The 60,948-nt window shown below is 50.7% G+C and overlaps 1 protein-coding gene across 1 annotated transcript; it reads left to right on the top strand.

The window, feature by feature from the left end:
• Positions 1-544: 544 nt before the first annotated feature.
• On the top strand, positions 545-20,954 carry TNKS1BP1 (tankyrase 1 binding protein 1). The gene is made up of 10 exons (XM_065882979.1): positions 545-638; positions 1,700-2,333; positions 3,835-3,904; positions 7,927-9,294; positions 11,291-13,413; positions 18,851-19,217; positions 19,432-19,582; positions 19,694-19,821; positions 20,500-20,657; positions 20,894-20,954. The coding sequence occupies exons 1-10, from the start codon at positions 545-547 to the stop codon at positions 20,952-20,954; spliced, it is 5,154 nt and encodes a 1,717-aa protein (XP_065739051.1).
• The last annotated feature ends 39,994 nt before the right edge of the window (positions 20,955-60,948 follow it).

Raw genomic sequence — 60,948 nt, 5'->3', positions numbered from 1 at the left:
GGGGAAGCAGGCAGGCAGGCAGTGGGCGGAGCCCCAGGTTGGGGAGGAGCGGGTTTTTCCCGTCTCCCATGAGGTGATTCACAGAGAGACTTCAGACTTTGCGGACCTCTTACTCTGCCCCGAGTAGATACCTCGAGTGGGGCCACCGGACCCCGGGGGTTACCTTGGGAGAGGTAAGTGGGGTGCCACGGAGAGCTGGCAACAGGAGGCAGCAGTGCGCGGCTCCCTGAAGCTCCAGGACTTTAGGGTTAGGAGACGAGACAAGAGTTGGAGAGTGATCTGGGAAGTGTGGAGGGCGTGGCGGCTGGGGACCTCCCTTGACCTCCCCCAGCCCCCCTCCTGAAGTTCCCTCTTCCTGTCCCGCACTCTGCCTCTGCCAGAAGTCGGAGACGTCCCTCTCCACCGAGCCTACTGCCAGCGCCCAACCCTTTTACTTTCTTTTCCTGGGTCTTCAGCCACCCCAGCTTATACCCCTCTGCTTCCCACTTCTCACGCAGCTCACACCCCTCTGCTTCCCACTTCTCACGCAGGTCCGCCGCATGTGATGGAAGTATCTACTCTCAGGGAAGGCACAGCCATGGCTTCCCTACCGCCCCGGGAGCCAGAGGAGGAGCTGGTATCTGCTGGCTCTGAGCCAGGTACCTATGGGTGCAGGGTGGAGCAGCGGGGTGGCTGGGAGGAGGGTGGGAGGGGCGGAGGCTTGAACCCCCATTCTGTCTTGGAGCGGTCGGGCGAACGATGACTCTGTGCAGTGAGAGGGAGGGAGGGAGGAGTTCTCAGGACGGGCAGGATGTCTGAAAGGTTCTTAGCTTCCATTGAGACCCTTCAGAACTGTTTGAGATCATAGCTCTCCAGCAGAGGAGAGCAGACTAACCTTTGAGATGGTGTGGATCAAACCACATGTTTGACAGAGGAGGAAACTGAGGCCTAGGGGGGAAATGGCATGCACCTCTGGATTTGAACCCAGGCCTCCTGGCTCCCTGTCTAGACGCCTTTCTTGCCCTGAGCCAAATGAGTGGGCGATGAAGGATTCTATTAAAAGGGCTGTGACCATGAGTAATTCAAGGTCTTTTATTTGGTATTGAAATGCCTTATGTAGAAGGTAGGTTTCTGGTCTTTTTTTTTTTTTCCGCCTGTACCAGGTTTACTTCTGTTTGGCTTAGGTCAGTAGTAAGTTTGCATTCCTGATCACACACCAGATGACAGTGTGGCCTGAGTGTGTACTGGGGGAGGGGGCAGCAGGGTGGCAGAGTAGGGACGCTGAGCTGGGATAACAGGTTTACTGTGGATGGTGGTATAGCAGAGTATCATGTAAGAGGAAAGGACTACCTTGGGGAGATGGTGGGCTGACTAATTGATGTGGGTAGGCAGGTACTCATTTATTAGCTCACTTGCTCATTTATTCATTCATTTGTTAAGAACGTGTACTAGGTGCAAAGTGGGTACAGGGAGAGATAGCTGCCAGCTGGACCCTTAAATAGCTTTAGCTTATAAGGGGGACTGACTAGACATTTTGGGAATTTGGAGATGGGAGTTGTTTCTGGCACGTGTATGGAAAATCAAGGAAGACTTCATGGAAGAGGTGACATTTGACTTGTACCTAGAAGGATGTGAACATTTTGAGTTTGCACGGTGGGAGATGAAGTTCTGATTGCTGTTCTTCTGACATCCCCCCCAACCAACCCTTTCCTCTTGGTAGGTGACGCTCGGGCCAAACCCCCTGTCAAGCCCAAACCCCGAGCCCTGCCCGCCAAGCCAGCCCTGCCTGCCAAGCCCAGCCTGCTGGTGCCTATTGGACCTCGGCCTCCCCGGGGTCCTCTGGCCGAGCTGCCTTCTGCCCGGAAGATGAACATGCTGGCAGGACCCCAGCCCTATGGTGGCAGCAAGCGTCCCCTTCCGTTTGCACCAAGGCCTATGGCTGAGGCCCCTACTGGAGGAGAAGCCACCCGAGAGACTGTGAAAGAGGAGCGTGGGAAAGAAGAGGTATCCCCCTTGACACCTCCAGCTCGATGTGCCGCCCCGATGGGTGTGCGGAAGGCGCCCGCCCCCTTCCGTCCAGCCTCGGAGCGCTTTGCAGCCACCACAGTGGAAGAGATCCTGGCCAAGATGGAACATCCAAGGAAGGAGGTCCTGGCCAGCCCTGACCGCCTCTGGGGCTCCCGCCTCACCTTTAACCATGATGGCAGCTCAAGATATGGCCCCAGGACCTATGGTGTGGCCACAGGTCCCAGGGATGAGGATGGTGGGACCCTCTCCAGGGAATGGGCCCAGGAGGGGCCGGCAAAGTCTCCCACAGAGTGCCCTGAAGAGCCCAGCAAGACCCCCGAGGAGAGGTGAGGGGGTGGGAGGCGGTATGTTTGGTTGCAGCCTGGAGGACAAAGTGGTAGTTGCATCTGGGATTGTGATCTTCGCTTTTAGGTTAGGTCTGAGTCACAGAACATTCCCCCAGCAGACAGTGCTACTATGTTCTTTTTACGATGATAGTTCTCTATACAGAGTTGATGTATGTTTTTAGTAGAGTTCAAATGTACTATAGGGAAGTTTATTTTCAGGTTTTTTTTTTTATACTGAGAGCCAATCTTTGCCTCACTTAATCCACAGCCATGCTGTTTAGTGAAGGGAATATTAGACCCATTTTAGAGATGAGGAAACTGAGGCTCAAGAGTGACTTCCCCTGCTCCCTTAGCAAGTGAGAGAGACAGAGCTGGGGTTTTAATTCGGGTCTGTTTTCTTCCAGTGTGTGCTTTTAACTTTAACTGCTAGCTCGTGCTGTGGGTGCAGCCGTGTGCCAGGTGCTGTGTGTGTGTGTGTGTGTGTGTGTGTGTGTGAGTGTGTCAGTTTGAGGAGGGCACAGTCTGGCTGTGAGGAGGAGTTTGATGGGAGAGGAAAGACATGAATACACCTTGATGCCAGGCCAGCTAGTGTCAACGCACAGGAAGTACAGCTAGGTTGGAGACTGTTACGTATGGTATACTTGCCTAGAGTTGGTGCCAGTATATAAAAGAAGGCTGACCAGGAGGTGCCCCTGGGCACTGGAAGAGGCTGAGGGCTGTCAGCTGCATGGAGGCCATCCTCAGGGCAGGGAGAGCTGCTTGAGGCGCTTGGCAGCTGGGCCCCTGGCAGCTCTGCTGGGCCCACAGGCCCCTTCCCACTCCTGCTGCTGTGGAGGGCAGGGCCGCTGTTGTCTGAGCGGAGCTGGAAGGTAAGACTCTTGCCTTACCCTGTGCTGCTCTGCCCTCCAGCCTTTCCCCTCTCTCACCTTAAAGTGCCTGGAAGGCAGGGCCTCCTATCAACTCTTGTCCCAGGCCTGGGCTCCCAGGAGGTCACACCCTGTCCTGGCTGGGTTCCACCCTTCATCTTCCCCTCCTTTGCTCCAAGCCAGGCTTAAAATGAACAACTTCAACCTTGGAAAATCACTCTTCCCTCTTCCCCCTTTCCCTCCCCCTGCAGTTCCTCAAGAAGTATTGGCAAGGCAGCAGGACCAGCTGCATTCTCCCTGGTGGCAGCAGGACATTAACCCCTTAAGGGAAGGGGGGCGGGTAACTTTTTGGGAGCCACGGAGGGGTCTGGGCAAGCTGCATCCTCTTCCCAAAGGAGTTGGCGGAACTTAACCCTTGGTGTGCAGGTGGGGAACAGGCACTGTGTCTGGGGCACTTTGTGGAAACTGCATAGCGTCTCTGTCCCCCAGTAGGAAATGCCTGTGGGAGGTGGGAGGCAGTTAACATTGGATGCTGTTGCAGTCACTTAAGCAGACCCGTGATCAGCTCTCCCTTATCTACCCTGTGACAGGCTTTTCCATTCTAGGCCTCCATTTCCCCTCTTTCTCCCTCACAGGAACCCCCTTTTGGACCTGGCCTTCAATGGGGACCTGGCTCAGCTGGCCAGCTCTGAGCCACCTACCGACGTGAGTTATCCTCCAGTTACAAATCAGAACCGTGGTATTTTAGAGCTGGAAGAGTCTAAGATCTTCTCTTGAAGATCTCTTGAAGATCTAAGATCAGCTCTTTGACCTCCTTGTAGTTTAGATGGGGAAGCAGAGGCCATGGAGGAGGTGACTGGCCCAAGGGCTGGCCCTGGGACTCAGATTTCTCAACTTCCAGGCCACCCTGGCTAAGTGTGGCTCAGGCCCTGAGGCTCTTACAGTGTCCAGAACAACTGTCCTTGATTATCTACTGTGTGCTGGGCACATCCCAGGAATGTTGACTAACTTAATCCTTGTGGTAACTCTAGCTAGCAGGCCCCTTTGGTCCCATATGAGAGGTGAGGACACCCGGGCTTGAAAGGTTAAGTAACTTACCCAGGAGCTGAGGCAGGATCTGAAGGGTCTGAGTCCACGGCTCTCCCTGGCCGGATTGCTTTCTCAGGGTTCAGAAGAGAGGAAGAGTCCTTTCTTGGGGGTTTCCTGTTACATCCCCTCTCCCGACAGTGTGCTCAGAGGGCAGAACGGCCTGAATTTCTGAGTAAGTGATGTAAAGGGTGGTCCTTCTTACTCATAGAGCCCTTGCTAGCCAGAGGCTGTCCTATCTGCCCCATGAGGGAGACCTGACTCCATTCATTTGTCTGTCCAAAAGTATTTATTGAGCAACTACTGTGACCTGGGTACTGGGGAAACAGCAGAGAACAAAACAAAGACCGCCCCTGCTCTCAGGGAGCTCACCTTCCAATGCGGGGAGGCAGATGCCAGCACAGACATCCCTGTGAACCAGCAGATGTGTAGTGTGTCACACAGGTGCTGGGGACACCTGGAAGGGTTCTGGGGTGAGGGTAACAGGGGAAGGCCTTGCTACGAAGAGGGGGATGGAGTGAGCTATGTGGATGTTGGGGAATAGCATTTTTGGCAGAGGGAACTGCAAGTATGAAGGACTTGGTACCTTCCTGGCAAAGAAGCCTGGATGTCTGGATCGCAGTGAGAGAGGAGGAGTTGGGCCATAGGGAGGACCCAGAGGTGATAGTCTTGCAGGACCCTAGGAGGACCTTTGCTTGCGTGAGGGTATTATGCCATTGAGGGGCTAGAGGAGAGGAGTGACCTCTGCTGTTTTAGTTGTAAAGAGTCACCCTGCCCTCTTGGTTGCAGGGAGCCCAGGGCAGCAGCAGGGACTAGTTAGGGGGCTGTTGGGGTAGCCCAGGTGAGAAATGATGGTGTCATGGACTCTGGAGGTACAGCCCGTGGTGGAGATGGCGAGCAGTGGTGGCCTCTGTCTAGGATCTGAAGGTGGCATGGACGGGACTTGCAGATAGACTGATGTGAGGAGAGAGCAGAATCGAGGATGACTCCAGGGCTTCTGATGTGAGCGATCAGAAGGTTACTCTTTACGGAAAAGGGGACTTCTTAGGGTGAAGCAGGATAGGGGGAGATCAGAGGAGCTTGCCTCTGGATTTGTTGAGTGGGAGATGCCTTGTAGGCATGCAGGTGGAAACGTCGAGAGGGCAGTGGGATATTTGAGTCTGGAGCTGCAGGGCCTCGTCAGTGTAGAGATGGTAGTAAAGACAGCTGAGATCACCAAGGGAGTGGGTGAGGCCTAGCGGAGGAGCGCGGGAGAAGCCGGAAGGAGCAGCGGTGAGGTAGAAAATCCAGGCAGTGTGGAGTGCTCTGGAAGCCACGTGAAGCTAGTAGCTTGCAGGACTCGGGGGGCTGGTGGGGGACCGGAGGAGGGCGGATTAGTGGTCAGACGCTACCCACGGGGCAAGGAAGATGAGCACTGAGAAATGGGAGTTAGCTGCAGGGCGTCATGGGTGACCTTGGCCAGAGCGGTGGGACGGCGGGTGAGGAGAGAAGCCCATTTGGAGGGGGTTCAGCAGAGGATGGGCGAGAGCAGCTGTGGGGATGGATACTGAATGGAGAGCCCTGTGTTTAAGAAAAAGGGGTGGTAGCCAGAGGGAGAGAAGGAGTGAACAACACTGTGTTATGGTTTTTTTTTTAAGGCAGAAGAAACGAGAGCAGTTTGTGTGCTGCTGGAAATGATCCAGTAGAGTGGGAAAAATCAGTGGTGCAGGAGAGAGAGAGGAGGAGTTGGCCTTAGCTCTGAGCAAGGACAGTTCATGGCCACGGCAGGGAGCAGAGTGCTTGGGCTCCTGTGCGGGCGGCGGGGCTGTGGGTGCTGGTGTGGGTGTCCTCCGCCCGTGGCCTCTGCGTTCTCAGGGAAGGGGGGCAAGGCTGTCGGCTGAGAGAGCCCAGGAGGAGCTATGGACTTTTGAGGAGACCAGATGGGAAAGCGTTGCCTGGGGGGTGGGGTGTGTGTGTAGTGGAATTGCTGGGCCCGCAGGGGGGCCCTCTGAGGGCAGGGGGGTGAGCCGCAGGGGGCCCAGCCATCCTGGTTGCGTGCTTTTCTCCAGCCACGTCCAGAATGGCTGCCCGGGTGCAGCCTTGAGGTGGGGAGAGCTGTGTATTTAAACAGGTTAAGCAGTAGGGTGAGGGAGGGAGCTGTGTAAAGAAGTGACATCAGTGGCGATAGAGAGAGAAGGGAGGGAGTCTGACGGGCAGAAGGAAGGAGGGTTAGTGGCTGTGCTTCTCAGAGGGGCTGAGGGATTAAGCCGGGTGGGGGATGGAAAGAGGGCGGTGGACAGATGGGGGTGGGAGTGGGTGAGCGGGACACCTGAAAACGAGGTTATGGAGGAGCAGTCCTTACAGGTAAGGACAAGGTCGAGGGTAGGATCCTGGGGACAGGTGGGTCACAAAGGAATAGGGGAGAGGCGGGCAAGGACCGGAGCCAGGATGCTGGATGGGTTGACTGCGTTACAACAGGGGTAGCGCTGGGGAGGGTGGCAGTGGTCCAGGAGCTCTGCTTCTGAGGGAAGGAGGGGTGTGTAGGGGCCTCTAACAGGAGGGGTTCTGGATGGTGTAGTTTAAGGGCATGAGCTTTAAATTAACCAGAGATTTGTAGAGGGGACAGCGGGTGGAGGGAATGGAGGTTGGCCTTGAGCAGGAAGCAGGATGCCTCCCCCTGCCCAGACCCGGCAGGTGGTGATGTGCAGCAATAGCCCCATTGGCGAGAGGGCGGCAGGGGAATCGTGATCTCTGGGGGTGGGCAGAGCTCAGGTCGGCGAGACTCGCCTTGCCGTCTGGGGACAGGCTGAGTGGAGGGGTAAAGGAGTGCCAGGTGTTTGGTGGCCCCAGTGTCCCACAGTATGCATTCTTTCTCTGAGTCCTATCCTGAAAGGCCATGTGCACAAATCTTACTTAATCCTCACCTAACTGTGAGATGGACGTTGTTGCCACCAGCCCCAGGGTACAGGTGGAGAAGCTGAGGCTCAGAGTGACTTCCGTGCAGGAGGGCGTACAGCTTACAAGGGCCGGGGCAGGGGTAGCTCTGGGCCGGGTGCGTTCCCGTCCCCTGGGCCTTCCACCTGAACGCTGAGGCCGGCCTGCCTGCCTCCTTGAGTCGGTACTGTGATGCATAGAGCCGGGTGGAGAGCTCCACGCCACCCCTGGGAGGTAGGAGCTGCTCCTGGGAGCCGGTCTGGAGCTGCATGGGGCCTGGAGTCCTGCTCTGAGGCCGGACCTCCACTACCCCCAGACAGCTGGAGTCCCAGTTCTCCTTTTCCCTTTGTAAAGCCAGTGTTCTTGACCCATGAACCGTGGACCCTTTAGAAGATCCTTAGGTGAGCTTTGGGGTGGGTGGGTGGGTGTGCGGGGGAGGGTTTGAACCACCTGAAGTGGTGTGAGTGGTACTGTGTGAATAAGGCGACGTGCATTTTGTGGGGAGAGGGCCAAAAGGAGGGGTCTGTGGACCCTGAGAAGTTTAAGACACTCGAAGTCATCTCGGAGCCTCTTGCGGCCATCTTGGGTGGCTGCCCCTCTGCGCCCGGGTTTCCTCTGTGGAGTGTGAGCGTGTGAGGCAACCTCTGACCTGAGGTCTCTGCAGGGTTGGCAGGGGGCCCCCCACCCAGCGGAGTGGTGAGTGATGGCTCTTGACCTTTCTCTTGCAGGTTTCCAAGGCCTGGGTCCCCTCCAGTCCAGGCTTCACCTTGGAGAATGGAGGCTCAGCCAGCCCAGGCCTCCCCGTTGAAGCCTCGGGCTCAGCCCCCGAGTCTCCCCGTCTTTCCTCACCCGCTGAGAGCTCTCCCCGCCACTCACAGCTTCCAGAAGCCCAGAGCCCTGCAGCTTCCGGAGCCTCTCCCTGCCTCCCCAAGACCCTGGCATCCCCATCGGCGGCCCCTCCTGATGAGGGCTCCTGCCACCCCCCTAGTCCGGGGCTCCCCTCTCTGGGAGCCCTGGAGGCCTCCAGACCCGGCAGCCCTCCCCTCCAGGAGCTCTCGGGGCGCCGCAGCCCGGAGCAGCCCCCAGCCGCCTTGCCCCAGCCCCTAACAGACGGGGGCGAGTTGCTAGACCTCCCTTGGACGTTGCCATCTGGGGACATGGCGGCCACAGGGGGTGAGGACCTCCGTCCCGTCAGCCTGGCTCAGCGCCGATTTTCTGAAGGTGTGCTCCAGCTGCCCGGCCAAGACGAGGAGAAGCTGGGGGGCTCGCTGGCTGCCCTGCCCCAAACCCAGGGGAGCCAGTCGGCCCTGGATCATCCCTTTGGGAGTGGGACACAGTCCAGCTGGAGCTTGTCACAGTCCTTTGAATGGACCTTCCCCACGCGCCCTTCGGGTCTAGGGGTGTGGCGGCTGGACTCCCCGCCCCCCTCCCCCATCACTGAAGCCACTGAGGCCGCGGAGGCTGCAGAGGCTGGAGACTGGGCTGCATCCAGCAGGGAGGAAGGAGTGTCCCAGCAGGCGCGAGGGGCCCCGCCAGCTCCAGAGGGCCCAGGAAGGCCTGGTTCCTGGATGCAGGCGGATGATCTGGGCACCTCCCCAACGCAAAAGGGCGATGGGGAGAGCCATCCTCAGCCCCCAGCTGTCCCCCTCGAGCCCCTGCCAACAGCAGGGGACCAGCCTGGACCAGTCTTGCTGCAGGCAGAGGAGAGGTACGAGGAACGGGAGCCCCTGCCTGGACAGGGATCCCTGCTTCCTCTGCCCACCAGGGAGGCCGCCCTGCCCATCCTGGAGCCGGTCCTGGGGCAGCAGCAGCCAGCACCCCCTGACCAGCCCTGTGTCCTCTTTGCCGCCATCCCCGACCCCGGGCAGGCACTGCCTGCCAAGGAGGAGGCCGTGACCCTTGCCCAGGCTGAGACCACCGAACCCAGAACAGAGGTTCAAGACCCACGTAGGGCGTCCCCCGAGCCTGCAGGCCCTGAGAGCAGCTCCCACTGGCTGGATGACCTCCTGGCTTCACCATCACCCGGTGCTGGAGGTGCAAGGCGGGGAGCTGGATCTGAGCTGAAGGACACACAGACCCCAAGTGCTTGCTCTGAGGTGAGGACAGGGCACGGGGCAGGGCTTGGGATGGAAGCCAGGCCTTCGGAGGGTTTTGTTCTTTCAACGTGGATTTTATGTGATCAGAGCTTGGGATCCAGCCATGATCAAGGGCACCTAGGACGTGCCCCTCAGAGCTGTGCCATCAGGCAGAGCTGGCAGAGCAGAGGGTGTGGGACGGTGCTTAGGCTTTAGTGTGAGTTCTTATCGGACTCCAGCATCCACCGGCTGACTGGTCTTGGGAATATACCCCAACCTCTAAGCTTCAGAGTCCTTTCACAATGATAACGTTTGCCTCTTAGGCTTGTATTGTGGGTAAGATAGACGTGGAAAGCGCTGGGTGCAATGCTTGGCAAACACTGAGTGTTCAGTACGTTATTACGGGTGGCATTATGAAGGGCACCAGCATAGCCAGTTAGAGCTATGGGCTCTGGACGCAGACTGCCTGGGTTCGTGTCCTGGCCCTGCTCTTTGCCCACGTGTGACCTTGAGCAAGTGACTTTTCTGCCTGTGTCTTGGTTTCTGCATCTGTAAAATGGGGAGAACAGTGATGAGCTCTACCTTGTAGTGTGATGGTTACAGTACCTGTAAAGTACTAAGAATAGTGCCTGGCTCATCACGAGTGCTTGGTGAGTGTTGCCTTTTATGAACGTTATTACTATTAAGCTCAGACTTGCCTCTGTAGACAGGCAGCTGAGGCCCAGAGGAGGCAGAGCCTTGTGCAAAGGTTACCCAGCAAGTTGGTGGCTGGGCCAGGGCCAGAGCGCCAGTTCCAGGGCCAGTGCCCTTTCTCCTACCAGGCTGCCCCAGAATCTCAGGGCTGGGGTCCAAGTGGCTTTTGAAATGTATTTTTCAAGCCCAGCCTGGGCTAGTAGGGGTGGGGCTGGAAGGAGGGAGGAGCCTGGGGGCCTCTGGGGGCAGAGGTGGGGGCAGGAGGACCAGCAGGAAGGAGTTAAGACCAGGCTGGCTCCTGAAGTAGGTGTGTCTGTCCCAGGATGTGGGTGACTCAACTGGCTTCTGGGCGGGGCTGCCGGAGCTGCAGCTGCTCTGGAGGGAGCGGGGCCAGGGCCAGCGAGAGCCAGAGCCGGAGCCATCGGACAGGTCCGGGCGAGGGGAGCGGCCCAGCCCTGTCCTGGCACCCGCCGCGCCCAGTAGCCCGGGACGGGCAGGGGGCAGGAGGCAGGGGCCATGGCCCGACCTGGGGACGGGGAGCCCAGCCTGTCTGTCTTGGAGAGGCTGCTGGCCAACGCAGCGCTGCGGGATGAGGCTGGCTGGCTTCGCAGCCCTGAGCCCAGGGCTCCCCCACCCGCAGGAGTGAGTCAGGGAGTGTGGGGTGGGGTGGGGTGCCGGAGCCGGCTGGGTCTTTTCCCCGGTGCAGGAGGAGGCTGTCCCTTCTGCCTCCCAGGCGGGCAGGCGGGCAGGCGGGCGAGGACTGAGAGGTCTTCCCGGGGAGGCCTAGACAGGAGGGTGCTTTCCTTAGGGAGGAAGTGGCTGGGAACTCACGAGGGCTAGAAGGGTGTTGGGTGGCGTTGGGATTTTGCCTTGGCAAGGAGATCGTGGAGGGGCTTAACGAGTTCTTGATCTCTCCCTGCTGAAAGTATAGCCCCGTACCCATGTGAAGACCATTCTGCCAGGCAGCCTCTCTCCTGGCGGTTTGCCAAGTGTTGCCCAAGGGCTGTAAACACGACCATGGGATCATCGATTGAGTGTCCATGGTGCGCCAGGCACTGTGCTGAGTACTTGGCTTAAATGATTTTGTCTAATCCTCTTGTACCACCCCAGAGTAGGAATTACCTCATTTAGGGATGAGGACCCTGAGGCCCAGAGTGGTTAAGTGATTTGTCCAAGGTCACACAGCTGGGATCCAAACCCAGGCTTTCTGTAGCCAAAGTGGGGCTCTTGGGCACTAGGCGGTGCTGACTCTCTCATTCTGGACTGATTCTCACCCTGATTCTAAGCATAGTTTCTTTGTTTCTCTCTTTTTCCTGATGCTCAGGGACTCCTTGGCTGGGCCCAGAAAGATCTGCAGAGTGAATTCGGGATTGTAGCAGACACACATCCCAGCAGTTTTAGTCCTTGCAGCTGGTCCCAAGACACTTCTCAGGACTATGGCCTTAGGAGTGCGAGCCCTAGAGGGGGCCCAGGCCTTGGAGAGAGGGACTGGACCAACAAGTGCGGGCACGGAGTGGGGGAGGGGAGCTCCAGGGAGTGGGCCAGCAGGTGTGGCATCGGCCAGGAGGGGATGGAGGTCGGCAGCCAAGATGGGAGTGGAGTGTCGGCCCCGGGGGGGCTCACGGCCCAGGACCAAGTGATTGGAAAGGCAGCCCAGCCTGGCACTCCGCAGGGCCAAGAGGTAGATGTTCGCGACTGGGAGTTCAGAGAGAGGGATTCCCAGGGCTCTTACTCCAGCCAGGGTGTCGAAATCCAGGGCCAGGAATTTGGGAAGAGAGATTCTCTGGGTACTTCCAGCAGTCAGGATGCAAGCTTTCATGACTGGGAATTTGGGAAGAGGGATTCTCTGGGTGCTTCTGCCAGCCAGCATGAAGATGAGCAGAGCCAGGAACTGGGGAAGAAGGACCAGCTTGGCAGGTACGGCAGCCAGGGCGCAGGTGAGCCGGACCAGGAGTTTGGGAAGAGCAATTCTTCACTGAGCACCTACAGCAGCCGGGGCGCAGAGCAGCCGGACCAGGATTTCGGGAAGAGCGCCTGGATGAGAGACTACAGCCGCGGTGGCAGCTCCACGGCCCTCGGCTCCCAGGACAGAGGCTTCGGAATGAGAGCCCTGAGTGCCGGGTTCAGCCCCGAGGAAGCCCAACAACAGGACGAGGAGTTTGAGAAGAAGATTCTGAGTGGCAGAGAGAGCCTGGGCGAGGCCAGCAGGGATGTAAGCTGGCCTGAAGAGACTGAGTCTGGGGGCTTGTTCAGCCCCAGCAGCCCCCAGTCACAGGATGGGGCACTGGGACAGAGAGACCAGAGCAGCTGGCAAGGCGGTAGTGCCAGCCAGGAGGTTGGAGGGCTGCAGGGAAGACGGCAGGCAGGGGGCCAGAGCCCCAGTGATGCCGACCGGGAAGACAGGGAGGTGGGGCAGCGAGGCTGGGCCGGTGACTTCAGCCTCAGCGTTGTCCCCCAGCCAGAGGCGGCCTTCAGCCCAGGGCAGCGGGACTGGAGCGGCGACTTCTGCGTGGAGGCTGCCGAGAGGAGCCATCAGTTTGGCATCATTGGCAACGACAGAGCGAGCGGCGCTGGCCTGAGCCCTTCTGGCAAGATAGGAGGCGGCCACTCTGTGGCTCCCGGGGAGACCTTGGCCGGGACCATGGACTGGAGAGACCAGCTGGGCCTTAGGAACTTGGAAGTGTCCAGCTGTGTGCGTTCTGGGGGCTTGAGTGAAGCCAGGGAGGGTGCCATGGGACAGGTGGGCTGGGCAGACAACCTGGGCTTGAGAGACGTGGAGCTGGCCAGCCGTCTGGAGACTGGAGGGTCTGTGGAGCCCAGGGGGATCGGAGTCGGGGAGAAGGACTGGACGGCTGAGGTCGGGTTGAGGGGCAGAGATTTGGCGGCAGTGGGGGAGGTAGGAGACCACAGCCAGGCCAGAGAGAGTGGCGTGGGGCAGACCGACTGGTCAGTTGTGGAGGCAGGAGAGTTCCTGAAATCAAGGGAGCGTGGAGTGGGTCAGGCAGACTGGACACCTGACCCAGGGCTGAGAAACAGGGAGCTCGGGGCGGGCCAGGTGGACTGGGGCGACAATCTGGGCCTGCGGAATTTGGAGATGCCCTGCGACCTGGAGTCTGAGAGTTCCCGGGGGCCGCGGGGGTGTGGAGTGGGGCAGACGGACTGGACCCAGGACTTGGGGCTCCGGAATGTGGAGCTCTTGGGGGCCCTGAGTGAAGCCAGGGAGCATGGGGTAGGGGAGGTCAGCCAGTCTCCTGAACCAGGCCTGAGGAACGACGGCGTCTTGTCCCCTGGCCTGGAGGCCAGAGACCCCTCGGAGGCCAGGGAGCTGGGAGTTGGCAAGACAAGTGGGCCAGAGACCCAGGGCGGAGACGATCCCCTGCCTTCTGTGGCCATCTGCCCCGAGGAACCTGGATCAGAGGCAGGGGAATACCCCGGCTTTGGAGCCAGGTAAGGGAGCGCCATCCCAGGGTGGGGAGGGAAGGTGTGATGGCTGTCTGAAAAGTGCACCCTTTCTAAGGGGGATAGAAACCGCCTTACCCCAAGAACTTCTAGTGTTTGGAAAATTGAGATGGTTTGGACTGTGAATTTTTACTTTATTTTTTAAGCTGAACTCTGACACACACACAGGTGAGTTCCTTTTTTGAACGATGAATGTGATGGTTGAGGTGTGACTTTTGCAACTCGTGCTTTAGGCTCCCTTGGTGATTGTGAGTATGCTGGAAGGTACGTTCTGTCTTTGGTTAGTTTCTGGTGGTTGTTCCCCAGGCCTCTCGGTCCTGAAGCTGCAGGTTCTCCAGGACCAGGGAACACGGATGCTTTCATAGGCTTGGGGGAGGAGAACTCCGCGTCGTCTTGGCCTGAGCACTCCAGGTCAGGGTGGAGCGGGCAGTGGCACTCCTTGCTTCTTGCAATGGGTAGGATCCCTGTGCTTCTTGCCTGCCTTGTCTTAAGGCCCAGAAGAGCATCAGTTTTAAGAACCTGAAAGGCAGGAATCCCTGGCGGTCCAGTGGTTAGGGCTCTGCACTTTCACTGCTGCGGGCCCGGGTTCAATCCCTGGTCAGGGAACTAAGATCCTACAAGCCTCGTGGCACGGCCAATGAATAAATAAGTAAATAAAATAAAAACAACAACAGAGAATAAACCCTGGTTTAAAAAAAAACAAGCAAAACCTGAAGGGCATTGGGACCTGGCTCCTGGCCCCAAGACCTTGGCCTCCATGCACAGAGTTTCTGAAAAAGAACTTTGCAAAAAAAAACCAAACCGATAAGTTTTCCGAGCCAACCACAGTCTGTCCCTGAGATTTTTCTGTTCTAAAACCAACTGAGGTGATGTTGCACCTGGTAAAGGTGCTAAAAAGGAATTGTTTCTATTTCCTTAACATTTCCATCCACTGAGGTTGGGTTTAATTCTCTTGACTGGGTAGCAGGTTCGACCTTTTCCAACCCTGGAGCTTCTCACCTGGCGTGAAGGGAAGAAGGGAGGGGGTGTTGGATGGGATCTGTGTTAGAAGTGGAAGGGGCTGATGGTAGTGGGAGGGGGCAGGAGGGAGCAGCAAGTGTCTATAGAGGGAATCGGTGGGGTGTCGGGGGGGGGGTCAGGAGAGGCGTTTGGGGTTGAGGAGAAGGGAGAGGGGAAGGTGGACAGAGCCTGGGGCCAGGACCATGCCCCGGGGAGTATTCTGGGGGCTCAGGCTGCTGAGGGGGAGACAGAGTGTGGGCAGAGGTGAGGCCTGCAGGAAGGGCTTGAGTGTCCCGGACTAGGAGTCCACAGGCTCCTGGGATCCTGCACAAGTTGCTGGACCTCTCTGAGCTGTAACATTCCGAGGGGGGGAGGAGAGCGTAGGCTCCCCGCGGTTGCCCCGGATTCCTCTTCCCAAAGCGGGGAAAGGGATTTTATCATCTCCGGTTAGCAGGTCCGGGAGTGGTGTGACCCGCTTTAGGTCACCGAGTCAGCAATGTCTCTTTCTGACTTCTGCGTCTTTACTGTGTTCAAGGCTCTTAGACTACCACGCAGTGGGACCCACAGCCCTCCACCTTTCCCCGAAGATTGGGGTGGGCCTTGGGAGGGGGAAAGCCAGAATATCTCCCCTTGTTTAGGATGGAGGGAGAGGCTGGCTGGGGGACTGGGTTGGGGAAGGGGAAGGGGATCGGCAGAGAAGCTGGGAGTCCTCAGTGTTCAGCTCTCTGAGCTCCGGTCTCCATCACACCTAGAAAACGCTTGGGTTTTTCCGACCATGTTGTGTGTTTGGAAAACGCCACTGTGTACTCAGTGGGCGTACAGGAGACTTAGGGAGTATGGATATTAGCACTGAAAGCACAGGAGTAAGGAAACCTGTATATCTTTCTCTAATGTGATGTTTCTCAAGCTTATTTGACTAGTATCCAAGGGGCTGGTGTTCTGAGCATCTGACTTAGGGAAATTCTACCCTCTGGAAAGTTGCTCTTTAGAGGAAATTTTGGAGGTTCTCCTGGTAACGAGAAGTCCTCGAGGACAGTTCAGAGCCGGCTGCCAGGTTTGGGTCCTGATTCTGAAATCACCCCTGTGACCTTGGGCAAGTCCCGTCTCTGCTCAGGCCTCCTGTGTCTTGTCTGTCATTGGGAGTAATCGACCCCCGACACCCGCAGCATTGATCTTCACACTTACCCTGTGGAGCGGGAAAGGGATTTTATCATCTCCGCTTAGCAGGTCGGGGAGTGGTGTGACCCGCCTAAGGTCACTGAGTCAGCAATGTCTCCTTCTGGAGTTGGGCTAGGAGTTCATACACAGGAAGTGATAGAAACCTGCCTGGCACGTGGTCGTCACTGACCGAATGCTTACCACCAGTATTTGTATCTGTTTTGCGAGTGTGGATGGACGTGAGGAGCTGTCCCGAAAGTGAGGCCTTGGAAGACATTTTGGTCATCATTCTGTGTGGGACAAAGGTTCCCCTGCTGGTGGTCATTGGCTGTACCACTGTCCATATAACTGGGACAAGAGCGGCGCTGGGGAGAGCTCAGGCCCCTCCCCTCTGTGTCTAGGTCACCTTGTCCTGGTGGGAGTGGCGCTCCTGGGTCTCCTGAGAGCTGTTGCACGGCCCTCTCCTCTCTCTGGCCTCCTGGTCATCTCCTGCCCCTGCCCCCAGGCCGCAGCGAGGCAGAAGCCTCCTAGCCATTGGCGGGGGTGGGGGGTCTTCACAGAATGTGAGAGGACCCTCAGAGATACTGAGGCCAGCTCCTTCATTCCGTGGGTGGGGAAGCAGGCCCAGAGAGGCAGTGTGACTTTCTCAAGGCCCCACAGCTTGTGAATGTGGGCTCCTTCACGTTCCCTTGGGCCCCAGCCCTGTAACCATCTCTCTGGGTGCTCTTCCTGTCTCCCTGGGGTCAAGGTCAGCTGCTGCCCCTTTAGACACATCATTCCAGCTTCAGTCCTCACCTCTCTCATTTTCGGTCTTGGAGCCTTGAACACGAGGAAACTGATTTTTTGTGCATCTACTACATGCCGATCCCCGTGTTTACACCTGGAGTGGCTGTAGGGTGGGCTTGGATAGAGTCCCGGGCCTCAGCAGCCTCTAGGACCAGGCGGGCGAGGGGTAGAGGTGGTGTGAGACGAGTCTACACCTGGAGTGGCTGTGGGGTGGGCTTGGATAGAGTCCCGGGCCTCAGCAGCCTCTAGGACCAGGCGGGCGAGGGGTAGAGGTGGTGTGAGACGAGTCTACACCTGGAGTGGCTGTGGGGTGGGCTTGGATAGAGTCCCGGGCCTCAGCAGCCTCTAGGACCAGGCGGGCGAGGGGTGGAGGTGGTGTGAGACGAGTCCTCAGGCCGGGAACCTGTGTTGAGCACGAGGATATCCTAAAATTCATCAAGGGCTGACTGTGTGCTTGGTGTACATTTCTGCCAACAGACCCGGCAAAGTATAGGTACTTATGTTATCCCCATTTTACAGGTGAAGACACTGAGGCTCAGAGTGGATAAGTAACTTGGCCAAGGCCAAGGCAAGGGGCGCAGTCCATATGTGTGCTGGAGTGGGCAGTGCTCGGGACAGGTTCCTGACCTGCTTCCCTGCCGGGGAGTGACTCAGGTTATAGGTGTTCTGGGTGCTCCCACAACAAGGAGAAGGAAAGCTTCTCCCAGGGTGGGGTGACGGGTGAGTGGGGTTTAGACAAGTCAGCAGGGATGAATGCTTCCCTCCCCCACCCCATGGTCACCCCCAGAGCCCACCGAGCCCCTCAGCTGCCCTCTGCCCACGTGGCTCTGGGCCAGGGCTCGCTCTGGAGGTGGATCTTCCCATCCACCCATCCTCGTCCCACTAGCTCTCGGGGCCTGCCCTCAGCCTCCTCCCTGCCTCACCCCGGGAGAGGCTTTGGGCAGGGTCTCCTCAGGGTGGGTGGGGTGCTGCCACTGCCCCCTCCCTCCCTGGCCTCCCTGATTTCATGCAGGGGGGTAAGCTGGCTTTGGCCCCCCTCCAGGGCTGCTCCTGACTCCGCTGCCTTGCTGCACTTCTGCTGCTGCTACCTCCGCCTCCCTCCCTCCCTCCCTCCCTCCTTCCCTCTCTCCTTCCCTCCCTCCCTCCCTCCCTCCCTCCCTCCCTCCCTCCCGAGACGGCTTTAATTTCCATCTGTCAGCAGCTTGTGGAAGGACAGACTGACACACGCTCTCTCCTGCCCTATCCCTTCTGGCCTGGTACTGCCTCACCTACCTCACACTCTTCCCCTCCAATCTGGGACTCGTGGCCTGGCTTCGGGGTACTGTCCTGCCCGCCTTTCCCATGGCTGTGTGCACGGTGTGTGTGTGTCGGGTGTGGCTCTGCTGTGCTTGTGGTGTGGTGGGTACGAGGTGTGCGTGGAAGGAGTGACCGGTGAATAGTGCACGCTTCCCTGCAGATGTGCCATGAGAGTGCAGGTGTGTCTGTGTGTTTCAGGGGGGCAGCTGGGCAACACAGGCTCCTCGTGTGAGGAACGTGAGCTAGTGAGAGTGTGGTATGCTGTGCCTGGTGTGTTCTTGTCATGCTTTGAGGGAGCAGATGCTGTGTCGAGGTGCAAGGTGACCCAGCCTCTCATTCCCTCGGCAAATATTTGCTCAGTCCTGCTCCTGGCCAGGCCCTGGGCCAAGGGCTGGGAGCACAAAGGTGGCAGGGGGCCCGTCTTTGCCCTTGAGTTGCTCACAGTTGGGCAGTGCGGACAAAGACCCACGGACTCTGAGGCAGGGGCTGGGCCAGGTAGAACCCAGGGCTTGCAGGGCTGGGGAGAGCGCTGGCTGGGGGAGGGGAGCTGCTGGCTGGGGGAGGGGAGCCAGCCGGCTTCAGAAGACGAGTTGAACTGCATGGGGAAGTGAGCAGAGAGGCAGTGGGAGAGGCTTCCAGGCGGGAACAGCTTGTCCAGATACACAGTTGGATACATAGCCATCTGTGAGGGCCGGGTGTTCAGTGAGACTGGGGTGCGGGGACGGATGACCTGGAGGGTGGGGGCCGAAGAGGCAGGATGGGCAGATGGACCGGTGCCTGGCTTATCCCAAGGAGAGTGACCACCTAAGCTGGTGCCCTTGGGAGGGACACAACTGACAGCATCAACAACAGCGACGGTCGTGGTAACGGTAACTTATTTATAGGGCTCACACCGCGTGCTCTGCACCGTGCTGGGGGCTTGAGAGTCTCACTGCGGTCCGCCAGTGATTCTGTAGTTAGGAGACCCCGAGGCTGTATAGGTGAAGGCACTCATCCAAAGTCTCAGTAAGTGGTGGACCTGGGATTTGAACCCGTCAGGCTGGCCCAGGTCCTGCCCTCTGTGCTGTGTTGTATGAGGCCCCTGTCGGGAGAAGCGTGGACAAGAGGGAGAGCGAGAGGTTGGGGAAAGCGCCCTTCGGGGAGGGAGATGTGGTCCCACGTGACCCTGGCCTCTGGTCCTCTGCAGCCCTGGCAGATGCCTGGCCCGCTCCCCGCCCTCCGGCTCCCAGGGCCCGCTGGAGGAGACGCCGGCTGCCATCTGCTCCAAGGCAGCGGCCCGGAGGGAGTCGGCAGCCTCGGGCCTCAGGGAGCTGTCAGAGGAGGAAGGGGCCGCAGCAGGCGCTGACCAAGGGGAGCCCCTGGAGCCTGGCTGGGACCGTCTGCCCTCCTGGAGGCCTCAGCCTGATGGTGAAGCCAGACAGACAGAAGAGGTGGACGGCACCTGGGGCCCTGCAGGGACCGGGCAGAGCAAGCAGGACCGGATGCCGACCCCCCAGTGGCCCCCCCAGGGCCCTCCCACCAGCTCCACCAGTCAGGATTTCTCCTTCATCGAGGTCAGTGGAGGGGAGCCCAGGGCAGTGGATGGGATGTTGTTGGGGGTATGGGGGGTGCTCGTCCCTTGGGCCTCCCTCATCTGTGTGGGCCCTGAGCAGTCTCAGTCCAGGAGGCAGAAAGCAGGAAGCTCCAGCCCGAGGCTGTTAGGGGCTCCCCTGGGCTGGGGCAGGACCACGAAGAGGATGGCAGTGGTGTTGCCCTTGTCCCAAGCAGGACACCGAGATCCTTGACAGTGCCATGTATCGGAGCCGTGCCAACCTGGGGCGCAAGCGTGGGCACCGGGCCCCGGCCATCCGGCCTGGGGGGACGCTGGGCCTATCGAAGGTGGCAGAGTCGGACGCAAGGCTGTTCCAGGACTCTACAGGTGGGGCCGGGGTGTCGTGTGATGACATCTGTGTCCATGTCTGAGGGTGGTGCAGGGGCGGGGAGGTCTGGGGTTGCCGCCTGTGCTGAGCCCTTCTCTGGGCCCTTGCAGAGCCGCGGGCTTCGCAGGTACCGTCTTCAGACGAGGAGGTGGCGGAGGAGCCTCAGAACCGCCGGACACGGGTGACCAAGGGGCTGAAAGTCAACCTCTTTCCCGGCCTGAGCCCATCAGCCCTGAAGGTACCATCTGATAATGGGGCCATCTGACCACCTTGCATCCAGCCTGCCTTCCCTCCATCCATCTACTCATTCCCTATCCCCTTCCTCGTGTTCCTCCTCTCACTCTGCTCTCCCTGTGCTGGGCGCTAAGTGGGATGGAAGGAAGAACAAGGCGTGTTTGTGTCCCACAACTTCCCAGGGTAGTGGGGGACATGAGCCATGCCGTCATTAGCCCTGGTGAAGGGGGAAGTTTAGGGGTCACTGGGGGGGTAGAGGTAAGAGGCGGGCCTGCTCAGAGAGAGGGAGACACAGTGGGTGCAGGGTGGGAGGGTAGATTGGGGAAGGCCTCATGTGATGACTGGAGCTTTGAGGTGCACAGGTGTGAGCGGGGGAGATGTTGGAGACAGAGGGAATGGGAGGAGCGGAGGCACAGGGACGGGAAGTCACGGCTGGCTTCGTCCAGCCCAGTCAGTCTGGATTCATTTCGGCAGTGTCTCTCTGAGGGCCTGCTGTGTACCAGGCATGGCTCAGCTCTCGGGGGAAGCTCATCTCTAAGCGACTTCGCATCCACTGGGGTGAAAGGTAAAGGGGGTCTGAGCCTGACTCTGGGGACGGCATACTCTGGGGAGAAGGCCTAGCCTCCTGTGGCTGCTCCTTCCTGCGCCTCTGACATCTCTCTGCACCTGGCTCGTCTCTCAGGCCAAGCTGCGCTCCCGGAACCGCTCGGCTGATGAGGGGGAACCGACAGAGGGCAAGTCGAGTCAGAAGGAGCCCGTGATCCATCGCTCCAAGTCCTGCAAGGTCCCGGGGCTGGGGAAGCCCCTCACGTTACCTCCCAAGCCAGAGAAATCCTCAGGGTAGGTGACCTAAGCGCCGGGCATTCACTGGCCTCACTGCGTTGGCCTTCCCAGGAAGACCCTGCTTTACAAGAGAGGAGAACTGAGGCCTTGAGACGGTTGGCGTGAGCCCAGTCTGCTCTGTTCGGTCGGTGCCCGAGTGCTGGTCTCTAACCAGGCCCGAGGTCACCTCTCCCGGTGGGAGCGGCCTTTCTGTCCCTACCACTCCCTTCTGACCTTCGCCCTCTGCCTTCAAGGTCAGAAGGGTCATCGCCCAACTGGCTGCAAGCCCTGAAGTTGAAGAAGAAGAAGGTCTGAGAAGTCACTGAGGTGAGGGCAGGAGCTGGGCTTGGGCCTGTCTGGGGTTGGGAGTGAGTTCAGGGCTGAGGAGGGCCTGCCCTGGAGGACTCAGGAGGCCCCAGAGCCTCTTCTAGACCCGAGGTCTCCATCCCTCTTTCTCTGCGAGGCTGGAAGCAGGCAGCTGAGGCCAAGTTCCAGAGACCTGGCGGGTCCCTTGGCTTGGGGACGTCCATCCCCACCTTCCTTCTTGGGCTCAAGGAGGGTCCCCTGTGCCCTGTAGGTGGCCTGAGCGTGGTCCGCCCGCCCTTCCAATCTGGGACCCTGGGGTGCCTTCACTAGGCTTCACTAGACCCTGGTGGTGCCCAGCAGGGTCTCCATCGCGCCGGGCTCCGCTGGGGGAGCCAGGCTGCGGTGTGGGGAGGCGGGTGTGCAGTGGACGGGGTGGGGGAAAGCGGAGGGAGAGACGCCGAAGCGCCTCCTCTACTCCCACGTCTCTGCCTGACCTCTTCTCTTTCCTCCTGTTGCAGGTCCTTCCCATCTGGCAGTCTCAGGCAGTGCCTGTCCCTGTGGGGTCCCCGGCAAGGAGACTGCTGAGCCCCCTACGCCCCAGGCTGCAGCCTCTGCCCCCTCCACCTCCGGGGGCCGTCTGGGGAGGCACAGTTATGCACTTTGTATCACCGTCCCAACTCCCCTCACACCTCCCTCCCAACCAGTTGTTAGCGGTCGAAGGTTTAGGTCCCTCCCTCCTTCGCTGTCTTCCCGCCTCCCTCTCTGCTTCCTCCTCCAGCCTCCCGTGGGTTTTCTTTTGATACCAGTTTATAGCATTTTTTATAAAAGCCTTTGATTTTTGTAACGGGCGGATCCCAGCCCCACCCCCGGTCTCCCTCCGCCATGCCAGGTGCCCCACAGAAACTGATACCATTTTGCCACTTGAAACAATAAAGTTTTTTGGGAATTGGTGCTGCCCAGGTTGTGGTGTGTGGTCGTGGCACCTCATCCCCTGTCCGAGGCTGTACCTGGGGAGATGCTGGTTCTAGCCCTGGCCGACCAGGAGCTTGCTCTGACCTTGAACCCGTCACTTCCCTGGCACTCGCTGGGCACCCACTGAGGAGGGTGTATTGGTTACGGTAGGCTGATTGCCGATTCACACAACCCCCAAATCTCCGTAGCTTAACACACAAAGGTTTATTTTCCATTCATGGCCCCTTCTGGGGTGGATTAGTGGTAGGGACCCTCTGCACCTCACAGTCATTCAGAACCCAGGCTCCTTCCCTGTTGTGGCTCAGCCATCTGCAGGGGCCCTGGAGTCTCTGCAGCATCCAGTGGAGAGAGGGCAGAATCCTATGGGAGACCCATAGTCCACTGTCCAAAATTCAACTCATGCCCCCTGCTAACTGCAAGGGAAACTGAGAAATGTAGTTTAGATGTGTGGCCGGAGGGAGAGAGAGAGAGAGGACCAGATATTGGTAAAAATTCACCCTTCTTATAGAGGGGGCGGGGGGGCGTTGTGTTGGTCTCTGTGATCCCTAAGGGTCCTTTGAACCCATGCGGTCTAGAATGTCCCACGAGCTCTGGCCTTTCTCACCTAAACCCCTGACCACTGGCATCCTTCTGGCCCTCAGCCTAGTCCTCTGTCATCCTGGGTTCCCCAGACTGGCCAACCTCTTTCAGGGCTGGCATCATCTTTCCCTGAGGTTTGGGGAAAGGAGAGTCTCCTGTGGACTCACCTTAGTGGGGGCCAAACAGGGTCACTTAAATTGTAGCTATAGCTGAATTTAGAAATCATCCCGTTCACCAGAGCTTCTTAGCCTTTTGGGTTTTTTTTATTTTATTTTATTTTTTTTTTAGGGAGTATAGGGGCTATTGACCTAATTTGAAAATTTGACCAAAGCTGTGGACTCTTTAGAAAAATGTGCAAATGAGGCTGGAATTCCCATCATTGACTAGAGCAGCGGTTGTTAGCCTTCACCCAGCATCACGATCTCCTGGGGGTGCTTACTAAAAATGCACGTTCCTAGGCCCACCCCGGACTCCAATCTAGACGGTGTGCCTAGGAACCTGCATTTTGGGAGGCCCCCTGAAGTGGAGGGGAAAGACAGGGGCCCTCAAGTGGGTGCCTGGCTGTGCCCCTGGGTGGGTCTGTGCCACACAGCCCCTGCGCCGGCCCTCCTGGGAGCCAGCAGAGCCGAGCTGGCATAAGCTTCGTCCGGTTCCTTTCTCACTGCACCGTCCTCCTACCCATAGGGGTAGGACAGGCAGGAGGCCAAGCCAAACACTTAAGACTCATTAGTGGGGAAAATGGAGCCTGGGCTGGTCCCAGTGCCCGGGCTCTGCTGGGAGGGGGAAGAGATGGGGCCCTGCTTCCAGAGGAGGCCAGAGCCAGGTCTGGTGGGTGGGGACAGCACACTCTCCCTCTGTGTGAGGACCGGTTCGGGGGCCTTGCTGGGAGTCAGGGAGAGAAGAGGGCAACATACATGAGCTTTGAACCGCCTGTAAAGTGTTTGACAACTGGGAAAGTGTTATCTTCTTAGCATGTAGTCATTTCTCAGACTGGGGTTCTTGGGAGTGGCCTCAGAGGGGGCAGGTCTTGGGTCTTTGGAACATGGCTTTGGATTCTGGAAATGGCTGAAAGTCACTTGGATATCTGTATTTGGGGAATTCTTTGGGCAGTCAAGCGGGCTGATCAATTTTGGTCCAAGGTGGCTCTGAAGGCGGCTTCTGAAGAGTTGAATGAGCTCTAGAATAAGTGTACAGCCCTTGAGGGCACCACTTTAAAGACAAGTCCATGTGTTTATAAACGAATCAACCCCTTTCCTACATGTCAGAAAGCTGAACTGTCCCTTCCCGGGATTTTTGTTGATAACTCTCAGAGGATCTGGTCCCAATCCTGTCATGATTAGAAACGTCTCAACACGGTCTCTCCCTGATTCCTTGCTTCCGAGGCCCTCACCCAGAGCCTGTCCACGTGTGAATTTGATACCAGATATCAGATAACAGAGGAAGCTTTGGGGAACTGAACAGGAGTGGAGTCCACGGGGCTGTCCCACATTCCCTGCAATCCGAGGCTGGAATTGGGTTTGGGTTTGGGGTCGAGCCTGTGAACGAGCTGGCTGTTGCCCACGGAAGCCTTTTGCTCTTTGGGTGGTAGTGGTGGGTGTTGTGGGAAGTCTTCTACCCACTGTTCCTGCCCATTGTCCTTCCTCCAGCATCCTGTACCCCAAATGTGGTCCAGCCATCTGCCATGGGCACAGCCCATCCCCGAGAGGGCTAGAGACAGGCGGTTCTGGTGGAGGGGTGAGCAGGTCAGAGTTTCTCTGTGGCTTCTGACCCTCAGGGACGCTCTCTGAGCCTCAGCTTTAAAAGAGGTATAAAATAGAGGATCGCCTCTACAGAACTGTTTTGAGGTCTAAATGGTGGCAAATGAACATACCTGGGACAGGGCAAGTGGTCCTGGCTAGTTCCTTCCTTTGTTTGTTTATATGGTGGGAACAGAGGACCTTTTTTGGATCTCTTGACTCCTAGACTCAGAGGAGGCTGACACTTGGCCTGGAAGCTGGTGGACGGGATTTTCTCGGGGATGATTTGCCTCTGGGGTCTCTCTGAGCCTGAAGTGTAGGTTCACCTGGGATAAGCCTTTGGCCACTGAGCCACTGCCCTGACTCCCCGCCCCTCCCCTGCCAGAGACAGCCCGTCACAGACACATGCTGGCAGGTTCCAGAGGCACACGGCTCTACCCTGGGGAGAGTGCCAGGCCCTCGTGGCTGGAGCCTCCTGGGTGCAGAATGATCAAGTAGGTTTTAATTGCTGCCCAAGGAGCAACTCTAATTATACTTTCATTTATATAGCACTCTGTCTCCAAAGGGCCGAACACCTATTCATTCATACTTTTAGAGACAAAGCTTGTTGAATTTTTTTTCTGATGACAAAAGCAAAGCATATTCATTGTAGACCACTTAGAAAATACAGAGAAGTACAATTAAGAAAAGAAATTCCCTGTAACTTCACCACCCAGATATACCAGTTTTTAAAAAGTCTACTTTCTATTTTAGAATAGATTTAGATTAATAGAAAAATTGCAAAAATAGTACAGAGAGTTCCCCTCAACCCACACCCAGTTTTCCTTAATGTTAATATCTTACATCGGTATGGTACTTCGGTTACAACAAACGAAATGGTATTGATACATTTTTATTAAAGTCTAGACTTTATTCACATTCCTTAGTTTTTACCTAATAGCCCTTTTCTGTTCCGGGATCCCACCCAGGATCCCACATTACATGTAGTTGTCACGTTTCTTTAGGCTCTGTTTGGCTGTGACAGTTTCTGAGACTTGCCTTATTTTCTTTTTTTTTTTGCGGGTCCCTCACCGTTGTGTCCTCTCCCGTTGCGGAGCACAGGCTCCGGATGCGCAGGCTCAGCGGCCATGGCTCACGGGCCCAGCCGCTACGCGGCATGTGGGATCTTCCCGGACGGGGGCACGAACCCGTGTCCCCCGCATCAGCAGGCGGACTCTCAACCACTGCGCCACCAGGGAAGCCTGACTTGCCTTAGTTTTGATGACCCTGACAGTTTTCAGGAGTACTTGTAGAATGTCCTTTAATTTGAGTTTCTCCGATGTTTTTCTCCTGATTAGACGGTGATTATAGGTTTTGGGGAGGTGGAAGTAAAGCATTATTCTCATGAGACCATATCAAAGGTACCTGATACCCAAACGACTTATTACTCTTAATTTTAACCTTGATCAGCTGGCCAAGGCAGTGTTTGTCAGATTTCTCCACTGTGAAGTTACTCTTTCCCCACTTTCCATACCGTACTCTTTGGAGGGAAGTACTAACTCTGGTGTTTTGATATATTTGTTTCCAATCTCAAAGGTTTCCCCCTCACTTCCTAAAATGAAAGCAAAATTCCCGTGGGCGCTTGTTAATTCCTGACCCGTTGGTCTTAACCAGGAGCTGGGGTCTGGGTTCTAGCCTAGACAGTTTTTATTTTCTTATTTTCTGGAGATCTTAGCATGTAAGCACATATGACCAATTTAAATGAGTCTGTGCTTTGGTTTCATCGATTAAAACGTAGTTTTCGAGCATTTATGATGTGCCAGGCGCTGTGCTAAGTGTCTTTCATGCCTTGTTAGTCCGCGTACCACCTGGTGGTAGAGATCCTTTTGTTCTCTTCATGTTGTGGGTGAGAAAACTGCGATACGTGGGAGTGAAGTAAGTCGCCCAGAGTCACACAGCGGGCAAGTGACAGAGTTGGAATTCAAACCTTGGTCTGTGACGCCAGAGCTCAGCCCTAAACCATGCTTAACTGGACTGGTGAAGAGCAATCGTAGGGAAGGGCGGTCAGAGTACAGGCTCAGGGGTTTGGATCATAGTTCTTCCATTTACTAGCTGTGTGGCCTTGGGTAAGTCACTTCACGTCTCTAAGCCTCAGTTTTCTTAACTGTTCATTGGGAGAGTAACATTATCTTCCTCAGAGGGTTAAATTACTTAAACAGTGCTTGGCTCAGGGTAGGAAATCAACAAGGGTTACTATTGTTATTACTATGCTGTTTTCTCATTTTCACATCCATCCATCCATCCAACTATCCATCCTTCATTCATCCATCCATCCATCCATGAAAAGCATTGCTTGCTCTGGGCCTTGGTTTCCGCATCTACAGTGGGCGTTAAACAAGAGTGGATGTTTTGAACCTTTTTTGTGCCACTGGACACTTTAGGTGGTCTGGTAAAGTTAAAGACATAGGATGACAAAGGAAGCTAATTATATGAACAAACAGTTATCAAAATATTGAAAAATGAATTTGTGCCATAATACATACATTTATTTATTAATGCATTAAACAAGATCTAGTGGTAGGTCCGGTCCCTACTACAATTTTGAGGTGGTCATATGAATAATGTTTTGAGAATTCTGCCATGACTGTAATGAGCTATGAAGATAACCTGTCATTATTCTTAGTGACAAAGTCTCAGGTCCTCCTAATTCTGCGGGGGCTTGGTGCCTGTGTTCATAACAGAGAGAAACACTCCATTTCCGTTAGCATGGCTGAACACTTAGCGAACATTTATCCCCTCACTCCAGGTTCGCAGATGGCTGAATTCTTAACATGGACCCCAGGTTAAGAAGGGAGCTGGTGGATGCCCGGGGTCCCTTCCAGCTCTTACAATGTGTGATTCGAGTCTGATCCCGAGGGGTTCCAGGGGGTGGAGAGAGAGGAGCCCTGTGTTCCCAGGATATTGGCCACAGGACAGACATACCTTGGGGCCTTTCAAGCCTCAACCTGGCTTTCCCGGATTGCTCTGTTCTAGATGTTTCAGAGAAACTGGCTGGCAGCTCCCCATGGAGACTTTGCCCTCACTGATGAATGGCTGCTGCTGCACATCTATTGACCGGAGCCCTTTGTTTTCGAGAAGCAACCGGCCTTTCTCTTGTTAACCCCTGCCGGCCTGGCCCCAACCAGGATGCTTTCTGTGCTCCGGGCTCAGCACCGGGGCAAGACAGACGTCAGGAGAAGGTTAACATCTGGGATGAAGGGCGCCCGCCAAAGGCCAGGAGCTATGCTGGGCCCTCTCATCTAAGTGCTTGGCTCATTTAATCTGCTGGCAGAACAGGAGCTAGACTTCAAACCCCAGGTCTGTCTGAACTTCAAACGCTGTGCTCTCTCCGGGGCTCCGGAAGCTTCTATCCTTTCTTCACCACACAGGTGAGTTTGGGGTCTTTTCCACCCCAAGATACACACATAACCACCCCCACCCCCCTTCCCACCACACACACACACACACACACACACACACACACACCCCACATACACTTTCTCAGATCCACAGACAGATCGGGGTTGGTTTCACCCAGCATGAGAAGGAGCCATTGACTGAAGCTTTGGGGTGCTGGGAAGATGGGAAAGGCCCTCCCTGCCCCCAAGTCTGCTAGTTTTCAGCCCCTGGAAGCCAGCATTTTCATCACTAGCAACCCATATCTTTGGGTTAAGCATTGCCCTCCCTGGGGCTTTAGTTTAGAATATACAACCTCTAAGGCAGTGCTAATTCTTCCGACCTTAAAGCCTTTGTTAGTGTTTGTGCAGGGAGCAGGGCACAGGCACGGAAGGGGAAGCCGTGGTGTCTGAGGGCCCGGGACCCTGCCGCGGGGCTATGCTGAGACATTCAGCAAACTCCTCCATGCAATGCAATCCAACAGACATTTTATCGAGCCATCTGTTACTCATGCTGGGGAAGTGGAGATGAGTCAGGTACAGCCATCATCTCAGGGTCAAAAAGTCTGGCAAGGAAGACAACTACAGGAGACAAACCAAAATATGGTGTCATAGAGATAATAATGGTGACATGTACGGTGTGAGACAGTGCAGAGCAATTTGGATGGGAGCTGTCTTAGTCTGCTCTGGCTGCTGTAACAAGACACCACAGGCTGGGCAGCTTAAACAACAGGAACTTATTTTTTCACTGTTCTGGAAGCTGGAAGTCCAAGGTGCTGGCAGGGGTGGTGTCCTCGGAGGTCTCTCTCCTTGGCTTGAAGGCAACAGCCATCTCCCTGTGTCTTCACATGGGCTTCCCTCTGTGTGTGTCTGTGTCCTAATCTCCTCTTCCTTATAAAGACACCGGTCATATTGGATTAGGGCCCATCCACATGACCTCATTTTCACTTAATGACCTCTTTAAAGACCCTATCTCCAAATGCAGTCACAGTCTGAGGTGTTGAAGGTCTTCAACATGTGACTTTGGGGGCTGGAGGGGGCACAATTCAGGTTGTAAGAACAGGAGTTGCCCATGGAACACGGGAGAAATGAGGCTGATGGGGGTGAGGGTGGACAGAGCGGGGTCAGGAGAGGCCTTGACTGTCAGAGTTAAGCTTCATGTTATAGGACTTATAGGTGCTGGCGCCTGTTCTGTAGTTGGAAAGTGAAAGCATCTCATCTTGTTCCCAACGCTCTGGAGATTCTGGGAGGGGTGAGAGCTCTCAGGCCTACAGCCCTCAGGGCTGGTCATTGGGGCCACGCCCCAAGGAGGGGCCAGCATTGTCCGTCTGCCCGGGCTCTGTGGGAGCCCCGCCCAGCTGGGTGGGTCGCAGAAACTTGTCAAGGAGGAAACCTTCCCGCTTTCCAGAAAATCCCGTCTGAATGGGCATGGTTGTACAAAGACCTCACTAGGCAGAGTCTGATGGGCAACCAGAGTTCAGGTCATGCTCTCAACAGAGAGGCAGAGGGGTGGAGTTCTGCCTTTAGGGCTTTCACCATCCTGGGGGCGTGGTCGACGGAGGAGGTGTGAGGTCCCGTGCTGTCACATTCAAATCCCTCCGTCTCGCTGCTTCCTGCTTCCTCTTCCGTTAAAAAGAGGGCCTGGCCCTTCTGCCACTGACTTTAGGATCCTGAAACTGAGAAGGAAATGGGGGCAGAAGGGCCAGCTGAGGGCATGGAACAGGCCCCCACCTCTGGGGAGAGCCTTTCTGCTCCATCCACCAACCAGGATGAGGAGGCAGGGGCAGGGATGGAGGATGGGGTACTTCTGCTGGATAATTAAAAAAAACCCAAAAAACAGTTTACTGACCTGGCGTGTCCAGTTCATGAATTTTAAGCATAGAGCTTTGATGGATTTTTACATATGAATACGTGTGTGTCACCACCACTCAGATCAAGATATAGAACATACAGAGGCCAGAAAACTCCCTCCTTTGTATCTTTTGCACCCCACCCCCCAGGAACCACTATTCTGACCATAGATTAGTTTTGTCCTTGAACGTCACATAAATGGAATCACACAGGATGCACTCTTTCGCGTCTGGCTTCTTTCGACCCCCGTTATTATACCTGAGATATTCTCCCTCTGAGTTCGGCAGGAAACAGGGCAGACCCTCCTCAGATAGTCTCTTCCACTTACGCCCCTGAGCTTGGCCCCCAAATTCCTTGACATTTCTCGTGGCAAGATGTTGCTGCCTTTGAATCTGGGTGGGGTTGTGACCGCTTTGACCAGCAGAGTGTGAAGAATCATGGTGCAATTCCTAGGCCGAGGCATAAAAGGTGGTGCAGCTTCTGCCTTATTTGCTGGAACACTGGTGGTTGGAGTGCTGGGTAGCCACGTAAGAAGTCTCACTACCTAAGGCCACCATGTTGTGAGGAAGCCTAGCCTCACGCAGAGGCCGTGGCAGGTGCTCTGTCTATCTCTGAGTCTACCCAGCCCAGGCGCCCGGTGTGTGAGTGAATAGGCCCCAGAGGGTTCCAGCCCCCAGGTGTCAATCATTCCCTGCCTTAGCTCCCCCCCCACCTCGATGGACCCATTTACCAAATCCCTGACCCACGGAATACGGGCACATGATAAATTGGCTGTTTTAAAAGCAGCCAAGTTTTGGTAATTTATTACCCCAATAATAACTGGAACACATGGTGAGAAGTAGATTCAGGAAGGCTGAGTTTAGCTTTCTTGTTGGGTGGGAAATGGCAAGAAAATCTGCTTTCCTGAGCCTACCAGTTGCTTCGCAGTCCTGCCTTGGCCTCATCGTCTGGTCCATTCTTCAGACCTGCTCATCTGGGTCTTAGGCCAGTTGTCAATTAATTCTCTGCCTCCCCAACCCCAGAAACCAAAGGCTTCTCCTGGTGAGGGTGTGATTCCTCCCACACATCTTTGCCTTCCTGTCAGACTCTCCCACAGAGGGGAGTGCATGGAATATTTGGGGCTATAGGCAATCTCTGGCCGCTGCAAGGAAATCACATGACAAGTCCCAGGCCCACAGTGCTCGAGAGGCGTGTGTATTCAAAGCATCATCATTCCTCTTCTACGGCCAGGGATCCTCTCTGTGGCCCCTGGATGGAGACGGTGCTCGGGGAGCAGGACTTAGGCACCCTGGCTCTTGGAACCCTTTTCTGAGGGTGCAGCTCTGGGTCAAGCTGTTTACGTACATTATGAAATGTCATCCTGGCTGTGGGGATGGAGTAGAGTATGGCACTTAAAGCGATAGATTTGGCACAGTTGCTCTGCTACTTACTAGCTGTGTGACAATGGAGAAGTTGACCTCTCTGAGCTGCAGCCCCCAATTTTGTACAAAGGGCGTAATAATAAAGAGTCCTTGCTTTGTCCAGGGCTGCAGTGAAGACGGAAAGAAATAATAGTGCATGGACAGTTTTTGCTTGGTACATAGTAAGCTTTCCGTAAGTGTTAGACACACGAAACAAAACAAAATGGAATGGGGGGAGGGGAGCTGATGTGATAGGCATTATTACTGAATTTTTTCAGGTGAAGAAAAGGCCTGAGGTCATGGAGCTAATAGGTGGAAGAGACGTGGTGCCGGGTCGGGTCTGGCTGCAGCCAAAGCGTATGCTCCTTTCACTCTGTCTCTTTGTCTTCAGAGCAAGTGCCTGTAGGTCTGGAGCCCATGCGTGACCTTGCAGAGCTTCATGCCCCGCCCAGGCTCACGGCTGCGTCCAAGGCTGGTAGAACCGGGTTGCTGTCCTGAGGCACGGTGGCTGCCCACTGCAGTGCCCGCTCCAGCCCCAGTGAGCCTGGCCATGCCAGGCTGCAGCCACTGAAGTGTTCACTGAAGGGTGCCGAAGGTTGCACTGCAGTACCACTGCCCTGCCTCCCAGAAGGCCCCGTTTTTTTCTGTTTTTCCTGTGATCTAGACTGAATGCAGGTGCTTGGGAACTGCCCTTACCTCAAGATTCATATATATTTTTAACAACTTAATTGAGATATAATTCAAGTATCATACAAATCACCCATTTAAAGTGTACAATTCAGTGGCATTTATGATATTCACAGAGTTGTGTAACCGTTGAGCAATTTTAGAACATTTTTGTCACCCCATAAAGACACATTGCACCCCTTAGCCATAACCTTCTACCCTCCCCTGGCCCTCAGCGCTAGGCGACCACTAATCTACTTTCTGCCTCTATAGATGTTCCTATTCTAGACATTGCATATAAACGGAATCATAAGACACGTGGTCTTCTGTGTCTGGCTTCTTTTCCTTCGCATGTTTTCAAGGTTCATCCATGTTGTAGCAGGTACCTTTCCTTTTTATTGCCAAATAATATTCCTTGTGTGGCTATACTCCATTTTGTTTGATAGGCTTGGGTTGTTTTCCCTTTTTAATTGTTGTTCTGAATAATGATTTTGTAAACATTTGTGTACATGTTTCTGTGTGGACATATGTTTTCATTTCTGTTGGGTACCTACCAAGGAGTGGAGTGGCTGACTCTGCGGTAACTCTAGGGTTAACCTTTTGGGAAACTGCCAGACTGTTTTCCAAGCAGTTGCACCATTTTACATTCGACCAGCAGTGTAGGAAGGGTCTGATTTCTCCACCAACATCTCACCAACATCTGTCTTTTTTTTTTTTAATTTTTATTTATTTATTTATGGCTGTGTTGGGTCTTCGTTGCGGCGCGCGGGCTTCTCGCTGAGGTGGCTTCTCTTGTTGCGGAGCACGGGCTCTAGGCATGCAGGCTTCAGTAGCTGCAGCACTTGGGCTCAGTAGTTGTGGCGCACGGGCTTAGTTGCTCTGCGGCATGTGGGATCTTCCCGGACCAGGGATCGAACCCGTGTCCCCTGCATTAGCAGGAGGATTCTTAACCACTGCGCTACCAGGGAAGCCCAGCATCTGATTCTAGCCATCCTCATGGGTGTGAAGTGGTGTATCTTTGTGGTTTTGCTTTGCATTTCCTTGATGGCTAATGCTGCTGATCACCTTTTCATTTGTGTATTGGTCTTTTGTATATTTTCTTTGGAGAAATGTCTATACGGACCCTTTTCCGACTTGTCTTTTTTTATTGATTTGTAAGAGTTCTCTATACAAGTCCCTTATCCTGGTTGATTTTTAAGACTCTTTAGGAAAGGCCATTTCGTAACTTCCCCGATCGAGTGTTTACTGGCTGGAGAACTGCGTTAGAAACAAAACATTGCCTCATTCTGGAGGCAGAGCTGACACTTCTTGGAAGCAACATACTTTCCTGGTGCTGGCAAAAACAGACAGTGTCGTCCTGGTTCTCCTTTCCCCTCATTTCTCTTTCCTTGAGCTCCACCTAAATCAGTGGGTCTCAAGTGGAGTAGAGTAGAGGTACGTGTCAGAAGTACCTGTGAGACCCTTTCAACCCTCACAGTCCTCACCTTCTCCCCAGAGTCCGATGTGCTTTCGTCTTTCCTCCATCGCTCACCTTCTTTTTGAGAATCACTGTCCTAAAAGGAAGGCTTTGAGAGTAACCCTGGCATGGCATGATATGGCCCCTGGGTGGCAGCAAAACTGAGATGAAGACCCAGGGATTGGTGGCAGTGGCCACTGCTGATCCTGAGACAAACAGTATGGAGCTTCCTCCAAAAATTGAAAATAGAACTACTCTTTGATTCAGCAATCCCACTTCTGGGTATATAGCCACAGGAATTGAAATCAGGATCTTGAAGAGATATCTGCATTCCCTCGTTCGCTGCAGCCTCGTTCACAATGGCCAAGACACGGAAGCAACTTAAATGTCCATCGATGGGTGAATGGTTAAAGAAAATGTGGTATACACATACAATGGAATATTATTCAGCTGTGAAAAAGAAGGAAGCCCTGCCATTTACAACAACATGGATGAACCTGGAGGACAGAATGCTCAGTGAAACAAGCCGGCCACAGAAGGGCAATAGTACATGGTATCACTTCTATAAAGACTCTAAAACAGTCAAACTCATAGTAGCAGAGAGTAGAATGGTGGTTGACAGGAGCTTCTGGGGAGGGAGAAATGAGGAGGTATTCATCAAGAGGTAGAAAATTTAGCTTATACAAGATTGATAAATGCTAAGGACTACTGTATGGTATTGTGCCTATAGTTAATAATACCGTATTGTCTACTTAAACATTGGCAAAGAGGGTAGATCTTGTATTAAACGTGCTTATCTCGGACACACACACACAATAATGAGGACAGGAGGAAAATTTTGGAGGTGATGGATATATATTGATGGCATAGCATTGATTATGGTGATGGTCTCATGGGTATAGACTTACCTCCAAACTCATATTTACACACTAAATATGTACAATATTTTGTGCACCAGTTATACCTCAAAAAAAGTGGTGTAGACAGAAACAAAATAATAAAAAAAGGAAGAACATTCCCTTCTTGCAGACTGCTGCCTCTAAGGCTGGTTAGGGGTCAGACTGTTCTGTGGCTGAAGCCAAGAGGGTGATGCAGTGAGACACCTTCATGCTCTAGGGAGGAAGGGAGGGATAAGGGCATCATCTTGTTTCTAAGAAGGATCTCAACAGCATCATCGAGTATTTATTAAGCTCTCACGTTGAGCCACGCCTTGTGCTAAGCATTTTCTATTCGTTGTCTCATTAAGTCTCCATCATAACCTTATGGCCTAGGCACAGTTCATTCTTGTTTTCCAAATGAGGGACGTGAGCCCAGATAGATGAACTTGCCAACCCTCACCCAAATCACAGGTGGCAGAGCGGGGATTCAAACCCAGGCTGCCTGCCTTCAATACCTGCACGTTTAAATTCCTCCTTCTCAAATACCCAGAGTGCCCAGATTCTTGAAATCAAATCCTGCTGACTGTTCATTTTCACGTTGTCAATTTCCATAGAAATTTGCATGGGAGGCATCCGAGCTGTAGAAGAATCTCTGAGCATGGGTTCAGAAAACTGGCACTGAGAACTACTCTAGTATACTCAGGTTTTGCGTGATTTTGGTCCATTATATCACCTTTCTCTAAACTTCCTTACCATACAATGGAGATAACATGCCTACACCATGGGGTTATCGGGAGGGTCAAATGAGATTATGGCTGTGAGAATGACTTGTAAACTCTAAAGTTTGAAAAGTCAGGAATTGTTATTCTTATTACATTGTTCCCTTAACTCAGGTCAGATCCTGTAATTAGCAGCCCCAAACCTAGATAACAAAGAGTTCCAAGTGTTAGCCAAGAAGTTCAGTGTTGGCTCACTTCTTTGGAGCAATATTCGGGACAATAGAAACGGGGCCCCGCCCAAGCATTGGAGTGTGGAGCCTGTGGTACTCGGTTAATCCCTGAATCCTACCCATCACTCCCCGCTTCCCAACCACCAGCCAGAATCTCGGTCTTTTTGCCTTCATTCCCCTACTCCCATCTGCACTGGTAGGCTGAGCTGGCTGAGTCTTTACCTTTTTTTTTTTTTTTTTTGCTTGCCCCTTGGCAGGAGCTGTGTGGTTCTTTGTGGCAGAGACAGGATGTGTTCGACAAATGTCCACATATTCCTTGGTTGTGGCTAATGAAATGTAAGCAGAAATGACACGTGTTCTTTCCAGGCTGAGGCAGTTAAGAGCCCATGTTCCCCTTCCATCTCTTTTCTCCCTGTTGGAAGCCATCTATAAGAAACAAATCTTTGTCATGATAAACTACTGAGACTGGGACTCATCGCTACAGCGATGTAGCCTAGCATGGCCCCAACAAATATATTTCCTGCTATCAGTGTACATAGAGGGGAGGAGGGAAGACCCTACTCCAGTCAGAGCAGCATGAATAAGATTCTCCCGTGTTAAAGGGAGAATGAAAAAGCTGGTGTGGATGGAGCTGAGTTTCCTTGTACACAGGGCCCTACAGCATAGCTACAGTCACACGTGTTGAGTCTCGGCTCTGCCACTGATTGGCTGTGTGCCTTGGACAAATTACTACTAAGTCTTGGTTTCCTTAACCGTAAATTTCAGACAATAACAGCACCTAGACCAGCCCGTGGAGATGTGGTGAAGATTGAATGAGTGCTTTACTCAGTGCCTGATAAAAATCAGCCATGGTAAATCTCAATCATTGTTATGACAAGGGAGGAATGTGAACTGATTTCAGGACAAAGAAAAGTGTGCTCTATGCTTCCAGGAATCTGGAGCCTAAGATGGTAAATAGGACAAGACATGGAGATAGGGTGTTCTGAAGGCACCTAAAACAGATTCACCCAGCCTGCATTCCATCCATCCATCCATCCATCCATCCATCCATCCATCCATCCATCCTTGCAACAATCTAAACAAAACCCCCCAAAATCATTCTCTGGATCTTGCAAGGATGTCTCTAACCAATAGACAGATAAAGCCTGGAATACTGGGGTTACTGGAAAAAACTTTTTACTTTTCTGCTGCCTCCTTAACAGGAGCTAGAAAAAAAATAGAAATGTCAGGAAGGGAGCCAAGGCCAATGACGTCTTGGTAGGAAGGGCGGCAACAGGAAGCCAGCATCAAGGTTAAGTGCCTCTCCTTGGGGCGAGTCCTCCCCCGTGTGAAGAGCTCAGTGGGGAGGGGTGGGGGGACCCTGCATCCCAGGGCACTACGGTGCAGGGGTCTCTGGCTTGCAGTCCACCAGCTTTCTGGGCTGGTGTGAGGAGAGCAGGATGGTGGGAAGCCGGGTGGTGCTTCCCTGAAGTTACATCTCAGAACCAAGGAGGGTGGGAAGGACCACTGTTGGCAGCAGCATTGCCGGCAGCCTCATAGAAGTGTTAGGAGCACGGGTGAACTGAGTTGTAAACACTGGTCAGAGTGAACATGGTGAGTCTTTTTTGCCCAGCATCTATTGCCCTGTCTCCTGGTTACTCAGTCAGCTCTAAACCCATAGGTTCAGCAACGCTGATTCCAACTCTAGCTCCAGAGCTGGGCAAGTGACCTGGGCCTGACCATTCACAGCATCAGTTCTTCCAGGCCACTGTGGTTGGTTCAGGGGTAGATATGTGACCCAAATGGTCAAATGGGATTTGATTTCTGCACTTTTGTTTGAACTTCTGGGGAATAGAATCTCTCTTTTCACTGGAATCACAGCTGGGAGGATATGGGCCTGGAACTTTTAGAAGCTAGTAAGTACAGGGAGAAAGTGTCCCTAAGGCTAACCCAGAAAAACATAGTGTTGAGAGAAGGACAGAGGCCGCATCCTGATGTCATTGTGTGTGAGCCCCTGGATCCAACCATATCTGAAGGACGGCTGAATTTTTCGGTGATTTGAGAGTCTTGATTGATACAGCGGTTCTCCGAAAATCGTATCTGTCTCTCTGACAGATTGATGGGGGATCTGATTTCCCCCTCTGATAGATGGGGGAAATCTCACCACCAGGATGCATTTCCACTCTCCCCCTCCCCTCTCAATTCACAATGGATTACTTACCCTACAGCAGCTTATGAGCTGGGCTCCTGGCATCAAAAAAGAACAGGACCTGGACCTTACCTTCAAAGAGTCATGGTCTAGAGAGAGAATACCTCAGTGTAAGATGTGCTGAGATAAAGTAAAAACTAACTGTCACAGGAACTAATTGGAGAAAGGAAGCCTGGATCTCAGAGGGACAGGAGTGTCAATTAAGGCTGTTTAGAGGAGGTAATATTCACTCATTTCAGTAGGTATTGATTGAGCATCTGCTATGTGTCATGTACTGCGCTAGGTGCTGGGAATATACAAACAGATATTTACAAACAGGTATGGTCCCTGGCCTCAAGGAGCTGATAGTCTAGTGGAAACAGGGGGACCAGACTTCTCAGAATAACCCATAAGGGCAGAAGTGTCGTGGTGCTATGAGAATGAATAACCTTCAAAGAACTTTGGGATTTAGGGGAGGCCTCTCCAAAGAGGAAATGCTTGAGCTAATAGTTGAAGGGGGAGCAGGAATTAACGAGGACAAGTGAACAGAGAACACGGGGAAGCATCCTTGGCTGAAGGGAACACATCTGCGCAGTGGGAAGGTGCAAAGGCAACCAAAAAAACAGAACAAATTATTTGGCTGTCGTACTGAGAAGTTAGGAACCATGATGCTTAACTCCATGGCTTTCTCACCCACCATGTTTTTCGAATCACCTTGAATATTGTTTTCCTCATCTATAAAATGGGATAACAATACCCACTTTGCAGGTTTGTTGAGGAGATAGAAGGACATGATGTGTTAAAGGGCCTGGCAGAGAGAAGGTAGTCAGTAAATAACGTTTTCCTCCCCCTCAGGTCCCATCCCGATCATTCCAGCTGAAGTGTGATTTGGGCTGTCATTTGGCTCTCAGAATGTTCACTTTCCTTCTGGGAACCCTCCTCCTTATTCACCTGCTCCCCACAGCTCTGTCCTGAGAACCCTGATCTCATTGGCTCCTCCAGGTGGCCAAGACCTGGGTCGGGCAGTGTGGACAGAGATAGGGCATGTTCTGGGCTGAATTGTGTCCCCTCACTCCTGAATTCCTATGTTAAAGTCCTAACCCTTCAGGACCTCAGAATGTGATGGTATTTGGAGATAGAGTCTTTAAGGAAGTAATCAAGTTAAAATGAGGTCATTAGGGTGGACCCTAATCCAATATGGCTGATGTCTTAACAAGAAGAGGGAATTAGGGTGCTATATGCGCAGAGGGAAGGCCATGTGAAGACACAGGAAGAAGATGGGCAGCTACATGCCAGGGAGAGAGGCCTGAAATAGATCCTTCTCTCACAGCGCTAAGACGGAACTAACCTTGTGGACACCTTGATCTTGGACTTTTAGCTTCCCAAACTGAGAAAATACATTTCTGTAGTTTAAGCCACCCAGTCTGTGGAACTGGTTATGGCCACTTGAGCAGACTAATACAGGGTGACAGTGACAGGCACAGAAAGGCACATAGGCCACGGGTCATTGCTACACGCCTGAGAGAGGACTCCTAGTTGCTTCACCTACCACGTCCCACAGGCAGCCCCCTGAGGCCGGAAGAGGCACCTTCACTCTCCTCTCCTTGGACACAGACGATAGAGAAAGAGCAGGAGAGAAAAAGAGGCCCTGGGAACAAAGGGGCTTTGTCCTTCTCCTGCTGCCTTCACCTGTGCTAGGATGCGGGTGAGTGAAGTGTAAGATCTCTAACCAGGGTGGAATCAGACTGCTTGAGTGTTCATGTCCTGACTCCACCACTTCCTGGCTGTGTGACTTTGTGAAAGTTAATCACCCTCTCTGTGCTTCACCTTCCTCATTACTAAAATGAGAATACTCAGTGTCCCTACTCCACTGGGTTGTCGTGGAGGTTAGATTTGTGTTTAGGACAGTGCCTGGCACAGAGTAAATGCTGTGTGTGTGCCAGAGAACATTAGGACTGCTCCCCTCTTACAGCCTTGCTCTTAAAATGGGAGGAATGTTCTTAACCTCACGAGGTTAGGCTAAGGCTGAAATAGGACATTTCATGATGTTTCAGAACATCGGACATGCAAGAATCCACAGAGGTTAGTTGTTGAATTATTAACTTAGTGCAAGTCCTAGTTCTGCCAGCCATTCGAGAGCTTGGGTAATCACGGGGGTCTCGGTTTGCCTGTCTGTAAAATGGCTCAGCTGGCTCCTCACACTCCTGCTGGCCTCATAGAGCTATTGTGAAATGCAAATCAGGGGGCAATTGTAAAGTAGCTTTGTAAAATGAAAGCCTCATATCAGTGGGAACATACGCTCCCACAGACATAATAAGAGCTAATATTTAAGTGCGTACTATTATTTGACATTCTTCTAAGTGTCTCACATATATTTCTCATTTAGTCTTTAGAACAGCTCTATGAGCTGGGCCCTATAAGTCCCCGTTTTATAGGCGAGAAAACTGAACATAAAGAAGATTAAGTAACTTGCCCAAGATTACCAGTAAGCGATGGTGCTGGGGTTTGTATCCGTGAGTCAAACGTGGGTGCTTATACTTTTAATCAGAGGGCAGTGCTGTCCAATAGAACTTTCTGTGATGATGGAGATGTCCTAGAGCTGCCCTGTCCACCACAGTAGCCCCACTGAGCCCTTAAGTGTAGCTAGTGTGAGGGAGGGACCAAAATTTAAATCTAATTTAATTTTAGTTAACTAAAATTAAAATTAAAATAGCTACATGTGGCTCATGGCTACTGTACTGCATGGGCACAGCACTAGGCTATACTGTCTCCTGATTTATGCCCTAAAGCTAAATATCAGACAGCATGCAAATGAGAAAAAGGGGATTCTCCAAATTCTCAAAGCTACTAAGTCAGGTTGCTGGGACTCCAACTCACTGCTCACTGCACCTAGCTCTCACCCCAGACTTCAAGCCAGTTCTGACTCTTCCCTGCTGGACCTGCAGAGGACAGACTGTCCACTCCTGAGAGATGACAAAGGTCAGGGGATTTTTGGCGGCAGGGACCAGACCTCATTTCCCTGATGGCAGGTGCCGGTGGAGGTTGAGCGCCCCTCCCTGATCCCCAGACCCCCTGGTCCTTACAAGCCACCAGCTATGAGCTCTGCTTCTGTGTCCTGCCCCCACCCCCTGCAAGACCAAAGCTGGAGCGGAAGCCGACATGAAGCTCCTGCATTCCCTCTCTGGGCTGGAAGCCGAGCTGGCTGGTGCTCAAGGCTTAATTAGCTGAAATAACTGTGAATAATAATCTTTAAAATGATAGTGGTTAAAGCTCAGGCCACGCTGCTTCTGATCATTCAGCCGCCCGGCAGGAGCATCACATTGCCAGCTCAGTCGTGCCAAGTCCGCCAGGCTGAGCAGGGTGACTGTTGTGCGCTGTGGAGGAAGCTCTCTGCCTTGCCCGCCCTTGCCTGCGTGATGGGAGAGGCGAGGCTCAAGGGCTTGGGGGCCCTGGCTCTGCATCGGCGAGACGGAGACCATATCCACATGGCAGGATGGTAGTGAGATGTCGGCGAGATGTCTGCAACCCAGAAAATACTCCCGGAGAACGCCCGTTACACGGGCTGCATGGATGTCACCGACAAGGGGACACTAGCGCTTGTTGCTGAGTGACCTTGAGCTTGGCTCTTCCGGTCTCTGAGCCTGTTTCCCTCTCTGGAAAACCGAGGACACTCACTTTTGAAAGTCCTCGTGGAGGAGGAAATGCCCATGTGTACACGCAACGCTGGCACACAGCAGATGCTCAGCAAATACTACTTTCTCTCCTTTTTGTTTTTCTCTTGTCTTTCTGCTGGATCTTTAGAAATATTCCTAGTGCAGGATAAGAGGGAAGGACTTGGTCAGGAGGTTGAAAGAAGCTGATGTTCCAGAAACGATCCTCTCCCCTAACACCTACCAACACTCTCTGAGGGAGGTCTATGTCACTGCGTGCTGGGAGTTTCAGACCAGAGCAGAAAGGACAGCGGGTGGGACCTTGTGAGGACAGGTGGTGAGTGTTCTCCCCCAGAGACCTCCAGAGCCAACAGATCACTTTTCATGGTAGAACTATTGGATCAAACCATAGGAAATTGCCATTTTTCTAGGTCTAAAGTTGGTTGAACTTAAGTCTTGCAAGATAACTGAGGCTTGGCTTTGAGTCTGCATCATGTAACGTGCTGTTTCTATGTGCCAATTTAAGGATGTAACACAAAAAGCATAAATCTTTTAATAATGAGTTTTAAATAGTCCTTTGGAACACAACAGGAGAGAGGCCGTCAGGCAGGATATAACTAATTGCCAAGAAATTTGTGAGAACGTGACTGGTGTAGGAGTTGAGAGGAGGGGCAGAGTGCTCCAGAGTAAGTGGGGTGATGCGCAGGTTAGCAGAAGGGGGTGAGGTTTAAGTTGTGTCTGGAAGAATGGTTAGCAGCTTAAATAAGCAGAGAGGGGTGGAAACGATGCTCTTGGCAGAGGGAAATGGCATGACCAAAGGTCTGGGGAATCCTGAGAATCACCAGGGCAGGGAGATCATGTCTGGTGAACATTTCTGCATCCAGCACAATCCTCGGGAAAGAGTAGGTACCAGTATATATTGGGTAAAAGAATGAATGAATGAATGAAAAAATGAAAAGTGTGTGGAGATGAGTGAGCAAATCAGTTGTTTTGGGGGGTAGTGGAAGACAAAGCTGCAACGATTGATTGTGGAGGGTTCTGAAACAGCCAAAGGAGCTTGGATATTACTCCAAGGAAACAGAAATCCCCAACTATGAATTCAGCAAGTATTCAATACATACGTGTCAGGTCAGGCTCTAGAGGTTAGAGAAAAGACCTCTAGGATCTCATAATTTGTTGATTTTAAGTCGATGTGGTCCTGGAAAACAGAGGCTATTCTGTATTAGTCTGGGTAAGTTAGATTATGTTGCAGTAACAAATAGCATTAGAATTTCAGTGGCTTAAAGAACAAAGATTTATCTCTTGGTCACTTCACAGTTCCAGCCACTGTAGCATTATCCCGAGGTATTTTCACTCCAGGATCAGCTGATGGGGGCAGCCGTATATCTGGGACATTACTGCTCTTGTAGCAGAAGAAAAGTAAGACACGGTAAACCACATGCTGGGTCTTACAGATTCTGCTTAGAAGTGACACATTTCCTTGACTAAAGCAATACTATGACCAAGCCAGCTGTCAGTGGAGTGAAACTAATCCTCCCTTCCCAGGGAGTGGCAGTAAATGTTTTTGAACAGCAAAAGTACCACAGCTCCTCACTGAAATTTTGGGTAAAGTAAGAGTAAGTAGGCTAGGGAGATAGAGATATGGATAGATGGTAGGGAGATGGATGATCTTATCTGGGGATTCATTCTTGGGTTAATCTAAGTCTGAGCTTTGTAATTTTTTTTTTCCAGCTGTATAGAAGTCATTTTTTCCTTGTGTAGCCATTCTTGGCCATAGTCTGGATGGAAGAGTTTTCTTTATGGGGTAGAATGATTTGTGGGGCCCATTGCAAAATGAAAATGTGGAGCCTCTTGTTCAAAAATTATTAGGAATTTCAAATACTCTGTAATGGCCTATATGGGAAAAGAATCTAAAGAAGAGTGGATATATGTATATGTATAACAGATTCACTTTGCTGTACAGCAGAAACTAACACGACACTGTAAATCAACTATACTCCAATAAAAATGGAAAAAAAACCCCAACAAAACCCCCCCAAATCGTTAAGAATTTCAAGACAGGGACAGTAAAGCAGTAAACCAAGCATGGAGCTTCTTTCAGTGTGGGTGCTGTGCAACTGTTCAAGGTGCGGCGCACCCAGGAGGCTGGTCCTGTGTGTGGGTGACCCCTGGTTCAGAAAAGTCCAGGCTGGCTAGCGCTTCCCTCTCCTCTGCTTTTCACTGTGACTTTCTCCTCTCCTTTGAGCTCCTCCCCCCTCATTGCTTCCCAGATCTGAATAAGCTTGTCCACTTCTCATTGGTCAGGAAACCATTCCCCTCCACCCCCTAATAAATGCTTATGCTTGAGAAGCCTTTCAGGATTTGAGTGAGGACCACAGGAGGAGGCAGGAAAGAGGCGAGTCAGAGGGCAACTTCAGGCTGCACCTGCCCAGCCGTCCTCATCTTAAGGTCCACAGCAGCTCCTTCATATCCTCTCGGTTCTCTTCAGACTTCTGTCTTCCGGCTCTTCTGTCAGATGAGAACAGCCATCTTCTCAAACCCAAATCTTCTGACCTCCCAACATCTGCAACCATCCTAACCCCGGGAGGAAGCAGGTTCTAACCTTCCACCTCTGCCGTGGACCCCTCCCTCCCCTATCTTTTACCCCTTTTCTCCTTCATCTGTTTTACGTTCTTTCAACAGGATCCTTTCCATTGACTTTTACTTTTCACATAACACCATTTTTTGAGATATAATTCACATACTATACAATTCGCCTGTTTAAGAGTACAATTCAGTGGTTCTTAATTGTATTCAGAGTTATGCAATCATCACTACAATCGATTTTATTTTATTTTATTTTTTCTGATTTTGTGGACAAAATTTATTTATTTATTTTTACAGAAGACACTATTTATTTAGAAGGAGAACAAATCACAGCAAATTATAAATTTTAAGAAGATGACAAATGCTATAAACTCAAAAAATCCAGAAAAATAACACTACAATCAATTTTAGAACACTTCGTCACCCTGAAAAAACACTCATACCCATTAGCAATTATTCCCCTTTTAACCTCCCCTTCCCGACAGCCCTAGGCAACCACTAATGTACTTTGTCTCTATAGATCTGCCTATTCTGGACATCTTAAGTAAATGGACTCATACACCTTGTGATTCTTTGTAACTGACTTCTTTCACTCAGCTTTCATTCTTAATGCTTTAAAGAATCAGCCATGTTGTACCATGTATCAGTACCTCATTCTTTTTTTTTTTTTTTTTTGCGGTTCGTGGGCTTCTCACTGCTGTGGCCTCTCCCGCTGCGGAGCACAGCCTCCAGATGCGCAGGCTCAGCGGCCATGGCTCACGGGCCCAGCCACTCCGTGGCATGTGGGATCTTCCTGGACCGGGGCACGAACCCGTGTTCCCTGCATCGGCAGGCTGACTCTCAACCACTGCGCCACCAGGGAAGCCCCCTCATTCTTTTTTTATTGCCAAATAATATTCCATTGTATGGCTATGCCATTATTATTTTTGACTATTATGAATAATGCTTGTACGAACATTTGTGTACATGTTTTTGTGTGGACATATATTTTCATTTCTGTCAGGTATAGACTGAGGAGTGGAATTGCTGGGTCATATGGTAACTCTTTGTTTAACCTTTTGAGGAACTGCCAGATTGTTTTCCAAAGTGGCTGCATTATTTTACATTCCCACCAGCAGTGTGTGAGGTTTCCATTTTCTCCACATCCTTGCCAATACTTGTTATCATTTGCCTTTTTGATTGCAGCCCTCCATGTTGGTGTGAAATAGAATCTCAGCATGGTTTTGCTTTGCATTTCCTTGACGGATAGTGATGTTGATCATCTTTTCACATGATTATTGGCCATTTGTATATCTTCTTTAGAAAAATGCCTGTAAAGATCCTTTGCCATTTTTATTTTTTTTGGCTGTGCCGTGCAGCATGCGGGATCTTAGTTCTGCAACCAGGGATCGAATCTGCACACCCTGCATTGGGAGCGCGGAGTCTTGACCATTGGACCTCCAGGGAAGTCCCTTCTTTGTCAATTTTTAACTGGGCTATTTATCTTTTTATTATTGAGTTGTAATAGTTCTTTATTATATTCTGGATACAGGTCCCCTATCAGATATGTGATTGCAAACATTTTCTCCTGTTCTATGGGTTGTCTTTTTTTTTTTTAACATCTTTATTGGAGTACAATTGTTTTACAATGTTGTATTAGTTTCTGCTGTATGACAAAGTGAATCAGCTGTACGTATACTTATATTCCCATATCCCCTCCCTCTTGTGTCTCCCTCCCACCACCCCTATCCCACCCCTCTAGGTGGTCACAAAGCACCGAGTTGATCTCCCTGTGCTATGCGGCTGCCTCCCACTAGCCAGTGTATATATGTCCATGCCACTCTCTCACTTCGTCCCATCTTACACTTCCCCCCCCCACGTCCTCAAGTCCATTTTCTACATCTGCGTCTTTATTCCTGTCCTGCCCCTAGGTTCTTCAAAACCATTTTTTTTTAAGATTCCATATATATGTCTTAGCATATGGTATTTGTTTTTCTCTTTCTGACTTACTTCACTCTGTATGACAGACTCTAGGTCCATCCACCTCACTACAATTAACTCAATTTCGTTTCTTTTTATGGCTGAGTAATATTCCATTGTATATATGTGCCACATCTTCTTTATCCATTCATCTGCTGATGGACATTTAGGTGGCTTCCATGTCCTGGCTATTGTAAATAGTGCTGCAATAAACACTGTGGTACATGTCTCTTTTTGAATTATAGTTTTCTCAGGGTATATGCCCAGTAGTGGGATTGCTGGGTCACATGGTAGTTCTATTTTTAGTTTTTTAAGGAACCTCCATACTGTTCTCCATAGTGGCTGTGTTGGTGGGAATCAGTTTACATTCCTACCAACAGGGCGAAAGGATTCCCTTTTCTCCACACCCTCTCCAGCATTTATTGTTTGTAGATTTTTTTTTTTTTTTTTTTTTGTGGTACACGGGCCTCTCACTGTTGTGGCCTCTCCCATTGTGGAGCACAGGCTCCGGACGCGCAGGCTCAGCGGCCATGGCTCACGGGCCATGGCTCACGGGCCCAGCCGCTTCGCAGCATGTGGGATTTTCCCAGACCGGGGCACGAACCCGCGTCCCCTGCATCAGCAGGCAGACTCTCAACCACTGCGCCACCAGGGAAGCCCTGTTTGTAGATTTTTTGATGATGGCCATTCTGACCAGTGTGAGGTGATACTTCATTGTAGTTTCGATTTGCGTTTTTCTAATGATTAGTGATGTTGAGCATCCTTTCATGTGTTTGTTGGCAATCTGTATATCTTTGGAGAAATGTCTATTTAGGTCTTCCGCCCACTTTTGGATTGAGTTTTTTGTTTCTTTGATACTGAGCTGCATGAGCTGCTTGTATATTTTGGAGATTAATCCTTTGTCAGTTGTTTCGTTTGCAAATACTTTCTCCCATTCTGAGGGTTGTCTTTTCATCTTGTTTATGGTTTCCTTTGCAGTGCAAAAGCTTTTAAGTTTCATTAAGTCCCATTTGTTTATTTTTGTTTTTATTTCCATTTCTCTAGGAGGTGGATCAAAAAGGATCTTGCTGTGATTTATGTCAAAGAGTGTTCTTCCTATGTTTTCCTCTAAGAGTTTTATAGTGTCCGGTCTTACATTTAGGTCTTTATTTCATTTTGAGCTTATTTTTGTGTATGGTGTTAAGAAGTGTTCTAATTTCATTTTTATTTTACATGTAGCTTTTCCCAGCACCACGTATTGAAGAGGCTGTCTTTTCTCCATTGTATATTCTTGCCTCCTTTATCAAAAATAAGGTGACCATAGGTGCATGGGTTTATCTCTGGTCTTTCTATCCTGTTCCATTGATCTATATTTCTGTTTTTGTACCAGTATCATATTGTCTTGATTACTGTAGCTTTGTAGTATAGTCTGAAGTCAGGGAGCCTGATTCCTCCAGCTCTGTTTTTCTTTCTCAAGATTGCTTTGGCTATTCAGGGTCTTTTGTATTTCCATACAAATTGTGCAATTTTTTGTTCTAATTCTGTGAAGAATGCCATTGGTAGTTTGATAGGGATTGCACTGAATCTGTAGATTGCTTTGGGTAGTATAGTCATTTTCACAATATTGATTCTTCCAATCCAAGAACATGGTATATCTCTCCATCTGTTTGTATCATCTTTAATTTCTTTCATCAGTGTCTTATAGTTTTCTGCATACGGGTCTTTTGTCTCCTTAGGTAGGTTTATTCCTCGGTAATTTATTCTTTTTGTTACAGTGGTAAATGGGAGTGTTTCCTTAATTTCTCTTTCAGATTTTTCATCATTAGTGTATAGGAATGCAAGAGATTTCTGTGCATTGATTTTGTATCCTGCTACTTTACCAAATTCATTGATTAGCTCTAATAGTTTTCTGGTAGCATCTTTAGGATTCTCTACGTATAGTATCATGTCATCTGCAAACAGTGACAGCCTTACTTCTTCTTTTCCGATTTGGATTCATTTTATTTCCTTTTCTTTTCTGATTGATGTGGCTAAAACTTCCAAAACTATGTTGAATAATAGTGGTGAGAGTGGGCAACCTTGTCCTGTTCCTGATCTTAGAGGAAATGGTTTCAGTTTTTCAACACTGAGAATGATGTTGGCTGTGGATTTGTCATATATGGCCTTTATTATGTTGTGGTAAGTTCCCTTTATGCCTACTTTCTGGAGGGTTTTTATTATAAATGGGTGTTGAATTTTGTCAAAAGCTTTTCTGCATCTACTAAGATTATCATATTTTTAAAAAATAAATGTATTCATTTATTTATTTTATTTTTGTCTGCATTGCGTCTTTGTTGCTGTGCACAGGTTTTCTCTAGTTGCGGCGAGCGGGAGCTACTCTTTGTTGTGGTGCGCGGGCTTCTCACTGTGGTGGTCTCTCTCATCGTGGAGCACAGGCTGTAGGCGTGCAGGCTTCAGTAGTTGTGGCATTTGGGCTTAGTTGCTCTGCAGCATGTGGGATCCTCGCAGACCAGGGCTCGAACCCTTGTCCCCTGCATTGGCAGGCGGGCTTGTAACCACTGTACCACCAGGGAAGTCCCTATTATATTGTTTTTATCCTTCAATTTGTTAATATGGTGTATCACATTGATTGATTTGCGTATATTGAAGAATCCTTGCATTCCTGGGAAAAACCACACTTCCATGGTGTATGATCCTTTTAATGTGCTGTTGGATTCTGTTTGCTAGTATTTTGTTGAGGATTTTTGCATCTATGTTCATCAGTGATATTGGCCTGTAGTTTTTTTTGTGACCTCTTTGTCTGGTTTCGGTATCAGGGTGATGGTGGCCTGAGTTTGGGAGTATTCCTCCCTCTGCTATATTTTGGAACAGTTTGAGAAGGATAGGCGTTAGCTCTTCTCTAAGTGTTTGATAGAATTCGCCTGTGAAGCCATCTGGTCCTGGGCTTTTGTTTGTTGGAAGATTTTTAATCACAGTTTCAATTTAAGTACTTGTGATTGGTCTATTTACATTTTCTATTTCCTCCTGGTTCAGTCTCGGAAGGCTGTGCTTTTCTAAGAAGTTGTCCATTTCTTTCAGGTTGTCCATTTTATTGGCATATAGTTGCTTGTAGAAATCTCTCATGATATTTCGTATTTCAGTAGTGTCAGTTGTTACTTCTCCTTTTTCATTTCTAATTCTGTTGATTGCAGTCTTCTGCCTTTTTTTCTTGATGAGTCTGGCTAATGGTTTATCAATTTTGTTTATCTTCTCAAAGAACCAGCTTTTAGTTTTATTGATCATTGCTATTGTCTCCTTCATTTCTTTTAAATTTATTTCTGATCTGATCTTTATGATTTCTTTCCTTCTACTAACTTTGGGGTTTTTTTCATTCTTCTTTCTCTAATTGCTTTAGGTATAAGGTCAGGCTGTTTTTTGAGATTTTTCTTGTTTCTTGAGGTAGGATTGTATTGCTATAAACTTCCTTCTTAGAACTGCTTTTGCTGCATCCCACAGGTTTTGGGTCATTGTGTTTTCACTGTCATATGTTTCTAGGTACTTTTTTAAAAATAAATTTATTTATTTTATTAGTTTATTGTTTCTGGCTGTGTTGGGTCTTTGTTGCTGTGCATGGGCTTTTTTCTGGTTGTGGCAAGTGGGGGCTACTCTTCACTGTAGTTCACAGGCTTCTCATTGTGGTGGCTTTTCTTGTTGCAGAGCACAGGCTCTAGGCACGTGGGCTTCAGTAGTTGTGGCACGTGGGCTCAGTAGTTGTGGCTCGTGGGCTCTAGAGCTCAGGCTCAGTAGTTGTGGCACATGGGCATATCTGCTCTGCGGTTTGTGGGCTCTTCCCGGACCAGGGCTGAACACTTGTCCCCTGCACTGGCAGGTGGATTCGCAACCACTGTGCCACCAGGGAAGCCCATGATTTTAGGTATTTTTTGATTTCTTCTTTGATTTCTTCAGTGATCTCTTGGTTATTTAGTAGCACATTGTTTAGCCTCCATGTGTTTGTATTTTTTACAGTTTTTTTTCCTGTAATTGATATCTAGTCTCATAGAGTTGTGGTTGGAAAAGATACTTGATATGATTTCAATTTTCTTAAATTTACCAAGGCTTGATTTGTGTCCCAAGAGATGATCTATCCTGGAGAATGTTCCATGAGCACTCGAGAAGAAAGTGTATTCTTTTGTTTTTGAATGGAATGTCCTATAAATATCAATTAAGTCCATCTTGTTTGATGTGTTATTTAAAGCTTGTGTTTCCTTATTGAATTTCATCTTGGATGATCTGTCCATTGGTGAAAAAGGGGTGTTAAAGTCCCCTACTATGATTGTGTTACTGTCAATTTCCCCTTTAATGGCTGTTAGCATTTGCCTTATGTATTGAGGTGCTCCTATGTTGGGTGCACAAATATTTTCAATTGTTATATCTTCTTCTTGGATTGATCCCTTGATCATTATGTAGTGTCATTCTTTGTCTCTTGTAATAGTCTTTATTTTAAAGTTTATTTCGTTTGATATGAGAATTGCTACTCTAGCTTTCTTTTGATTTCCTTTTGCATGGAATATCTTTTTCCATCCCCTCACTTTCAGTCTTTATGTGTCCCTAGGTCTGAAGTGGGTCTCTTGTAGACAGCATATATACGGGTCTTATTTTTGAATCCATTCAGCCAGTCTATGTTTTTGGTTGGAGCATTTAATTACATTTAAGGTAATTATCGATATGTATGTTCCCATTACCATTTTGTTAATTGTTTTGGGTTTGTTATTGTAGGTCTTTCGCTTCTTTTGTGTTTCCTGCCTAGAGAAGTTCCTTTAGCATTTGTTGTAAAGCTGGTTTGGTGGTGCTGGATTCCCTTAGCTTTTGCTTGTCTGTAAAGGTTTTAATTTCTCCATCGAATCTGAATGAGATCCTTGCTGGGTAGAGTAATCTTGGTTGTAGGTTTTTCACTTTCATCACTTTAAACATGTCCTGCCACTCCCTTCTGGCTTGTAGAGTTTCTGCTGAAAGACCAGCTGTTAACCTTATGGGGATTCCCTTGTATGTTATGTGTTGCTTTTCCCTTTCTGCTTTTAATAATTTTTCTTTGTGTTTATTTTTTGATAGTTTGATTAATATGTGTCTTGGCATGTTTCTCCTTGGATTTATCCTGTATGGGACTCTCTGAACTTCCTGGACTTGATTGACTATTTCCTTTCCCATGTTAGGGAAGTTTTCAACTATAATCTCTTCAAATATTTTCTCAGACCCTTTCTTTCTTTTTCTTCTTCTGGGACCCCTATAATTCAAATGTTGGCACGTTTAATGTTGTCCCAGAGGTCTCTGAGACTGTTCTCAGTTCTTTTCATTCCTTTTTCTTTATTCCTCTCTGTGGTAGTTATTTCCACTGTTTTATCTTCCAGGTTACTTATCCGTTCTTTTGCCTCATTTAGTCTGCTATTAATTCCTTGTAGAGAATTTTTAATGTCATTTATTGTGTTGTTCATCACTGTTTGTTTGCTCTTTAGTTCTTCTAGGTCGTTGTTAAACGTTTCTTGTATTTTCTCCTTTCTATTTCAAGATCTTGGATCACCTTTACTATCATTACTGTGATTCTTTTTCAGGTAGACTGCCTATTTCCTCTTCATTTGTTTGGTCTGGTGGGTTTTTACCTTGCTCCTTCATCTGCTGTGTATTTCTCTGTCTTCTCATTTTGTTTAACTTCCTGTGTTTGGGGTCTCTTTTTCGCAGGCTACAGGTTCTTAGTTCCCGTTGTTTTTGGTGTCGGCCCCCAGTGGGTAATGTTGGTTCAGGGGCTTGTGTAGGCTTCTTGGTAGAGGGGAGTGGTGCTTGTGTTCTAGTGGGTGGGGCTGGATCTTGTCTTTCTGGTGGGCAGGACCACGTCTGGTGGTGTGTTTTGGAGTGTCTGTGGCCTTATTATGATTTTAGGCAGCCTCTGTGCTAATGGGTGGGGTTGTGTTCCTGTCTTGCTGTTTGTTTGGCATGGGGTGTCCAGCAATGGAGCTTGCTGGCCACTTAGTGGAGCTGGGTCTTAGCACTGAGACGGAGATCTCTGGGTGAGCTCTTGCCGATTGATATTACGTGGGGCTGGAGGTCTCTGGTGGTCCAATGTCCTGAATTTGGCTCTCTGACCTCAGAGGCTCAGGCCTGACACCCGGCCGGAGCACTGTCAGCCACACAGCTCAGAAGAAGAGGGAGAAAAAAAGAAAGAAAGAAAAAGAATAATAAAAATTTAAAAATTATTAAAATTAAAAAAGTAAAAAAAAGTAATGAAACGAAGAGAGAAACCAAACCAATAAACAAATCTATGATATCACAATAAACAATGACATCAAGTGCTAAAAACTATAGTAAGGTAAACATAAAAATTAGAAACAAGTCAGTCGCATACAGCAAATCCTAAGTCTACAGTTGCTCCCAAAGTCCACCTCCTCAATTTGGGAGGATTCGTTGTCTGTTCAGGTGTTCCACAGATGCAGGTACATCAAGTTGATTGCGGCGCTTTAATCCGCTGCTCCCGAGGCTGCTGGGAGAAATTTCCCTTTCTCTTCTTTGTTCTCACAGCTCCCGGGGCTCAGCTTTGGATTTGGCCCCGCCTCTGCATGTAGGTCACCGGAGGGCGTCTGTTCTTTGCTCAGACAGGACGGGGTTAAAGGAGCCGGTGATTCGGGGGCTCTGCCTCACTCAGGCCGGGGAGGAGGGAGGGGCACGGAGTTCGGGGCGGGCCTGCAGCGGCAGAGGCCGGCATGACGTTGCACCAGCCTGAGGCGCGCCGAGCGTGCTCCCGGGGAAGTTGTCCCTGGATCCCGGGAACCTGGCAGTGGCGGGCTGCACAGGCTCCCGGGAGGGGAGGTGTGGAGAGTGACCTGTGCTCACACACAGGCTTCTTGGTGGCGGCAGCAGCAGCCTTAGCGTCTCATGCCCGTCTCTGGGGTCCGCGCTTTTAGCCGCGGCTCGCGCCCGTCTTTGGAGCTCCTTTAAGCAGTGCTCTGAATCCCCTCTCCTCGCGCACCAGGAAACGATGGTCTCTTGCCTCTTCGGCAGGTCCAGACTTTTCCCCGGACTCCCTCCTGGCTAGCCGTGGTGCACTAGCCCCCTGCAGGCCAACCCCAGTCCTCTCCCTGGGGTCCGACCGAAGCCCGAAGCCCGAGCCTCAGCCCCCAGCCCTGCCCGCCCCAGTGGGTGAGCAGACAAGCCTCTCGGACTGGTGAGTGCCGTTCGGCCCTGAACCTCTGTGCGGGAATCTCCGCCTTGACCTCCGCACCCCTGTGGCTGTGCTCCCCTCCGCGGCTTTGAAGCTCCCCCCTCCGCCACCCGAAGTCTCCGCCCACGAAGGGGTTTCCTAGTGTGTGGAAACCTTTCCTCCTTCACAGCTCCCTCCCAGAGGGGCAGGTCCCATCCCTATTCTTTTGTCTCTGTTTTTTCTTTTTTCTTTTGCCCTACCCAGGTATGTGGGGAGTTTCTTGCCTTTTGGGAAGTCTGAGGTCTTCTGCCAGTGTTCAGTATGTGCTCTGTAGGAGTTGTTCCACATGTAGATGTATTTCTGATGTTTTTGTGGGGAGGAAGGTGATCTCCACAGCTTACTCCTTCACCATCTTGAAGCACCCTCCTCTATGGGTTCACTTTCTTGATGGTGTTTTTTTGCAGCACGGAAGTTTTTAATTTTGATGGAGTTCAATTTATCCATTTTTTTTGTTGCTGTTACAGCTTGTGCTTTTGGTGTCATATTAAGAAACTGTTGCCTAATTCAAGGTCATGAGATCCACACCTATGTTCTCTATGAACAGTGTTAGAGTTTCAGCTCTTAGATTCAGGTGTTGGTCCATTGTGAGTTGATTTTTCTATATGGCATACGATAGGGATTCAACATCATTCTTTCGCATGTAGATATCCAGTTGTCTTAGCACCATTTGTTGAAACGATTTTTCTTTCCCCATTGAATTGTCTTGTCATGCTTGCCAAAAATCAGTTCACCATTAATGTGAGGGTTTATTTGTGGAGGCTGTACTCTAATCCATTGATATATATGTCAGTCCTGTCTGTCTTTATGGAGCTCTCCATTCTTCCTAACTGCCTTTCCTCCTGGGTGAAATCTCTGAACCGCTTCTCCAGAGCTGGGGGCAGGGACAGTGGTCCACTTTTTCAGAGTGACACCCCTGATTTATGAGCAGGGCACTGAATGAAGAGGGTGGCCTCAAGTCTTCTCAGCTTGCCTCTCTCTCTTTTTTTTTTTTTTTTTTTTGTGGTACGTGGGCCTCTCACTGCTGTGGCCTCTCCTGCTGCGGAGCACAGGCTCCGGACGCACAGACTCAGCGGCCATGGCTCACGGGCCCAGCCGCTCCGCGGCATGTGGGATCTTCCCGAACCGGGGCACAAACCCGCATCCCCTGCATCGGCAGACGGACTCCCAACCATTGCACCACCAGGGGAGCCCCCCAGCTTGCCTCTCTTGACATGAACTTGGATGAGGGCAATCAGGACCCCCATATTCTTGGCCTGCAGTGCCTGGGATTGAGTCTCTGATCTATAAGTGTGGACCAGGTGGAGTAAGTGAGCCCCTGATATTTCGGTCACCTTTGCCAGGAGTTTAGCCTCTGCAACTTGGAGTTCGGGGGAGTGAGAAATGACTGTGGTTTGCCTTTCCCAGTGAAATACTTTACCCCTTTACTGGGAACTTAGGGGATAGGAAGGTCCGTTTTCTCAACCACACCTTCTCAGATTACAGCTTTCATTGTCTTGTTGAGATGTGGAGGGAAGGAGTGTGTTACGGTTCAAGTTCCATAGACTCTTGCTGTCCTTACTGAGATTTAGTTCTTGCATAATTGTTTCTTCATTTGCTGTCCTCCCTTAGGGCAATTTCCAGAGACTTTAAAAGGTTGGGTTTAATAATTTTCATTAGTTATACTTGTTTCCTGGGGAGCAGGTGGAATTCCTCATCCTGCCATCAGGGAAGTGCCCACTGGTTTTAAACAAGCTCGAGTCTTTGCCACTAAAGAAAAAAAATTCTATCCTGCTCCAACTGCTGCTCTATTTCTTTTTGCTTTCACTGTCAAAGTTCTAGTGAAAGTTCTGTATTTCCTCCTTTCCGACGTTCTCCTCAATGACCTTAAACAGGTGTTCCAGGCCCAGCTGTCCTGAAAGAGCAGCTTATAGTCTAAGGTCAGCAGTGATTTCCACATCTCAATGTCCTTCAGGTATTCCTCTCTCCTTTATTTGACCTGTCAGCAGCATCCCACTGTTGCTGGCTGTTCCCTCTCTGCTCCTGGATGCTGTGACCGGACACCCACCTGGACTGCCTCTTGCAGGCTTGTTCCCCTCTGCCAGCCATTAAAAGAGAGGGATCCTCAAGGCTCTGGCATGGGCCCCACCTTAGTTATCCATCGCTGAGAAACAAATGACCCTCAGACTTAGCAGCTTAGAACAACAAGCCTTTATTATCTGTTTCTCTGGGCCAGGAATCTGGCTTTCGCATAGCTAGGTGTCTCTGGGTTAGAGTCTCATAAAGCCGCAGTTAAGATGTTGGCTGGGGCTGAATCATCACCTGAAAGCTCGACCAAGACTGTAGAATCTGCTCTCAATCTCTGCCACGTGGTTATCGGAAGGATTCTTTCCTCACAGGATGTTGGACTGAGGGCTTCAGTCTCTCATTGGCTGTTGGTCAGTGGCCTCCTTGGGTCCTTGCCACCTGGGTCTATCCATAGGGCAGCTTGGTGGACGTCCCACAGAGCAAGCGATTGAGAGAAAGGGCACCCAACATGGAAGCCAGTTTTATTTTAGGTTTTAGAAGCAAGTCAGTAGGTCCAGCTCACATTCAAGAGGCGTTGCCCAGGGTATAAATACCGGGAAGTGGGGATTATACTGGCCATCTTGGAAGCTGCCTGCCACAGGTTCCCTTCTCTTCTCACTATACCTTGGACACATTTAGACTTTAATTACCAGCCACCCATGAGAGGGAGATGATTTACAAACTTACATTTGCAGTCCAGACCTTCCCTCTCCATTCCAGACTCATGTCCAACTGATCGATTGCCATTTCATTTGGATTTCTTGAAGGCTACTCAAATACAGAATGTCTAAAGCTGGACTCATGGGTTTTGCCCAAACCCATTCTTGTTCCACTCTTCCCTATATGTGGGTTATGGGACAGGCTAAGATGTGAGACAGAGAGGCAGATGGGTGGTCCAGCCCCCCTCCACACAGTGTCCAGTCACTCTGTCCCTTCTGCAGATGTTGTCTTCAGCCACATGGTCAAAGCTGGCTCACCTGCCTGATGCCCATGTTCCAGCCCAAGGGAAGGGGAGGGGGGAAAGAAAGAAAGTGAAGAGTAAGCAATTTCCTTTTTAAAAGATCTGACCCAGAAAAACACGTCACTTCTACTCACATCCTGTGGACTCATCATGAAGTTGCGGGTAGGGAGTGAGCTGTAGTGGGAGGGCTGGGCACCCCGTGTCTAGTGCAGCTGTGTTCCCAGTTAAAATATGGGAGGTTATACTACTGCCTAGACTGGGTCCTCCCAGGAGAAGGGTCTGAGGCAGGGGACCTATGTGCTCTTATTTTATTATGGAATAAAGTGCCAGGGAATAGGAGTAAGTCACAAGAGGCGTGAGGCAGGAAGGAGGATGCATATTATGAATTGGTCCATCTGTAGGACAACTACTCCAAGTTATGTAAACTTCCCCTGAGGACCAGCCCTCTGGGAGAGAAGGCAGGAAGAATTTTTCCACTGGCTTCTGTCTCCCAGTGGTCAAATTTGGTCCCCTGGGGTGCTAACCCTTTTGTTTTTCTGACTGCCTGCAAGGACACGGGGCACCAGCCGTATCAACAGGAAGCCCCAGCGTGGGAGGCGAGGAGGTGTGGTCGGGCCAGTGGTGAGGAACCCTCCATCCGGCTGTGCCTGCGGGTCCATTGGAGCCCTTGGTAGAGCTGGAGCAAAAGGGAGTGGAGCCCGAGGAGATCTGAACTGGCCCATTCGAGGACTCGATGCAATCACTAAAGGAAGGAGAAAATAGACACTGGGGTTCTCTTACCACTTTCTGCCACACCCTGTTTCCGTGAATGACACCCCTATTCATTTAGTTCCAGCAAGTGAGAAACCTAAGAGGCACCCTGACAGCTCCCTTGTCCTTAGACCTGCATCTGATCCCCAATATCTCCGTAATCTATTCGCTTCTCTCCATTTGGACCACCACGCTCTTAATCAGAGCCTCTATCATCTTCCGTGGGGACAAACGTCTCCTAATTGAACTCTTGTCCTCCTTCATATCCATTTCCCACATACAGCCTGAGTGGCTTTTCTGTAACACCAACTGGATCTTGTCACCATGCCCTGCTAATGTAAACCCTTCGACAGCTTTCCATTGCTTGGAGGATGAAGATGAAACACCTCAAGGTGGCCCACAAAGCCAGTGTGGCCTGGCCCTTCATTGTCCTCTGTTCCAGCCTCACCTGCCTACTTTTGGCCTCGGCTTTCTGAAGCTCCAGGCTGCCACAGGACCTTTGCACATGCTCTGCCCAGTGCTTGCCATCCTTTTCTCCTACCCGCCTTCTCACCTTGAAGCTCTCAGAGCAGTTACCTTTTCTCAGGAAAGTCTTTCTTGATTTTCCTGACTGGGACAAACTCCTATTGTATATGTATCCAGTCCTGGATTCCCCAAGAAGCAGACTAAGTATGTATTTTGTATTTCAGGCGTTAGTGAAACACGGTCACTCTTAATTTTTCGTAAGATGCTAATTTCAAAGAAGTCATCATGGGAAAGACAAGACTTTTTGAAATTTCACTACACTTACATTTTTTTTTTGGCTGTGCCACGGGTTTGTGGGATCTTAGCTCCCCAACCAGGGATTGAACCTGCGCCCTCGGCAGTGAAAATGTGGAGTCCTAACCACTGGACCACCAGGGAATTCCCCTACACTTATCTTTTGATTCTGCTTGTTTTTATTCTAAATTGATTATGGAAGAGGTCATAATCTTTTCAGTACTTAAAGCCTCTAAGAGCCAGCCTCTAAAACTCTGGCTGTGGGAAAGGAACTCTCCTTGTAAGACTTTCTACAGTTGCAGCTTTGCTTGTTTACGTCGCTAGTAGATGTTTGTCTTCCCCACAAGGCTCTCCGTCTTTTGAAGGTAGAGGCCTAGGCAGTGTTCTGACTCACCAGTGACCTTAGCACATACAGAGGAAAAATGCAGTAAACCTTCGTTAAGGTGAGAGTCACAGGCGCCTGGAGCTCCAGCCTGGCTCAGCCACTTACTGGCTCTGTCCCTACACCTGTCTGTGCTGAAGATCACTTCTTATCTGAGTGGCTGGTGCCTGAGAAATAGGGTATATTTCCAGAGAGAGAAAGAGGAAAAAAGGCATGCACATATTTTAAGAGATGTGATTAGTTAAATTTCTATGTGGCTAAGACTGGAATAGCTAAGAGGGGTTGAATGAAGAATATTTCTAGACTCGCACTTATTGTTTGGGCCCATTCAACTGTATTTCCACTTTTTTTTCATGCTACGATAAGTGGGTGTAATAGGAGAGGTTTCAGTACAAATTTGATGGAGATAAACTGTTCTGATAAGAAATTCTCAGTATGTCTTAAACGGTGGACGAAGCAGGCAGAGTGGAGGCTGGGATTGCTATCCTGAAAGCAACCACAAGGTGGCGCTAGGTGCTCAGCAATGCGAGTCTTGCCTCCAGGGATTTGACTGTCACCCTTTCTCTAATTGTCAGTTTATTTATTCTAACAGATTCCTTAGTCTCTTTCTAGTCCATAATTTTCTTTAATAAAACAGAGTTACATTTTCCCCTTTCATGTGTATCTTTACAGAGTGACATGCTTGATGGAGAGTCATGAATAATATTGAGGATGATTCAATGTCTCTGTGTTTCACTCCTGTACCATCCAAAGAGAAAATGACAAGAACATTTCTTTTCCTATATCAGTGTCATAATATGATACTGGATAATTGCAGTGCAATGTAATCACATTTCAGGAGAGAATACATAGCTTAAAACACTGAGCTGGGTGTAGGGGCCTAGTGCTTGATTCTCCAGGGTACCGGGGGCCAGAGCTGGTTTCTAAGACTTGCTCAGCCCCAGAATCTTTAGCCGATTTGACTGTAAGTCCTCTTTGCTAAGGATTCCTAGCACAGCCCCAGAACTGGAAGATTCTGGGGATGGCAATTCCAGATGCCGTGGGAGCCTAGGGGAAGGAGAGGTCTGCCTTACCTGAGCCCCCGCAACCCAGGGGCTCAGCTTGTGGCGTCTCTGAACCCAAGGCAAGGCCAGAAAGCCAGTGCTGGGAATCGGGCTCAGAGGAAGGTCAAGGCGGAGTACCAGATCATGACCACCAGAGGGCAGCATCGCCCAGCAATTAGAAGCATTGCAACTAACAGCCAGGCCCAGGATAGACCTCAGGAGGCCGCTCTGCGCTCCTGTCTGGCAGGGACACCCGTGTCCGGTGCTTATTTCCATCTCCCCAACCACTCCTGGGCCTCAGTTGTCACAAAGGTGGGAGATGCTGTAGCACCTGCCTCGTGCCTTCTTGGCAGAGGTAGTTGCCATTGCATACCTGTGGTACCATTGGAGCCCTGGAGCTGATGGGTGACATCAGCCGATCCCTGTGGCATCCAGAGACAGCCACCCCTCTGTGCTCACAGCAAGTGGCTGACTATCCCACTGGATGCTATCCAAGCATTGGGCAGGTAGATCAGGCAGCTTTCCTAGCTCAAGAAACTAAGGAAATGTCATTAAAAAAGGGCAAGAAAAAAAAATGACTTCACAAATTGTTCAAAAAATATGACTTCACAACCTGTATACCATGGTGATTAAGACTGCAACCACCCCTGCCCCCCCAGAAAAGACTGCAGACCCTGGAAACAGCCATCCAAGGTTTGAATCCTACTTCCTATACTTGGAAATTTAGGAAAGTGGACAAATTTCTTTGTGCCTCAATTTCTTTCTCTTTTTCTTCCTGAGTCACCAGAACACAATTCGGACCATCACCAAGTGAAACTGTAGTCTTAGGCCCTGAAATGCAGTTTTCTTTACATTTGCCTGTGATGCCTCTGGGCTCCCACCTCTGACCCAAGGCCACCAAGTCCTCCTGAGAGCTCAGTGTGTGCCTCAATTTCTGCATCTGCCAACTGGGAATGTTATCATTCCTATTTCACATAAAGGACCCTCCCTATCCCATAAGGTTATTGTGAGGATTAAGTGAGATCATTGTAAAGGCAATGTTTACTGAGCAATTGCTCTGTGCCTGGCACAGACCTGAGTCTTTTTATCTCTTGTATCTCAGAATTCTGACCGCTGTTGTCTGTTATTACCTGCCTTTTATAGTTCATGAAATCCAGGCTTGGAGAGGTACAGTAGCAGAGCCAGGACTTGAAACCGGGCTTTTTGCCTTCAGAGTTTACTTTTTAAATCATCGCAAAGCATGTTGGTCTTGCAAATGATCATTTTGCTATTATAGTCCTGTGAATTCTTGTGAGCCCTGGATGACAGCCCTAGGTGAATTTTTTTTTTTAATTCAACCTCACGGTGCAGACAGGCTGCTTGCAATTGAGCTAACGCTGCAGTGCAGGAGAAAGCTGGCTCCGTGTAGGAGATTCCTCTGGCATCCCCCTTCAGTGAATGACAAGCAGGCACTGTTTGGGTGCAGAAGCAGAGTCCTGCATCGAGAGAGTATATCCTGGCTATAGAGCGTTCAGGCTTCTGGAGTCTAAGCTGAGAGTTCAAATCCTCCCTCTGTTCCACAGAAGCTGCGTTCTCCTCAGCTAGTGATGTGGCTCTCTGAACCTTGCTTTACTAATCTGTAAAATGGGAATCATAATGTAAATTATCTTATACATTTCTTTGTTTTTACTTTTTAATCTCCTTTTATTTCTTCCACCTGTAATATTTTTGTTTCATGACTCTGATTTATTCTAATCAGAGTCTAATTAGTCTAATCTAATTACTAGAACTATATATTTTATGTTATTTAAAACATTTTTATTTTATATTGGAGTATAGTTGATTTTTAATGTTCTGTTAGTTTCAGGTATACAGCAAATGAATCTGTTATACATATACGTGTATCTATTCTTTTTCAGACGCTTCTCCCATATAAGTCACCACAGAGTATTGAGTAGCGTTCCTTGCTATACAGTAGGTCCTTGTTGATTATCTATTTTATATATAGTAATGTGTATGTATTAATCCCAACCTCCTAATTCATCCCTCACCCCCACCTTTCCCCTTTGGTAACCATAAGTTTTTTTTTTCTAATACCTTATAAAATTTTTATGAATTAAAAAAATTTTTGTGGAATTACATTGGGAAAAGCATAAACTTTACCTCTCAGGATGTGATAAGCTTTACTTATTACTTTATTTGTATACTGTATTTATTTATTACTGTATTTACGTGGAGCTCTCATGTAAGGACAAGAGAAATCACATCCCTCCTGATTCTACCTTGGGACCAAAAAAATCTGAGCTCTCTCCTTAGTTTAGACAGCTGTTTGGTTTAGACAGCTGTTTCCTAATGAGCCTGCCCATTCCAAGATGGCTCCGGAGTGAAGGTCTTAAAGCTTAGATCTGATCCTTTAGCTCAGCGCTGCCCCATAGGAATATATTGGGAACTACACGTGTACTTTTTCTTTAATTGAAGTATAGTTTTTTTTTATTATTATGACTTTTACTTATGTCTCTCTACTTTTCATAGTTTCTAAACTTTGCATCATGAACATTATTGCTTTTATAATTGAAAAAACCTATTTTTTTTAAAAATTGGGAAGAATATTTGAAATACA

Source organism: Phocoena phocoena, chromosome 8 (genome assembly GCF_963924675.1).
Source record: "Phocoena phocoena chromosome 8, mPhoPho1.1, whole genome shotgun sequence".
Lineage (NCBI taxonomy): Eukaryota > Metazoa > Chordata > Mammalia > Artiodactyla > Phocoenidae > Phocoena > Phocoena phocoena.
The sequence above is the reverse complement of the archived record's forward strand: the minus strand, read 5'-3'. Positions and strand labels throughout refer to the sequence as shown.

What these genes read in the sequence shown, in the direction of transcription:
- TNKS1BP1 (XM_065882979.1), top strand. Translation starts at nt 545, where the DNA reads ATGGAAGTATCTACTCTCAGGGAAGGCACAGCCATGGCTTCCCTACCG. An exon ending in TGAGCCCATCAGCCCTGAAG is followed by an intron (nt 19,822 to 20,499) that starts GTACCATCTGAT and finishes CTCGTCTCTCAG; the next exon opens with GCCAAGCTGCGCTCCCGGAA. An exon ending in AAGCCAGAGAAATCCTCAGG is followed by an intron (nt 20,658 to 20,893) that starts GTAGGTGACCTA and finishes TCTGCCTTCAAG; the next exon opens with GTCAGAAGGGTCATCGCCCA.